Source organism: Delphinus delphis, chromosome 14, assembly GCF_949987515.2.
Source record: "Delphinus delphis chromosome 14, mDelDel1.2, whole genome shotgun sequence".
Classification (NCBI taxonomy): domain Eukaryota; kingdom Metazoa; phylum Chordata; class Mammalia; order Artiodactyla; family Delphinidae; genus Delphinus; species Delphinus delphis.
The window spans coordinates 65,117,251-65,189,339 of record NC_082696.1 but is presented as its reverse complement, the minus strand read 5'-3'; positions in this window follow the sequence as shown (position 1 = coordinate 65,189,339).

Below are 72,089 nucleotides of genomic sequence, written 5' to 3'. Positions count from 1 at the left end.
TCCTGGTGTCCTTTGTGAAGGCAGGAGCCTTGGAGCTGTCTGGGCCAGAGATCTACCTCATTTATAATTTAAGTCTTGGAAAGTACGATCCACATCCATGGTACTATACAAATAAAAAATAAAGAATGCCACTAGACAGCACAAATAATCGACTGTTATCAACCATGAAACTCTGAAAGGGTGAGGGTGAGGACAGGAAGTAAAATCTAGCAAAAAATTAGGTGAAAACTGTTCCATGAAAGTCATTTTTTCTTACAAAAGCAATAACACCTTTCCATCAACTTTGTACAACAATTTTAATAACCTTTCTTGAATGTTAGTAAGTCATATTGACCCTTAAGGTCCCTGGATGGCTAGAAATAAACATGCACAGATTAACCATGTTGCTGCTCTTCAGCTCTGTTGTGCAAACAATTATATACAAGGTCAGACCAGGGCACCATTGATATTGTTTGCCAACCAATTTATTCCTAAGACCCTTGACCCCATTTTGATGTGGGCATTCAAAAGAACACTCCATGTGGTGTTGCTAGCTGCAGCCACCAAAAATTGAGAAGTTGGCTTTTTTTCCCAAAAACAGGGGTTTGGAAATTCTGTTAGAAACTCATTTAGTTAGCTCAGCTGAAATTTCATGCCTCATTTTAAGACTTCTGATTCAACCAGAATGCTTTTATTTGTCATATAACTGTAATGTGTCAGGTCTGGTATGAAACTGCATGAAAGAGCTAAAAATGGACCTGGTAAATTAATTTAAAAAAAAATTTATAGTGACCTCAACTAACTTCCCAATTGCTTTCCACCTTATTTATTTATTTATTTTCAACAATGTGCCTTTTATCAGATTTCAAATATCGTTGATGGCTTTTTCTAAGTATTATTTAATTCAAAAGTTTAATCTTTTCATTTCAAAACACATCATTTTAAATGGAAGTGGAACATTTTGGAACTGACTGGATTGTACAAAAATAAGTAAATTCATATGGTGGTTCGTTTGAGTTATGGATACCTTGTTCCGGAAGCAGGAAATGACCTGAAAGGTGAATATAAAGAAGAGAGAATGAATCATAGGAAAAGAATTTAATCTAATGTGCTTTAAAACCAATTATATTTTTAATACCATCTATCCTCAGTAGGCCCTCAAGAGGCGTACATGTATTGCTAGAGCTGTCATTAGGATTTCAGGAATGACTTTAAATCTTTCCGTGGCAAATATTTCCAATCATTTGTAAATTTAATTATCAAGTTATCAAGCACCCGGATTTGATTAACATGTTTGCAAACATGATTATGCACCAGAAACAGCATCTCTACTTTCTCTCTCAGATATCCCTTTAATCTCTTCATGGTGCAAGGCTTGTCTGGGCTCAAATTAAGAATCTGTATTGGAAGCCACAGATGCAATATCTTTATATTACAGTACGAGAAGAGGTGAGGTTTGTTCTCAATTCCCCTTGCTGTTTTCTACCTTTGTAAATTATTGAAGGCAACACATTCTCTCAACTTATATTTTACGTGTCTCAAATGGTATCATAAATAGTGTATGCACAGACATATATTCCTGTATTAGCCAAAAAAATGATGCTGCTACTTAAGTTCTGTTTAATGAATTTCTAAATCTCCTTGTTAATTTTATTTCATGGTAGCTTTGCATTTTTATGGAATTTTGCATGCACAAGTTGTAATTGCTAATATCCAAAATTAATATAAGTAAACTAGAAAGCTTGGCAGTGCTCTTTGCTTTATAATTCACCCATATAAAGACAGCACTGTCTACATTTTGTGTGTTTTCCTTGTATACCGTTACTGGCACTATTAATTAATGTAAGATACTGGGTTTATAGTCCATTATTAAACAATAACTATTAATTATTATACAATAACTATTAGTAACATAATTCTTAATTCATTTTATTACTTACATGGTTTCTAAAGGTGCATATACCCTGGAGTATTGTGTCACATATCTTAACCAATTTTATTGTGTTCGACATTGTTTTTTAGTTTTAAACAGGGGAGGCTAGATTTATTTTTCTCTCCGGATAGTTCCCTGGAGATCCCATCTGGATCTAACCTGCTACCTGGGGTAGCTGATGGGCCTCCATGGACTATCTAGGAGGTGGAAGATGTGAGATACAGATACTTATCAGTAGTAGGCTCTCTATTAAGAGGACAGTTTAGATCAAAAAGAAGTTCCAAGGGAACCATTAACAGAGCTGTTTCCTTCTGTCACTGGTCCCTAAGCATTTTGAAAGGAACTTAATGAAGAGATAGATACTTTAATTTTTTTCCCCCAAAGCCCTGAGATCACGATGCTATGAGTAGGGAGGAGTGGATGATAAGAGTGAATCTCCAAGTGTATGTGTCTGTAGGGGAGGGATTTTGAGGATACTGCTGACAATCCTTTGCTGCATTGCCCAGGGTAAGGTATGATGTGGTGTGTCACTGAGGATACTAGAAACTCATGTATACAGCTGTCTTTCCAAGAGACCTGAATAAAGTAATCTCGGTCTCCTCTCTCATGTGGAAAATAAAGAACTCTGCTCCTCCAATCTCACTCTTTAATTCAATTTCATTCAGTTCATTTTAATTGACAGATATTTATTACCAGAGAAAGTTTAGGAAGAAGCCAGCAAAGCAAATCAAAACAAAGCAAATCTATAGTTTTTATGGAACAGAAGTCCTTAGGGAACGGCACAGTGAAAGACAGAACCTCAAAAATGTTGTAGAGAATTTCTACACAGAAAGTTGCCACTGGATTTCACCTTCCCCAAGAGATCATTTCAGTATCTTGCTGAGAATGGCTTCCCACAGGCCTCACCTCCCTATGCCCCAAAAAACCCCTGAGTCTGAGACTAAATCGAAAAGCTAGAATTTTCAGGGGAATTTTACTTAGAGAAGGATGTAATGGTGGTCTTGCTCCCTGACATTTGTTTTACTGAACAAAACCTTTGCCCTCGTTTTGAACTTGCCCACAGATGCCACCCCCCGGATCAATCACCGTCCTTGGTTTCACAGCTAGCAAGTAAGCCTTTTCCTGTCTCTCTCCATTGCCATAGCCCAGCTTGACTTTAGCAGCCTAGATGCTTACTTTCCTTGGAGGGGTGTTGAGTATCATTCTTTGGATCTCTGGTTTTTGGAACTACTCTCTGTCAGGTAGCCCCAAACTGCCAGGCAGATGCTTTCTACAAGAATCCGGAGTACCATAAAGTACGTGAAAGAGTTTCACTTCTAGGAATCTCCTTGAAACTTGTGACAACCCAGAGGCAGTCAGTCCAAGGCAGAAGTTAAGAGCAGCAGTCTCCTCTCATATGTAAAATGGGGATAATATCGATAATTCAACCTACCTCATACAGCTCTTGTAGTGTTAATGTACTTGTACATATAGAGTGAGGCATGGGATGCTGAGGCAACTGCAGTTCTCACGTGGATGAGGAAACCCTCGAGATCCTTAAGTTTCATGCCCTTATCCCATCACCCACAGACTGCTACCCAAACAAAGCACATCAGCCAGATAGATGAGAGACACTGCTGGTTACATGATCTGTCCCTCTATCTTGTTACAACATAATTGATACATAAAATTCACTGTAACTCTCCAGCTAGGACGTCATAGTTGGCAGTCTCTATGTCTCATACTTCCTCTGGCTCATTGATGTTCTAACATCACCAGTACCTGGGAAGTTTCAGCCACTTAGACTGACTCTTAGGCTACCTTCTGGATCATCAGGAGTCATACAAGAGCTGTGCTCATTTGCATAAGTCCTAGGGAAAGACAAGTATTTTGGCTCTCCTCTTATCACCCTTTTCCTGTCCTGGAAACTTAAGGATTATTTCTTACAATTCTATGAGATATGTGAACCCTCTGGCTTTCTGAATCTAGTTGGCCCCCTTTATGCTTTTTCACTGAAATTTCCAATGCCATAAACTCCATCCAGTTCATTTTATTTCTACTCTGCTGCCTAAATTGCTTTATACAGAAAATAGAAATATTTATTCCTATCAACTCCTATCGATACTGGGGCCAACATCAATACTGAACCTCCAGTAAAAAAAAATATGCTTTAGGAACCACATTCTGCATCCAAAGTGAGTTAGAATTATCCATCAACCACATAAAGAAATCAAAGACTGTGAGGTCCAAAGGATGGCCCTTAGGGAAGATGGCTTAAACGACAGAAATTTTTTTTTCTCATAGTTGTAGAGGCTGGAAGTCTGAGATCAGGGTGCTGGTGGGGTTGGTTTCTGGTGAGAGATCTGTCCTTGGGTTACAGATGGCTGCCTTCTTGCTGTGCACTCACGTGACCTCATCTTTGTGCGAGCATGGAGAGAGAAAGAACAAGTTCTCTGGTGTCTCTTCTTATAAAGGCACTAATCCTTTACTTCCTAAAGACCTCATCTAACCCTAATTACCTCCCAAAGGCCCCATTTCAAAATACCATCACTTTGGGGGTTAAGGTTTTAACATATGAATTTTGGGAGACACAAACATTCAGTCCATAACATGCCACTCCCACCTCCTACAGTCAACTTGGCCTCAGAAGTAACAACTCTCAATGTTTTATTTCTTTTCTGGTCAGGCATGAACCACTGGAATACTCTGGATTCACTGCTTGGGCTCCCAATGTTTCTAGGGCACGGCTGAACAAATAGACAATCCTCTCTTCCCAGCACAGTGTTGGCTGTTTCTTCTTTGGGATAAACGGTAGTTCATCCCTTCCCCAGAGCTGAGCCTCTCTCACCAGGATGCCTCAGTGATAGAGCTGAATGAAAAGGTTTCCTATTTCACCCCAGAAAATTTCTTGCTCCTCAGCCCCCTTTCATGTGCCCTGCAGTTATCACTCATTGGTCACCCTGGCTCTTTCTTTTGTCTTCATGTCACAGAACCCTTGTCTGTTCCACCAGGTGGGAATTAACTCAATTATTTTTGTGGATGACTGCCATGTTTCTCTTCTGTTTCCTACTGACTCTGTTATCTTCATTCATTCTTTTCCTTTTATGTCTAGACAAGAAAGTCATTTACGATTATTTATGGTCTCCAATTTTCCTGCTGGTCTTCTGTAATTCTCTTCCTCTTACACATTCTGATTATTTCACTCCTCTGCTTGAAGCTCATCAGAGGCATCCCAATAATACTCTTGGGATAAAATTCAAAATCCTCATCATAGCCCACAAGGTCCTGCAGGATCTGGCTCCTGCCGTCCTCTCTGACTTCATCTGTCACCATCCTTACCCTTCGTTCACTCTGCTTGAGCTACATGGTACTTCTCTCTGTGCCTTGGGCAAGACAAGCTCTTCATGCTTCTGGCCCTGTATCCTTACTGTTCTGACCTCCCCTAGCTCTTCTGATGGCTGGCTGATTCTATCCTGTCCTCAGTGAAACCGTCCCTGGCTCTCCTAACTAAGAAAGGTCTCCTTCAGTTACAGGTTCTCACATCTCCCTGATCACATCCTTTTAAACAATAATAACTACTTACACTTTCCTTATTTGCTTGTCTCCCCCGTCAGAATGTGCTGGTAGGACAGGAGTTTTGTCTTCAGCGTTGCTGTGTCCTAGCACTTCCTGTAGTGACTGATACTATGGCAAATCTCCTAAGCAAGTGATTAAATCATTACAGCACTGTTACATTTCACAAAGTTAAAGTTTGTTTTCTTATGACCTTTATCAGGAAGACCTAGTTTGACCCTCTGGGATCTTATAGAACACATCGAATCTGCCTTTTACTTGACAATTGATTAAATATTATAGGATTTTCTTGGTCTCTATGCACCTTCTTTTCCATAGATTTAACATCTTCAGTTATTATCTCAACTATTCTTCAGGTAAAATGTGTTTATGACCTTTCAACACCCTGTTCACTCTGTATTGGATTTATGTTAATACCGTAAAAGGTTTCCCTTTTGACATTTGGTCCATCACCACAGCTGGACCACCCATTTCAATAACCTCAAAAGGACAAAAGAGCAGTGTAGGTGTTGAGAAATGGCTGCAGTAAAGTAGGACCGGGTCTCCCCAGACACACTCATGGGCTCCTTCCTGGAAATAGTGAGCCATATCCCTCCTTAATCATAAAACGTATTTACTGTGTTCAGTGGGTTAATAGGAAAATGCAAGAACACCCTTCTCCCTCCCCTAGGGCCACTTCTAATCACCCTCTTTAAGCCTTCTCACAATGGAGGGGGACATTTTCAATCTGCCTGTTCAGCACTAAGACATTATTTAGTGGGCTTCCCTGGTGGCGCAGTCGTTGAGAGTCTGCCTGCCGATGCAGGGGACACGGGTTCGTGCCCCGGTCCCGGAAGATCCCACATGCCGCGGAGCGGCTGGGCCCGTGAGCCATGGCCGCTGAGCCTGCGCGTCCGGAGCCTGTGCTCCACAACGGGAGAGGCCACAACAGTGAGAGGCCCGCGTACCGCAAAAAAAAAAAAAAGACATTATTTAGTCTGCAGTTATTAGTGGATACAGTCTTTGTACTTTAAAAAGCACAAAGTTCACCCTCTCTTGAACTCTTTTCTTCTACCCATGTAGACACCTCCTCTAGAGCTCTGAGGTCTCGTTCCTTTTCTCTTCTCTCTCTGGCTGCATGTGGCAGTATTAGTTGACATATATTCTTGGGACCCAGTGAACTATCGCCTTATGTTGGATGGAGGGGCAGATGGTTCCATGTGGATCTCAATCCTCCTTGTCCTTCTCCTGACCTCTGCATTTGAGTGGAGGACACCTACATGGCCATTACCAAGTCCCTCAAACAAAGATAGCCCACGAGTTCAATGTGCTAAAATCTTTTTTTAATTGTTAATCCTGATTATTTTGTGTAAGATATAACTGATATTCTAGTTATATATGATTTTCAAATTTTATCAATATCCTTAACAAAATTTGTTCAACAGAATAGAATTTACTGCAGAACTTTCTTTGCCATTAGACTCACCTGGTGTACCAACATTTCTAACACGTATCTCTATGCCACATGCTTTGCTAAATCAAATTTGCTGTGTGAAGACCACTCCTCATGTCTATTTATCTTCAGCCTAGACCAAAGTCTTTGTATTGAATGCACCATCCATGGTGAACCTATTCATTTTAGTATTGATTCACCTTCTTACAAATCCATAATATATAGACTGTATCAAATACATTATACAACAGTTCCTTAGCTATTTGGAATCAATTTGAGAGTCTTAGAGTATATCCTCACAGCCCTTTCTGATAATGAGATCTAATATATCATCTTCTCCTGACTGTTAGGATAGAAAACTCTGAAGCAAATTTGAGGTTCAACCCCTCAATGTCTGTTCACCAGATTTGATAGGAAATTTATTTGGTTCCTCTTATTGCTCTCGGTTCTGTATTTTATTATCAATGAAATAATGTTGTCAATGGTCTCAAATCTATTTTGGACAGAGAAAGGGATAAATAAATAGTATGTATGTGTGCATGTGTGTGTTATCTAAAAAAATAACAATTAGCTGCTAATTCTGGAAACTTTGAATGACAATATAGTTCTGTCAATACTAAATCTAAAAAATCTGAATGCACTATCTCTAGGGTATTTGCCTGAACTAAATAATAAAACACCCTCTAAAATTACTTTATCATTGTACTCTTTTAGGAGAAATGGCAGTTTTGTTAATAAATTTAGAAGAAAATTGATGTAAGTGTATATTTTAAACAGTGGTGCCAATATATTGACTATTTAATCATCAGCCTCCGTATTCTTTGCCTTTACTTACAGATCATTGGTAGGTTATGTTTCCCACCCACACTGTTATTCTGTTGCCTAGTCTCATTCTTTTGTTATTCTTTTTTAACATATTTATTGGCGTATAATTGCTTTACAATGGTGTGTTAGTTTCTGCTTTATAACAAAGTGAATCAGCTATACATATACATATATCCCCATATCCCCTCCCTCTTGCATCTCCCTCCCACCCTCCCTTTCCCACCCCTCTAGGTGGACACAAAGAACCTAGAGCTGATCTCCCTGTACTATGTGGCTGCTTCCCACTAGCTATCTATTTTACATTTGATAGTATTTGATAGTATATATGTCAGTGCCACTCTTTCACTTCGTCCCAGCTTACCCTTCCCCCTCCCCGTGTCCTCAAATCCATTCTCTACATCTGTGTCTTTATTCCTGTCCTGCCCCTAGTTTCTTCAGAACCATTTTCTTTTCTTTTAGATTCCATATATATGTGTTAGCATACGGTATTTGTTTTTCTCTTTCTGACTGACTTCACTCTGTATGACAAACTCTAGGTCCATCCACCTCACTACAGATAACTCAGTTTCGTTTCTTTTTATGGCTAAGTAATATTCCATTGTATATATGTGCCACATCTTCTTTTAGTCTCATTCTTGAAGCGGTGATATTTAGGGATATGGAGGAAAAGGTTAAGTAGGAGTATCTCAAATTCTGTTGTCAGTTTATGGAGACTTAAGAATGGAAAAGTTCTTTACATTATCTTCTTTCTTAATTCTGTGCTGAACAACCAACAAACATTTCTGAGCGCCTATCATGTGACAGGCATAGTTTTAGGTTCAGAAGTTATGTTGGTAAGACAGAGTTGTAGATAGACAAATCAAATTTATCTTTGCCTCTTATTTTAAAAAAATGGATACATTTTATGTTAGGTGATGTCTCCCTGCTATTTGAGAGTGGCTCAAGTCCCCAGTACTGAACATGTAAATAATTACATGTTTCTAGGAAATTTCCCAGTGAGCTTGTGTTTTCATGGTTACCACTACTCTGTTTCCATATGTGATTTTATGTTTCCCTCTAATGTGGATGTGAAATTCAGCCCCTTCCACAATTTTCACATTTCCACTAATCATACTCCTCATACCTAAAACACACACACATACACTCACGAATATACACATGCAGAGTAGATATTTCTGAACATTTATTTGTGGGGAACTGGATGAAAACTATATCGTAGCAATATAAACAACTTCAAATTGAACAATAAGCATCTGTTCCTGTTGACTACCTCAAAACTTAGTGGCTGAAAATAAGATTTATTATTTCTCACAGTTCTGTGTGTTGACTGGGATCAGTTGGGAGGTTCATGCTTGGGGTCTTTCATGTGGTTGCAATGAGATATCAGCTAAGGTGTGTTATCTAGAGCCTCAACTGGACTGGATATTTAAGGTGGCTCACTCACCTGGCAAACCGTTGGTGCTGGCTGTTGTCTGGGAACATCTATGAGTGGCTCTCATATGGCTTGAACTTTTCACAGCTTGTGACTAGGTTCTGAGAGGGAGTCTTCCAAGAGAGAACATTGGAAGAGAACCAGGTGGAATCTGCCAATCCCTCTAAAAATCTAAGGCTAGAGCTAGCATAGTGTCACTTTTGCCATGATCTATCCATCAAAGAACTGCAGGCCAACCTAGATTTAAGTGTGTGGAGGAATAAACTCTATATCTCAATGGTGGGAATGGATGATACACACATATAGGGAGAGAAGGGCCATCACTGTCATTAGATGCCATTTGGCCACTGTACTGATTTCCTATTGCCGATGCAACAAATTACTGCAAACTTAGCAACTCAATACAACACAATGTATTATCTCATAGTCCTGGAGATCAGAAGTACAAAATGGGTCTCACCGGGCTAAGATGAAAGTGCTAGCAGGGCTGCATTCTTTTCTGGAAACTGTAAGTGAGAATCTGTTTTCTTGTCCTTTCTTGCTTTTAGAAGCTGCCTATATGTTTTGGCCAATGGCCCACTTCCATCTTCAAAGCCAGCAATGGCCAGTCAAGTCTTTCTCAGATGGTATCACTCTGACACTGACTCTACTACCACCCTCTTTCGTATTTAAGGGCCCTTATGATTATATTGGGCCTACCTGGATAATCAAGGATAATATCTCCATCTCAAGATCAGCTGATTAGCAACCTTAATTCCATTTGCAACTTTAATCCCCTTTTACCATGTAATCTAACACTCATAGATTACTGGGATTAGGGCTTGGATATCTTTTTGGAGTGGAGGTGGGGGGCATTATTCTGCCTACCATAGCCACTCCCCTAACACATGGGGATTTCCTCTAACAATTCCCTCTCCACAGTCTCCAGCCATCCCTTCTGTTCCCTCTTCCTTCTCTCCTCTCTCTCTCTCTCTCCCTCCCCCCACCCCCACTCTGTCTCTCTCTCGCTGGAGGAAAACAAATTTGTTCCTGCTCTCAAGTTGTATTGCCTTGCATTGCTTTGGCCCTTGATGATATCCACACACTCAGTATTCACCTTCTACCTTAGAGGTTTATCAAGGTCTTTTCTCTACAGAGTTTCCATCTTAAGAAAAATTCTGGAACCAGTTTTTCAAATAATGCAGTTTTAATGTAATTGCATATAGTAACATTTCTTTTGGTCTGACAAAGGTATCAGAACTCCATACAGATATCCCAAACCTGTTAGCATACTTATTCAGAAAATATAGTCAATCAATCCATCAAACAAACATGGAAAATACCTCAGATCTTCAAGGGCCATATTTTATTCCTTTTTGTATTATAGACATCTAACGCTGTACTCAATTACTAATATCACATCATCATACTTATTAAAATATCATATTTTAAAATTGGTATTCTCACAATCAATGTTTGACAATAATTTGTCAAAATTTTTCCTATCATAGTGGTAAATAAAATAGTGTATTTGAAATCAAGCCTGGCTTAGATTCAGCAAAATATGATAATAAATCTTTGGAGTCATAAAGGTTTATTAAGTATCCATTCTTCTAAATTTTTTTCTTCAAAGAGTCTTCTAATAAATTTTAATTGGTGGCTATCTTTTTGCTTTGACTTTAAATTTAACTGAGTGTGATTTGGATTTATTGTTTTTTATATCATATCATATTGACTTGTGTTCTTCTTCCCAAGACCTGCTTCACCCCTGCTTCAGTTGAATATTCCATTGCCACTGTTGCTGAGACCCAAAAGCTTGAGTTCATCTTTAATAATTTCTTTCCGCAGCATCCCACATCCAATTCTTTGGCAAATTCTGTTTGCTTTATTTACTAAATAGATCTAGAACCCAACCACTTGGAACTATTTCCACAGCTGGTATCCTGGGCTAGGCCACCATTCTCGATTTCTGTCATAACCTCTTTACCTTATATGACAGAGTGGCTGATGTTTTAGGACGTTTGCACTGTGGTTCCCTCTGCCTTGAAGGATAGTTTTCCATATCTCCACATGTGTAACTCCCTCGTATTCTTTAAACATTATACAACTGTCAAATTCTAAAAAAGTCATGCCCTGACCACTCTATTTAAAATTATACCCCCAAACATCCTCTCTTCTTACCCTGCTCTATTTTTTCTATAGTACTCACCTTCTAATGTACTAATAAAATAATTATTTTTTATGTTTATTAATCATTTATTGCCCTATCCTAGAAAGTAAGCTAAATTAGGGCAGAGGTTTATGTCTGCTTTGTTTAGGAAACATACTAAAAGCATGGGACAATGCTTGGCACATTTTTGGAACTCAACAAATATCTGTTAAATAAATGGGGTGAATGCTAAGAAGAATTATTGAAAATCAAATCTCTATCCCTTTCAACCAATATTAGGTGCAAAAGTTTAGCCCCTAAAATAACCTCCATATTTCTTAGGTGCTAGAAATGTTTTCCACCTAGAGAGCTAGTAACTTCATTTACCCAACAATTCTGTTTTACCAAAATAAAAATTTAAACACTGTAAGAAAATTTCTTTCCACTGGAATCATCAAAGACTGTTTTGAAGAATGCTATGGACGGAATTTCTTCCCTCAAAATTCATATGTGAAAGCCCTAATTCCCAATGTGATGGTATTTGGAGAAAGAGTTTTTCAGGAGGTAATTAAGGTTAAATGAGGTCATAAGGATGGGGTGCTAATCTAATACAATTGGTGGCCTTATAAAAAGAAGAAGAAGAAAAGATTTCTTTCTTCTCTCTCTTTCTTTACTTGCACTCCCCTAGGAAAGGCCAGGTAAGGGCACAGCTTCTGCTAGCCAGGAAGAGAATTCTCACCAAAACCTGACCATGTTGGAATCCTGATCTTGGATCTCAGCCCCCAAACTGTGAGAAAATAAATTTCTGTTTTCTAAGCCATGCAATTTATTGTATTTTGTTATGGCCACCTGAGCTGACTAGTATTAGGAATGATCTCTTTTGTTGCTAAACCATTGGCTCTAATTAATTCCTTCAAAATTCATATAAATCAAAGCCAATCTCATCTATAAGACTAAGGTGCTTTATTATCTCAGATGGACAGACCAATCATTTTATTAGACATTGTTTAGAAATACATGCTACATTTCCCTCAGTAGCCTAAATTACAGAGCTAGGATTTCTCAAAGTAATCTTTTGTATGAAGAATGATTTAGATTCAGACACAGTTATGTTAATCACTGACATCCCTCTTTCATCTTATTGATGAAATTATCAGAATACCTCAAGGATATTTCAGTGTTCATCAAATCATCATTAACATTGGCACAACAGATAAGAGTCATCTGTGTGGCCAGATTGTAGAGCCTCAATATTTTAATGTTTTAGTTGATTTATTATTTCTTATTATATAATATAGTATATATATTTGTAAACCTGTCGCTAAATACTGCTGCGAAAATCTTAGCAGGCAGACGTAGTCTCATAAAATATGATTTCAAATTGTATAAATCAAACAGCATCTTACCGCTGCTCTTTTAAAACCTTTTATTGAAACAACTTGGTAAACAATTCAGAGACCTGGGTCTGCTACTGCATGATCTTGGATCATGACTTTGGAAAAATGCATATAGACTGACATAATGTTTTTGTGCCAAATTAGAGCTGTGGCTTTAAAATTTCCACCATAGTTCGATGTAATAGCACATTGGATATACAAAGGATATTGGATAGGTAAAAATACCTAGTTATCCCAAAGAGATTAGCATTCTGCTTAAAGTTAGCATTCTCCTTTAGGGTTTATTTTTAACATTAGACCATATTGGTCAACATATAAACTTATTTAGCTATTCAAAGATGTATTTTGCAGGTAAAATATTTTGGTGAGTGACAATCTGTGCTGAAAATACAAAGTAATATCAAAGACCTATGGCTGCTTCTTTACTTCTTTGAATGGAGGGGTCAGTTGGATTAAACAAATCTAAAACATTTTCAGGCTCACATTATATTGTTCTATGCTGTATAGTGTAGAATTTTGAGGTCACAGTGACTCACTAGTAATGAAGTGTGAGAAAGTTAAACTATATATTTTATATAATGTATTGAACAACATGGGGGTTATGGGTGCTAACCCTCCGTGCAGTTGAAAATCCAAGTATAACTATAGTCAGCCCTCCATATCCACAGTTCCTTCACATCTGTGGTTCCACATTCATGGATTCAACCAACTGTGAATCATGTGGTACTGTAGTACTTATTTATTGAAAAAAATCTGCTTATAAGTGGACCTGCACAGTTCAAACTCATGTTGTTCAAGGGTCAACTGTATATTATACACTATGCATAAAAAAACATGCCCTCTGGCCTGAAGTGAATGGTGGTCATAGTGTATTTATAATTAGGCAGAAAACCAGATTAAAAGATATTGTGAATATTTAGATCTTATTTCAGTTAAAATATAAAATACATATAATTATGTAATATAAGATGAATTCATAAACTTCAGGGAGAGCTATAATTTCACTTTACACATAGCTAACTGGGAATATGTGTGTGTGTGTGTGTGTGTGTGTGTGTGTGTGTGTGTGTGTGTGTGTTGGATTGATATGGAAGTGTATATACCACAGCAAGTTCTCTTGGAGTGGCAGGATTTTGGGTGATTTGCATGTGTACATTATTTTACTTCTCAAATTTTGAACAATAAAGAGGTACAGCTTTCTCAATATGTTAAAATTATTTTTTTAAGTGTAAGCCATCTATGTTTTAAAATTTGTTCTTAAACTTCTACAATAGAATGTTAATTTGCCTCTGTTCTCATTTTAATCAACAAATATTGTCTTTATATTTTTAGACTATTAAAAGCAGAGTGTCTAGACTATTTCATCAGACTTTTACAAAAATGCCTTTGCTGAGTTATGAAATGATGTGCCCTCTGTTGATGTGAGAATTGTCCCCTTGCCATTTTATTTATGCCTTTGGTGAAAAAATGTAATTTTTTGATATTATCCATTGTAAGACTCTGTGTACTTTATACAAGGAGTATTGCCATAAATTCCTATATGAGAACAGTTGCAAGAGCAGTTTTGACTCTGCAGATGAAAGTTCTACCCTTTTTGTTATCAGGGAAATAAAAATGATGTAATACTGCAGGTTTCCCACTTTGGCTACTGAAAAAATTAGTGCTAAGTCTTTGGCCCCCAATATTCTCAAATGTAATTACTGGAAGAATTAGCTCTGCTACTTTTGGGTGGACTGAATTTATTTTATTTACTTACTTTTATTTTTTGCTAGTTCTTTTTAAAATTTTTTTAAAAATTTTTTAAAGTTTACTTTCCATTTACAGTTATTACAAAATATCAGCTATATTCCCTGTGTTGTACAATACATCCCTGAGGCTATCTTATACCCAGTAGTTTGTACCTCCCAGTCCCTCACTCCTATATTGCTTCCCCTCACTGATAAACACTAGTTTGTCCTCTATATCTGTGAGTCTGCTGCTTTTATGTTATATTCACTAGTTTGTTGTATTTTTAGATTCCACATATAAGTAATATCAGACAATATTTATCTTTGTCTGACATTTCACTTAGCATAGTGGAATGAATTTATTTTAAATAGAAGTGAGTTAGGTTGCAACATATTTGAATATGTAAGTTATTTTACCTACTTTCAGACATAGGGTAAAAATCTTATAAGATTCCTAATTAATGAAAAGAACACGTAGAAACATTTCATTCATTCCTTTATTTGTTCATGTTCCAAGGCATGGTTATGTGGGGATGCACCAAAGAGCAAAACAAAAAGGGTCTCTGCCCTTAGGAAGCTTACGTTCTAAAGAAGGAGCTCTGATTGTCAGCATGATGAATAAATAAATTATATAGTATGTTAGAATATGAAATGTGTTATAAAAAATAATTAAAGTAAGGTAAGACATATTAGAAGTCATTGAAAATGTTTAAGCCAGAGTAGTAAAAGATAAAATACTCTTCAAGCATCTCGGTTAATATTGAATAAAATTCTCATACGATTAAGCAAATGCTTTAACTTTTCTTTAAACTGCGTCAGTTTGTCATTTTGGGAATGTGATTTTATTGAGCAACTCTACGCCAAGCAATGTACTAGGTTCTGGAGATATAATGGTAATAGGGCAGATAAGGTCTCTGTTCTCATGGAGTTGAAACATGCAGTGAAAGAGACAGGCAGACACAGCTGTAGGGTAATGTGTGAAAGAAGGCGTGACAGAGAAGTGCAGGATGCTTCGGGAGTGTGGAGGCAGGGTCTTTGACCTTGATTTTGGAAACGAGAAAGGCTTCCTTTGAGGAAGCAGTTACACAGTGAGAGGCAGGTATGTGTTGGCCAGGAAAATAGTGGCAATAGAGTTCCTGGAAGATGGAACTTTGTATCCAAAACCGCAGAGGTGAGAGAGGGACAAACACCCCAGGAACTTGGAGGCATTCTGTGCAGCTGCAGCAAGTGTCTGGGAAGAGCGGTGACTCGCCAGGAGAGAGCTAGGTTGGTGCCAGGGTAGCAAGGGGCTTTAAGCCACTTTAAAGAGTTTGAGCATATGCATGTAGAGCAATGGCAAACGATGGGGGGATTTACAGTGTAAGGTCTTTTTAAACAAACAGGACTTGATGGCCACACAGAGGAAGTCTCAGATAATTTCCACAGACTTTCCAGTCACTCTTACTTAAAAGATAGGTTTTTAGTAATATCAACCCTCTATCTCAAGCCCATGCTCCTCTCCAATCAGCATTCCTGAATCTACCTTCCTGGCCAAACTTCTTGTCAGAAATGATTGTGCCCTTCTCCCACTCCTCACACCCTTCTTAGGCTTCAGCCTGATGAAATCTGGCATCTCCACCCACTTTCGCACTGAAATGCCCTCTCCATGGTCCTCAATGACCTCTCTGGCTTTAAGCCTGGAGGGTCAGTCCTTAGTATTTATGTGGTCAATCAATAATGTTTGACTTTTTTTTTTTTTTTTTTTTTGCGGTACGCGGGCCTCTCACTGTTGTGGCCTCTCCCGTTGCGGAGCACAGGCTCCGGACGCGCAGGCTCAGCGGCCATGGCTCACGGGCCCAGCCGCTCCGCGGCATGTGGGATCTTCCCGGACCGGGGCAGGAACCCGTGTCCCCTGCATTGGCCAGACTGTCAACGACTGCGCCACCAGGGAAGCCCAATGTTTGACATTTTCACCATCCCCTCCTTCTTGAAATGATCAGTGTGCTTGACAAAACTAATGCCACATTTTTTTTTTTTTTTTTTTTTTGGTTTTCTTCTCCACTTTTAGCCATTCCTTGTCGGTTTCTTCTGTAAGTCAGTGTTTTCTTCTTCTGAACGTCTGTTACATTAATGTCACCCAGGACTCTCTCCGAGGACCATTTCCTTCTCACTCCTCACATTCTCCCTGGGCAGCTGCATACCATGGCTTCACTTCCCATCTCTATACTGGTAATCCCAACACCTGTATCTCAGACAAGCATCATCTCCTCAGTTCCAGAATGCTTGAAATAGCTCCGGTGAAGAATTGGAGAGAGTGCTAACCAGAGAAATACAGCACAATATCTGGACCCTTTTGAACTCCCAGTTGAGACTGGTGACTGTTATTTAATGTTGGCAACAATCTGCCTCATTTGGCAGACACTGGATTTTCTGGATTTTGCCAAGTGGGTGGACAGAAAGGCAATAGGAAAAAGGAAATTGATGATATGGTCAGCAGCATTTTGTGGGTGGTGGATTCTCGTGGATATAAGAAAAGGAAACCTGTAAGGGACTGACAAAGATGGAGAGTGAAGATCCGATTGTGGTTTGGAAAGCTTGAAGAAAAGTCTATTTATACTGATGTATAAGAATGCTAGAAAGTTACAAAGCTGTGGTGAGAGAGCAGGGTGTCTACAATTATCATTTTGGAAGTGGGGGAGTCAGCATCTATAATATGGGCATAAAATGGATGGCTGTGTACACTGAAAGAGAATGTCCTTGGAGATGGAGATGCAAGGAACCAAGAAGCCAAGTTATTGACTGAGCCATCTTGTGTGCATTGGATCTCACCTGTAGGATAAAGCTGGACTCAAAGGGAGAGAAGCAACCCTGAGCTGGGGACAGAGACCTGAATGGATGAAGAGTGACCCAGAGGTCCTGAGATGACACGGATGAATTTGTTGCATTACTGATATGTGGCAGCAAATGTGTTATGTTAGGCAATATTCAACCAAAAGATTTTTCAATTTACACATGTTCCATCTTTTTCTCTATTTCGTTGTCGTCGGTAAGAGGATAAAGGCAGAGGCGTGTGATACTTTCTGACCGTCTTAAAGTAATTGTCACATAATTAAGTGCTGCGATTTCAAGGGACCTTGCACAACACATAAGAAAGTGTAAATAGCTCAGTGCAACCTATTTAGAGTCAGCATTTAAAAAATCTTGACAGCACAATATCATTCACCTGTTCATGCTTTCCCAGACTTGTGAAGTGACTATGAAATGATCTCTGTTTCATACTTGAACCACTGGAGTTAAAAAGTTACAATGTTGAGGAAGAGAAAAAGGTTTTGGATGTGCTGTAACAAGCCGTGGAGATTTGTTTTTTTGAGAAATTTATTTAACAGTGCTGCCTCAAAAATTATATGTGTAACTTACACATTTTTTGTTGTTTCTTGTTTTGTTTTATTTTTGGGGGGCGGAAAGTAAGGTCAGCTAAGGACTTCTATTTAGAGGACTGCTGAAGGAAAAATCTAAGGTCAATGTGTTTTTCCTATTGATTATGTGTGTTTTCTTGGGCACGCTGGCAAGGAGCCAAACTCATCTTGTATTTGGGCCACTTGAGTCTTCTGCTTGTGAGGGAGGGAGCAGTGTGCCTGGGAAGCAGGGCAGTATTTCCAGCAGGTGGTAATAGCAGGCGGCACATTATAATCTTAGGAAAATCTGATGCACCGAGGCAACCACATTCATGACTGGAAGTGCCGTGCTTTCAATAGACTACAGTGAGGTGTTACGATGTCTCCTTCTCCTAGTAAAGGTTTTATGTGAACTGAAATGTCTTCCTGTGTATCCCTTCACCTAACACTGCCGAGAGAGAGAAAAGGATTGAGACATAAATCTCATTTTATTACCCAACCTAAATAGTTCCCTCTGATTTTGTCTTTATGCCTGACTCTTGCCTTGTTCCCCTGCATAATGAATTTCGTAACCTAGAGTCTCGATAAAAATCCTCCATAATTTATTTTTATCTTAGAAGTTGTCATAAAAATTCACTGACAAGGCACAGCCCCAGGTGGTGAGGCATAAGCTACCTTGATCAGTTTGTATAGCTAGAGAGCCACTCCTGCTCTCAGATGGAAACATAGTGACTTTCTTCACTGTTCCCATAAAAGAACATTTATCAGTTCCAGTGAGGGTTCAGAGCAGAAAAAATCTGTGAAAGTCCTTTTGCATATAGGAGTGAGGAAATTGAGCTGGCTGAAAAATTACTTATCTCTGTTAGCATGGTTGTTTATTACATTTTGTACAAGTCTGATATTAACATTTAAACACCTAAGGAAATGGTGTAGAAATGAGATCGTCACATGTATATCTGCGAAGATGGCACAGCTAGAATACTATTTTTAGAATAATAAGCTTAGTGGTTAAAGTGTCATGCACTGAAGATTAAGTACTGGAAGGAAATTAATCAGGAGACAGGCACAGGGTTATGAGGGAGAAATCTCAGGCTCTCATTAGAGGAGTCAATCAAGAATTTTCAAGGCACAGTTTTTATCCCTGGCATAATCTTGGGGTCCCTATCTTAAACTTCAGGGAATTCATCTACATTTGTTATATTTATATCCTTTCTTAATTAAAGGTCTCAAGCCTTGAAGGATACAAAATTAGAAAGCATCTTTGAGGTTCTCAGCACCCATGGGATGTTTCTGCATTTCAGCTGGGTCTGTGTGCTTTCGCTTCAGCACGACTCAACTCAGAATGTCAAGAGACCTATGAGTAACTCTTGTTGAGTTAGATAAGTACCGTGAAAAGAATTTAAAAAAGAAGAGGAAGAAAGAAAAGAAAACCAAAAAACAAACAACAGTCAAGCTGGCGGTTGCATTTTCCTTGGAGATGTCAAGACAGAAAAGTTTGAGGAAGAACTGAGGCTGAGAGAGCTTATGGATTTGGGTGGAGAAAGGGGCTTTCCATCTTTCTTACTCATCTGAAGGAATATGTTTCTCCTGGATTCCCTTACGTCCAAAATGAAGTACCTAGCAAGTGCTTGGGAGTTTCATTTGGATTTCAAAGCCGATTAAACCGTTTTGGCCCTGAGAAAGAAATGGGTAATTGTGAAGAAACTGCAGAATAAAGCTGCTAAAGTGCCTTTGACTGCAGTGTGGAAATGGATGGCTCTTTTATGGACAAGTGCTTCCTTGCAGAAGTCATTGATGGAGCCCAGAGTGTGAAAACTAAAGAGTGAAGAAAGGAAGGAAATGTCTGTGGCTTCAGGTCAGGGATGGGAGCAGCAGGGAGCAGAGTGGTGAGGGTGGAGCCAGAGCTGTCCGTGATGGCAGGGCACCGTCAGGACTGCACAGGAATCTCAGGGAAGCCTGCCCCCTCCTTCCACTGGCTCCCAGGGGAGACTTGGCATTGGTTCTCTTCCAGCTAAGCCATCCCATGCAGCAGAAAACCATTTCCTCTGTTGTCAAAGACAGAGACAGAGTAAGCTGTGAGAGAGCTAGTCAGGTGAACATCCCCAGGAAACACAGCATCTTCTACCTGTTATAACAGTCTTGGATCACTTTTCTTACCTCCATTATCACTTCATTATTTTAGAACCACATCGGTCTCCTAACTGGTCTTCCTGTTTCTGTTCCCTTCCCCTTTAAGTCCATTCTTCATTCTTCCTCCAGAGACCCCCTGTATTTCTCAGTTTAAAATCCTACAATAGGCTCCTTTGCCTGCAGGATGAAGGTATCTTCTCAGCAGAGCAGAGAAGCCCCTAACTTGTCTTTCTCCTGATCCCTCTCCAGCCTCATTTCTTATTTCTCACCTCACCCTCCCTCCTTGCTCTATAACACTGAACACTTTAACACACCATGCATCTCCTCTCCGTAGAACTCCCTTCCCTTCTCCCAGATAACTTCCATGTTTCCTTCAAACCAGTGCGCAAGGGGTCACTTCCTCCAGGGAGGCTTCCCTAATCCCCTCACCACTTCTCCCATATGGAGCCCTTCACCTACGCTTCCCCAGGAGCTTAACTGTTTATTACCATAGCCAGATTACAGCTGAAGAACTACTTTCCCCTCTGTACAGGGACCACCTGGAGGGCAGGCAGGGACTTTATTGTTTGAGCACTCTCTTCTCTCAGCACAGAGCAGAAACCTTGTGAAATAGTAAATGAAAATGGATTCTTAAAGACAAACTTCTGGTTTATGGTTGTAGCTGTTATTTTCCGAGCCTAGCATTATTTGCAATTCTTCCTTTTAGGCAGACACTCTTGATTCCCTTACTGAAAATTAATAGGTACTATTCCTGATGCCTTCAGGCCAAGCTTGCTCTGTACTATAGTTTCTCAACATTTCATAGGCAATTCCCCATTATTTGAAAATTCATGGCAATGTGTCTTTAAGTTTTCTTCTGTCTGTAGTAAAGCATCTATAATATACTGTCAAAAATTATCTGAAATGTAATAAGCAAAAATAAGCAAAAGAGAATACTGGGTATTCTTTCATAATGGAGCTGAGCTTGACTTTTTACTTATTGGGCTATTTTTAAAGTATGTATCAGCAGTAGTTAACTTGAAGATTTTTGTCTGATAGAGTTTTAAATGCTTTTTGGGCGATGAGACAGATAACCCCAAATGTTTTGGGTTTTGGCCATGTTGGACATTAACCAGTTTTGTATTTAACTCAGCAAACTGTTAAATTGCCTCTGTAGATCTAGATTCTTAAATGATCTTTGGACTAGTTTTAACATCTTACTGGCAACTTCATTAATTAACAAGTTATATTAAACCTTTGGCATGTGTTCATTTTATGTTTTTCTGAGGGTCATTATTTTACGTTTTTGAAAATTATTCTCTAACAATACAGAGTAGAAAAGCACTTGTCTTTCTCGGAATTAAAAATTTAATCCTGCGCCTACTATAACTGGCTGTTTTATGGTCAGCCACACTGAAGTACCTTAGTTTCTTTATCTGGAAAATAGGGGTGCTTGCTGCTAAGGATTGGGTAAGGATCAAATATCACATGAAAGAAATTTGTAAACTGTAGAGTGAAATGTAAATTGTGCATTAGTATTCGCAATAGAGTTACTATTTGTGTATCCTGACATTGAGTTTTTGTGTATTTTTAGCACAGTGAGACTGTATCACAGTGACAATCCTGGGAAATCAAACAAAATTAGAAGAATCAAAACAAGAAGGATAATTGAACGCATTAATTTTCAATCAGTGCTTCATTTTCTCATTTTTACCTTTTACAGACACAAGGGAACCAATGTCTATTTTCATCATCATAGAAATATAGGAGTTATTTAAATAAACTAATTAGAGTGAATAAACTTTTCTCAGTTATTTATTTTACGTATACATGTCAATAAGACTGGGCTTGATATTTATTTACCTGAAGATTTTCGAAGAGCTTCATTTCTTACAGGAATCAACTTGCTCTTTAGGAAAATGGCTCTCAGCTCTATCTTGAGCCCTAGCAGCAGCCTGGGGAAGTGGATCCATGGGGGCAATTTTTTGTTTTTAACGATTATAGTAAGATTTTGTCCGAAGTAAGGGTTCTGAGACTATATAAAGTATTAACAAATTAGTGAACTAGAGGATTTACATTCAAATGGAGAGGGGCTGAGAGTAAACTCATTTGCGACCATGAAAAAGATGAGATAGGATTCTTTAATGTAATTTCATTCATAAACATTTTGTTCCTCTCTTTAAAAAAATCTAAAATGCATATTATACATTGGATGCTTAAGGAAATAGACCTGAAGCAGGTTTTGGTATGAGGTATAAATCAGCAACAAATTGAGATTTTAAGATTTTCAAATAGCAAAAATATATTTTAAAATGTGATTGTTTTAGTTTTTAAAAGTGTATTAGTTAGAATCTCAATTACATGAAAATGTCTAACTTGTCCAGTAAATCCTTTTATTTTTTTCAGTATATTTCCTCTCATATTCAACATCTACCTCACAATGCTGATAAGTGACTTAAGTCAGTTTCTTTCTCTCTTGCTTCCACTTTCTTCCTCATACTTAGCACATAGTAAGTGATCAATAAGTACAGTCACTCACATTGTCCTGACTCCCCCATGCATGTGAAAAACCAGAGTCACTGAGGCAAACTTGCCCCCTAAGAGTCTTCTAACAATGAAAGGGAGATATTTATGATATTTTAGTCTTTGGGCAGACCAAATTGGAAGGAACTCAAGTCTATCACAAATAAGAACTTGGTTACATTTGTTATATCAGCTAAACTTCTAACTCTCTTAGGATTCCCTTTCAAAGATAAAATATCTTAATAATAAATATTTACTGACCATTGTTGATATGCTAAGAATTGTGGTAGATGTCAGGGCTACGAAACAGAACATATTGCATGCTTTGAAGGGTCTGGTAGGAAGAGAGTCATAAAGGTAAACCTCCATACTCCACTGTGATAAGTACTATCTGTAATAGAGAAATGTACGCTGGCTCCTGGGAGCTCAGAGAGCAAGTATTCCACCTAGAGATGGGGTGGAGGGCAATTTAAGCAGGACAGTGAGAATGACATAGAAATAGTCCTTAAACTCTGCTTTTAATTATTCCTTAGAAAACTGTTTTTGTATTCCATTACTATGTACAGAACAGTATGCCTTTCTGCTTCACTAATTGTTTTTTTGTTTTTTGTTTTGTTTTGTTTTTTGTGGTACGTGGGCCTCTCACTGTTGCGGCCTCTCGTGTTGCGGATGACAGGCTCTGGACGCGCAGGCTCAGCGGCCATGGCTCACGGGCCCAACCGCTCCGCGGCACGTGGAATCTTCCTGGACCGGGGCACGAACCCGTGTCCCTTGTATCGGCAGGCGGACTCTCAACCACTGCGCCACCAGGGAAGCCCTTCGCTAATTGTTTATTGAACATGTAAGAAGACTTTCAGTGGAGATCAGGATCTAGCGAAGTATTAGACTCTTGAGGTCATGCAGGATAGGGTTCTGAACCATTATTTGGGAATATGGAATACATTTAGAGAAAATGTAATCTTTGAAGACTAGAGAACATGGGGACACATAGGCTAGGGAAAAATAAAAAACAAAACCAAAAAACCCAGGGCCCTGTAAAGGAGGTTTTAAGCTGCTGTTAATTATCCTCTTATTTAAAAAAAGCAATTGTTATTTTTGTTACTACTGTCCCAGGTCCTGAAAAATGAGAGCTCCTCTTCCTGAGAGAAAAGGCCAGATAGATTTCATTTTCTCCCTCTAAGCTGGTACTCTACAGTCATGATATCAGATCATTTATTTGGAATCCAATTAGTGAATATTTAGGGCTCTGATCCTCCCCTAGTAATCCTAAAAACATGACTGTTCTGTATAGCAAGGATTTAACGTGGATTTCGTAGCTGGCAAGGGTGACAGAAATATCAGCTTATCCATGACAACAACAGAATCTTCCTTCTTTCCCAGCTGGGATCTGCCACAACTAAAACTACCTGCTGTCCATATCTAACTTTCTAGAAGCTCTGTATTAGGGCCTTTGGCTAGATGATTCCAAACCATGAGCTAATACCCTAGTCTTGTTTCCTGAGACTTTCCGGTTGATTTATGTCAAAGATACGACTGGAAACGTCCCACCTACAACAGTTTTTTTACTTTGGATGCTTAAGTGTTTTCAGTGTTACAGGAGTGCCTGAGATATAACTAATTGTCCTCCATTTCACTTGGTAAGAAAGAAATAATCAAGGAAGTCATATCGTTGAAACATTACTTGCTTTATTTTAATTTTGCTAGCAAGTCTCAAGTTTCTATAGAGTATTTACTCCCCACATGTGAATAGGAAATACAAGTAATTTAGAAACCCCTTTAAGCCCAAATTAGAGAGGATATTTTCAGCAGTTAAAAGGAACTCATCCTGTTAGTAATTCAAGTCATCAGGATGACTGGCAGGAAAAACAAGAAAAGTTCCTATCAATAACAGAGGTATTTTCTTTACCCAAGTTATGTGCTTTAAAAATTGTCAATTAGGGGGCTTCCCTGGTGGCGCAGTGGTTGAGAGCCCACCTGCCGATTCAGGGGACACGGGTTCGTGCCCCGGTCCGGGAAGATCCCACATGCCGCGGAGCGGCTGGGCCCGTGAGCCGTGGCCTCTGAGCCTGCGCGTCCGAAGCCTGTGCTCCGCAACGGGAGAGGCCGCAACAGTGAGAGGCCCGCATACAGCAAAAAAAAAAAAAATTGTCAGTTAAATTTTCTGAAGTTACACAATGTTCTGATTTTAAAATGTTCTGGAGGTGTTAGTGGATACTTCCTCTGATGTATATATAGAGGGACTCTGTAGGTAAGAAGGATATTGCCAAGTGAAATGTGGAGAAGCCAGCTTCCTGCATTTCTTTAGAGATTCATAACACAGAATGGCAGTGTCCAGAGCAACTGTGAAAAGAACAAGCGTACTCCGCATTTTGACTGAACTGACACGCCAACAAAATTCATCAGGATGCTTCCATTTTTACCTTCTCTAAAAAATAGAATTCCCAAAGAGGATTTGGTGATATATGTCCTGAGGAACAAGGTCGAACCCATCACATTTTATTTCTAGTTGTGATCTAGCAAACCACTATTTCCAAACAATTAACACTGGAATGATTTGATTCAGACATGCAAGCTGAGTAAAAAATTGAATAAGGCAAAGTCTCCATAGAGTTATATTTTTACTGTCTTATAAAGTCTTAAGGGACAGAAAACTCATAACTCTGCTTTTGAGATAGGAAAAAAAAATGCTGATAACAAGAGAAGGCTGAAAATAAATGAGAAAGTGCTAATGTAATAAAAGGGGGAAAGATACTAAGACACTCCTTTAACAAAGAAATTGGAAAATATTCCAAGGAGATAAACGAAGAAAATGAATAGGAGAAGATTTTTGTCTCTCTCATGAGTGGTCTCTTTTGTTTCTGAATCATATTGCTTAAGAGAGACAGGGAATGAAACTTCTACCTTACCTTTAGGTTTAACAAACATTTTTAATATTGCAAACACATTTTGGACTATGTAGGGCCTGGAAAGGTAGTAAAAGGAGAAAAGCTGATGTCAATAAAAGGAGATGCAGAAAGAAGAAAGAGATTTTTTGTATAAATTACATACAATTTATAAATTACAGAAAAATAATTAGTGTATAAATTTGACAAAATTTTCTAATCATAATTTCCGTGGTGCCTATCCATCTTTGAAGAGGAGGGGGGAGAGAAAGAGGGGACTGCGTAGGGATGGGAACACAGAGCACCAATGTGCATGAATCTGGGCATCTGACATACGAGATTTCACATCTCCAAACTGCCACTTACCAGTTGTGGGAACTCAGCTGGGTTGTTTAACCTCCTAAGCCACATTGCCTGCACCTTTTAGAGGGAGAAGTAATCGTTCTTACCTCAAAAAGCGTTGAAGGTTCATTAATATAATTCTTGAAATGCCCTTAGCATAATGCCTCCTAAGTTCTCAACAAGAGGAAGATGTTGTTATCACCACTGTATGTACTACGATTCTGACCACAGACAAGGGACCTGCCAAAATGAAACCTGATTCTTGTTATTCCCTTAGCTGCAAGTCTGTGGTGAAATGTTTGTAACTATTTGCTCACTGAAATACCTTTGGGATCACAGGTTGAGGTTTGAGATCTGTGGTGGCTGTGGATACATGAGAGGGAAGACAAGAAGAATTCGTGAAAAATGGAAACTCTGCTTTGCTACACTAAAGCTCTTATAACTCCTTTGCTTATGCCAGCTCTCTACTTTCGGCCATCTGCTGAAATAATTACCTGTCTTTGACACGGGCCTTTCTCTCTTCCTGGCACAGTGTATCTTCTTCCTAGCTGTCCTTAACTTTCTATGCTGGTGAAGTTGTGTCCTTGAGCTGCTTTATTGGAAGGACAGGAGGCAACAGATCCAGTCTCTGCCTGAGTCAGGTTCTGCCACTTTCTAGATGGATCGTCTATTAGAGCATCAATTTCTCCAATGTACAGTGAGAATATGAACTTCTAGTGGCTCAGGTTGTTTGAGGATAAAATGTTATAATGTTTTAGAAAGTGTATGGTACAGAGTAAGTGCTCAGCAAATACCAGCTCCCTGCCTGCTCTTCTCCATCAAGAGACAAAACAACAGTAAAACCCACACAAACTCAGGTCAAGCAAATTCCCAGAGATTCATGTCATTTTCTGGGCTGTCCATACAAGTGGCTTAGAAGGGATGACATCTCCGCTGCAGGTCATTGCTGTTTTCCCTCAAAAACTCATAATACTTAGCTAGTGGGAAGCAACCACATAGCACAGGGAGATCAGCTCGGTGCTTTGTGACCACCCAGAGGGGTGGGATAGGGAGGGTGGGAGGGAGACGCAAGAGGGAGGGGATATGGGGATATATGTATACATATGGCTGATTCACTTTATTATACAGCAGAAACTAACACACCATTGTAAAGCAATTGTACTCCAATAAAGATGTTTTAAAAAAATAAAAATAAAAACAATTCATTATATTTATTGGGCTTATGGGTACATACCTTTGCTGATAACAAGACTTGGTTCTAAGGTTGAAAGGTGCTTAAAACTCAGTAAAGGAATAATAGCAAATTGGTTTCAGGATTCTCTCTTCTATAATGATTGAATTGGAGTAAGAACCAGATTATTTTATTAAATGCTACTTTTAGAAGGATGGGAAAATATAAATCCTGAAAGCAATTTATAGTTTTCATGGCACTGACCATTTTCTTGGTTCTTCTTAGTTCACTTCAGAGTGACAGTGAAAAACTTTTGCAGGATCAACACTGTTACTCGATTTGCAGTTGACAGGTTGGATGTTTTTAAGTGTATCTACTGCTTTGAAGGAATTCCTGACCTACTTCAAAATTAGTTTTTCCAGTAAAGTCAACCGTTAGTGATTATCTTTGCCACAAATCTTTCTTTAGACAATTCCTGAAAGATAACATGTATATTAACTGAGCTTGAGTTATCTATTTTTTCTTTTTAGAATTATATCAACTAAAGCAAAAAAAAGTAATGATTTTAAGAATTAGGTGGACTTTTTTGTGTTTGTATTTTTAAGTAAGTAGGTTATGTTATATTATTTCTCCAAAGCTCTGTTGTTTTTATCTTTTTCAGTTTGGATTTTTTTTTTTTTTTTTTTTTGGTAATTGACGCCGAACCTTGGCAAGCTATAATTCATAATCAAATAAATGCTTTATTTTATGCGTGTATATATATGTAAGAGCAAAACTATGTCCGTGATTAACAGAGATATTTTCCAATGTTTAACATTCGTTTTAAGGGCTTTGTTTATTATTGGGGTCCTTTTGAGGATTTTAACTTTAATACATTTGCACTTAAAAATTTAACAAAGAGAGATTTGGGCTAAACATGTAGAACTCAAGTATCTAGTTCCTGCTTTTATATTCTGTGAGCACCAAATAGCCCCATCCAAGGATAACAGGGTAGTAGTTGCCTACATCTGGATTGTTTAGAAAAAGAGAAATCAGTTTCTATCTTATTTGGATCTCTGTTACTAGCACTTGAAACTAATTTGTATGAACCCATTTATGTTTGAATGGAAGTGGGTCTTGCTGTTTTTACTTGTGCAGTATCTCCTTCTGTCCCTCCCTTTCACCCAGCAGTAACCCCACCCTATACCCATGCAGAGCGTCTTCTTAGGAAAACATCCTTTGAGCTCCTAGATCCAACTGTGCCTGAATTTAGTCGCTACATTTTTCAGTTATGAGAACTAATACATGACCTGGCTATTGTAAATAGAGCTGCAATGAATATTGTGGTACATGACTCTTTTTGAATTATGGTTTTCTCAGGGTATATGGGACCTAGAGTCTGTCATACAGAGTGAAGTAAGTCAGAAAGAGAAAAACAAATACCGTATGCTAACACGTATATATGGAATCTAAAAAAAAAAAAAAAGGTTCTGAGGAACCTAGGGGCAGGACAGGAATAAAGACGCAGAAGCAGATGTAGAGAATGGACTTGAGGACATGGGGAGGGGGAAGGGTAAGCTGTGATGAAGTGAGAGAGTGGCATGGACATATATACACTACCAAATGTAAAATGAATAGCTAGTGGGAAGCAGCCGCATAGCACAGGGAGATCAGCTCGGTGCTTTGTGACCACCTAGAGGGGTGGGATAGGGAGGGTGGGAAGGAGGGAGACGCAAGAGGGAGGAGATATGGGGATATATGTATAGTTGATTCACTTTGTTATAAAGCAGAATCTAACACACCATTGTAAAGCAATTGTACTCCAATAAAGATGTTAAAAAATAAATAAATGAAAGCTTAAAAAAAAAAAAAAGAACTAATACATTCTCTCTTCCCCTTAAATCAATTCCAGTTTGCTAGGGAAAGGGTTTTGATGGAACAGTATGCATATATTTATTATTAATGCATACATTTATTACTTATTTATGTTATAAATGTGATATGTTTATAAATATGTTATAAACATAGATCAAAGATTGATTAATATGTAAACATGCTGTATAGAGATTTACCCCTAGTCCTCCCATTTTTACAGTTGAAAAGTCTGAGCTGCAAAAAAGCTAAATTATTTTCCTTGTCTCACTAAAAACTCATGATTTCTTAAGATCCAGTCAACTGAAAATTGCATCTATTTCTTTGATGTCATCTTACCCACTGTACATCTAAAACTGCGGTGTATAATACAAGTTATACTTTCACTTTTATTAGTTGTACTAGTACAGTTATCTTTGAAAAAAGCTAAAATCATGTATATGTGAGGATAAAAAGAATTCTGAATAATTCCCCCTCCCCTATTCTTTAAAATTTTATTGAACAGTAGAAAAGTATAAGGATGAAACATATCATGGAATTCAGTTTCTTCCCGGTGCAGAACTGATTCCTTGAAAATCTTTCCTAATGTGTTACCCAGTCTGAGTCTAAAAGTCCCCAATGCTGAGGCTTTTATCAATTCCCTTTGAAGATTATATCTCACATAGTAGATTAGAGCATGCCAAACAGTTCTGAAACCCAAAGTAAGCTCACTTATTGCTGTCACTAGTGAGATCTGGCTGCCCAAACACAGTCCCTCCTTTCTTCATTAATGTCCTCAATGACTCTTGGTTCCTAGCCTTGTCTTTGAACATTATATTAGTTGCACATCTGTACAGATTACGTCCCTTCTCCCTTGGTAAATCCATTCAGCTTATACTGAATTCCAAATTCTTTCCAAAGAATAATGAAATAGATCATAGTGAGAATTATTTCACATTTTGGAAGTAAAAGCAGCACTTGAGTTTCTTTGCATAAGTAGAAATTTGACATAGAAGGTATAACTCAACTAATTATCATAGCCATTTACCTAATATAGTTGCTCATATATTTTTTAAAAGTGTAATTTTAAAAATCTGTGTTCAGGACTTCCCTGGTGGCGCAGTGGTTGAGAGTCCGCCTGCCGATGCAGGGGACACGGGTTCGTGCCCCGGTCCAGGAAGATCCCACATGCCGCGGAGCGGCTGGGTTCGTGAGCCATGGCCGCTGAGCCTGCGCGTCCGGAGCCTGTGCTCCTCAACAGGAGAGGCCACAACTTACCAGGAGGAAAGAGGGGGAGGGATAAATTGAGAGATTGGGATTGACATATACACACTACTATATACGAAACAGATAACTAATAAGGACCTACTGTATAGCACAAGGAACTGTACTCAATACTTTGTAATGGCCTATATGGGAAAATAATCTAAAAAAGAGTGGATATATGTATAAGTATAGCTGATTCACTTCGCTGTACATCCAAAACTAACACAACGTTACTCCAATAAAAAATTTTTTTTTTAAAGTTGTATTCAAACTTGGTTAACGGAAATACTTTCTACTACTAATGCTCTGGTGGAATAAAACTATTTTTATATTCTTTTAGGAAAGGTCAACAGTGAATGTTCTGGTTAACAATTACTTATTAAAAGCCTCCAATAGTCCCTTATTCTACTTCAAATAAGACTCAAACTCCTTACTATGAACTATGAGGTCCAGCTTGATCTAGCCTGCCAAGCTCACCTCTTCTCCCAGCGAGGCTGGCTACCTTGGACTTGAATACACAACCAGTTTCTTCTAGTCTTAGCTTATCAACTACCTCCTGCTCCAAGTCTATTTTATTCTTCTTTTTTACCCTCTTCACTTCCTACTTATCTCCATTTGTCATCATTAATATCATTTTTTGTTTCCCCCGGTAGATTGTAAGCTACTTGGTATAGGAGCAAGAATCACATACTGCCTTCCATATACCTTTTTTTAAAAAAAAATAAACACTGCTGTTTACCTGGTTTACCTGCTTACCTGGCTTAGTATGTGTTCTTATAGAATGTCATCTATTATTTGATAAATGAGTAAACATGTAAGTACAGATATGAGCTTGGAGTAAAAGAAAATAACTATTTTGAAAAAAATCCACGTCAGATATAATTAAATTCTGACGATTATTCAAACAGTTGATTATGGATTCAAATAATCATAAAATGTTGCTGTTGAGAAGAAATGAGAACATTATCTAGTTCACTACCTTATTTTCTAGACGAGGAAGCTAAGATCCAGAGAGAATAAATAATTGGTTAAAGGTCATGTAACTAATTACTAGCAGATGTAAGACTGAAGCTCATATCATCCTGGATCTCTGATGCCTATTATGTCCCATTATACTTGTCTTTGAATCCTTAATATTTTTTATTGTGTTCTACTTGCACTAAAAGAACTATTATGAAATTAACAAGAATCAGTGGTCCCTGTCTCTCCCCCATTCCCCAGTTTTTCCTTGCTCTGCCTTGTACATGTGTGAAAATATGACAATATTGGTATCATTTTCCCCCATTTTTATTAAATACTATTTGTTGACAATATATACTTTTTCATAATAGGGATCTGGCTGTATTTTTGAAATTGACTTTGGTGCTGACAGAGCTCTGAATATTTACATGCTACCCCTAGACTTCTCTCTCTGTGCCTTACACTCCCCTCTCTCAGCCCTGCTGTAGCTCCATTCATCAAACTGAAGAAGGAAATGAACCAGAAAGAGGGCCAGCAAAGCTTTGTGCATCCCTAAATGAAATGAAGCATTGCAGTGAATTGTACAGCAAGTAAAAGAGGTGGCAGTGCTGTGGGCTGTATAATGTCTGGAAAATGCTTGTAAGGGATATGTAACATTTAGTGTTGTAGGCAACTTATGACACCATTTAGAGTTTAAAACCACTTTAAATGGGGAGGGTAACTTGTAAAAATAAATAAAGTGATTAGATTTATTCTGTGAGATGAAGAGAGGAGAGGGCTAAGAGGGATTTGGAGGGTGAGTTGGGGGTTGTAATCTTAAGGATACAGTACCCTATCCCATTTGTTGATTTAAAAGTCATGTATAAAGTGTATAAAATATTAAAAAGTCTGGAGATATTTAATGGCTGTTAAGGTAACATTTTTTTTCCCAAGGTAACTTTTAATAAGGTCCATTCTAATTTTATTTGATCACCAGTTAGGGAAATAACCCTTGCTGAACCATTAGGATATATGGACTAATAAAATAAAACACAAAGCTTCTTGGTGGAGGTAGCAATATTGTAAGGCTTGATGAGAATGAAGAGTCTAAATTAAGCAATAACAATTGGGAAGCAGGACATTTCCTGGGGATTAATGACAGGCTGGGTGGAGTTGATGGACCACAGCTATTCTATGGGTCATTAACTTCAGTCGAACATTAATTCCCAAGAAATACCTGATGGTGAGGTCATTATATAATTATCACCTTAAAGAGGGAGAAGGATGGTAGAACCCAGGGTAGTGAAGTTAAAAGAATGGTGAATATTTCATATAAATCACAGTGCCTTATAGACTAAAGGACTGTAAGATTCTTTGAGTCACTTCTCAGTTGTCACTTCAGTTCGTAGATGGAAATGAAGCAGAAAGTGTTGCTCTTTTTAGAGAGGATTGCATGGAGGAGGGGGACAAGTATGCATGTTAGAAATACACATGGTAAAAGATGTGATTTTTTTCCACACTAACCTCTTGGAAAATGACTGGTAGAACATTGAGATGCAAGATTCTGGCCATGCAAGATTTCCAGTAATGGCAGAGTTAGGCAGTATTTGGGTTTTAATATTCATCCTGCCTCATTTGAATGGGTTTTATTTGACTCTAATATGATGGGGATGATAAAGGGAACTAGGTGAGAGGTGAAAGACCTGGCTTCACAGGAAGTGTGACCGTGGGTTCTTACATTCTCTAGATTTCAGTTTCTTCATCTGTAAAAATGAAGAGGCTGTTCTAGGTATCTCTAAAGACCAGTCCACCTCTGAAGATTCTCTGATATGTATTTAAGGGGTCAAAGATCTTCCTGGAATAAAGCCTATAGAACTTTGAAACAGGAATAAGGATCTTTATGTGGGTGGAAGTGGTATTTATTTATTGTTTGAGATTGACTCATTCCAGGTTGCAGGCTTATAACAAAGCAAAAATTATTTAAATAGAAATTCTCTACTGTTTTAATTGAGAATAGAATTTGAAAAAATATCCTACAGGCAGCTGGCTCCCTGCTCTCCTGTTGTGCAATCCAGTAGTGCCAGAGGGCAGCTTTAGTGGTGGTAATATTTCAAAGCCAAAGACTTCTATACATAATGGCATCTGAATTGGGAGATTAAAGCTCGGACACAGGGGGTGAAATAAGCCTGTATAGGTTGCCATGTGGACTCACTGCCTTGACCTTAAAATTGTGCTCATGTCCATTCTCTCATTCACTAGAACTTTCTGACGTGTTCATTAATCCAATCATCTTCTCTTTCAACATGTATTAAGCACTTTCTATGTGCCAGGCACCGTGCTATGTGTTGAGAAACTATAGGTGAATAAGATGTAGCTCCTGACCTCTAAGGAATCACAATTTCATAAAGACCGACACAGTTAAAAGAAAGGAAGAAAGACATTAAGTGGCTGTTATAAAAAAGTAAATGCACTAGAGAGAGTGGTCTACTCTTCCCAGAGATGTCATGGTGCTCAGGCAAGGCATCACAGAAAATCTCTGATTTGAGTCTTAAAGGAAGAATGGAGATTATGTAGTGACTCTGGTGGTGATGGCTTTCTTCACAAACACACAAAAGAGGCCAGCACACGCAGAAGTAGCGAGTAGTTCAATATGACCGGAACAGAGGGAAGGTAATGTGATGAGACTAAAGGGGTAATAAGGTTCATGTCATAAAAGGCTTTTGCATATAATGGTAATGGGTTTGGGCTTTATCCTTTGGGGTACGGGTAGGGTGATTATATATATGTAACATATAGTATATATATATATATATATATATATATATGTATATATATATATATAGTATATATATATAAAATACATAGTGAAAGGAGGCACTATTAATCATTATACCAGGACTACTGTAAAATGTAGTCAGTTAGTTATGGAGAAATAAAATTGTTTTATGCAGGAAAATATTGAGATTAGATTTGTATTCTAACAAGATCACTCTGGAAGCTGAGTGGAGAATGGATGGAAAGAATAAGGTGGGTGGAAGTCTTAGTAACGTGAGGAGGCACTAGAAGAAGAGGTTAGTCTACCCTGGGTAGCAGTAAGCATAGGAGAAAGAAGGGAATATGTAAAAAACCTTTAACAGGGGGAAAATGAGGATGAAATCATTGCTTGAATATATAAGGGTGAGGGAAACAGAGGCATCTAGGACCAATCCTGGTTTGGGTCACTAGACAGCCCCATTATACAACACAGAAAATAGAGGAGAAGGAATTGAAGGTTTAAGTGATGCTATAGACAGAATGTTTGTGTTCCCCCAAACTCCTATGTTGAACTATAATCCCTAATTGATGGTATTTGGAGGTGGGGCCTTTAGAAGTGATTAGGTCATGAGGGTAGAGCCCTCATGAATGGGGTTAGTGCCTTTACAAAAGAGACCCAGAGAGCTCCCTCTCCCAGTTTGCCACATGAAGACACAGCCAGAAGATGACTGTCTATGAAACAGGGAGCAGGCTCTTACCAGACAGCAACCATGCCAGAGCCTTGATCTTGGAATTCCCAGGCTCCATAACTGTGAGAAATAAATGTTTGTTGTTTAAGCCACCCTGTCATTGTTTTGACAATTAAGTGGCTACTGGCTACTGGTGACGTTAGCAAGAAAGTGGGTATAGAATAGCAGTGAGTCAAGCAAATTGCTCAGTTCACACTGTTGATTAATAACAGAAATAAAATTCCAACACAATGTTTCTGATTATAAATCCAAAACTTTTCCTACCTTACCAATTCTTCCCTTAATTCATCTTTGCTGCCTGTATCATACGGAGGATATTCTGTGTGCCACAGATCAGTCTTCATGACCCATGAGTCATAAAATAAACTCTTACCTCTCCTGCTCTTGGATCTTCTTAGCTGTGTTTGCTGTACCAAATATCGAAGTTTCTCTTTTCCTGTACCTGCACCTGCTAGGTTAGACTCCCTGCATCCCTTGGTACCTAGATGATCCACACTTGCCCTTGCTTTTACTTTGGATACCATGCACACCTTCCAATAGGATCAATTGTGTCTCATTTTATGAATTCATTTAATAATATTTATGAGCACTTACTATATGATAGATAATGTTCTAAGTGCTGGATAATACAATAGTCAACAAAAAGCCATGGTTCTTGGCCTCAAGAAACATATATCTCATTTTCCGTTTGGGAATAACTCTCTGATCATCTTCTCTGTTGCTGTAAACCCAGAATTTCTAGTCCAAACCAACTTCTTATATGACATTTACCTTATAATGAGGAAACTAGTTAGAGATTGGAAAAACTAGGCAGTTTTATTTTTTATAGTTTTATTAGAAATCATCATATATTTTCAGTTATAAAGGTAAAAGAACAGTATTAGAGCTGGGGTATGCTAAGAATAAGTGTTGTCTAGTGTGGTATTGTCTTAAGTTTAAAATTTACTTAATTCAAGTTCCTTGGAGATGGTGGGTGATACGGCCACTGCTAGTGTATTTTTATACTCTTCATTAGAGCAGAGTTCCCTAACCAAAGTTTTCTCCATAATAATGCACATATTTTGGTGTTTCTAGGTATAATGTCCAATATTTTGCCTTTAGTGTTGATTAGGAAGTTTGAAAAGGAATTTTGGTGAGTGGCTAAAATACCGTGATCCAAAGGATTTTGTTCTATTTCTTATTACCTTTGGGAAAATCCCCAGCCTTTTCTCTGTCTGTTTCCTCATTAATAAAATGATGGTGTTGAACATTATAACACTTAAAATCTCTTCTGGCCCTAAGATGCTGTGATTCCACTGCAGGCTAATGTCCACAGCAAAGAACAGGAATCAATAAATGTATTTATTCTCCTACTGATTATATACTGTTAACCTTCACTGAAGATAACTGTTTTTGTATGCTTCACAACACAGGTCTACCACATCCTAAATAAATATTTTTTTCAGTGAATGGATGGATGTGTCAGAACCGAGGAAACCATTTCAAATACACTTTAAGAAGCAACCACAGTTCTGTTCCATCTTGACCTTTGGCTGTACTCACTGGCTAACCTCCAACTCTTGGTCAAACTAACCATTTGTGTTCTCTGAATAAAGAAAATCACATCTCTTTATTTGTTGGTTCTACAGTAATTTGTGTTTTTTAAACTTGGTTGAGCCTTCAGTATTACCTGCCAACGTTTTATTTATCTCTGGATTATCCTATAGCAACTACTTGAAATTTCTAACACTCGTCTAAAGCTCCTAGTACAACTTAGCTAATTACCTTGACCTTTTTTTTCACTGAGAGGTTAGGAGCTCTCATTATATGAACACCCCTCTTTACAAATTCTTCTTTTCCTCTGACACATTTGCCCCGGATTTCTATCCATCTCTCTTTTCTTATTTCTCCTTTCCTTTCTCTGTGGAAGACAAGGGTTTCCTCTTTTCTGAAGTGTTTCCTCTTTTCTGAAGTGTCCTGATCCATTTTTACTCTTAATTTCATAGCAACCTGCAATTTATAACCTGTAGGTTTTTTTTTTTTTTTTTTTTTCGGTACGCGGGCCTCTCACTGCCGTGGCCACTCCCGTTGCGGAGCACAGGTTCCGGACGCGCAGGCTCAGCGGCCATGGCTCACGGGCCCAGCCGCTCCGCGGCATGTGGGATCTTCCCGGACTGGGGCACGAACCCGCGTCCCCTGCATCAGCAGGTGGACTCTCAACCACTGCGCCACCAGGGAAGCCCGCAACCTGCAATTTAGAACTTTGCTTCATCTGTTCCTTTCTTCCTTTCTTAAGCCTTCCAGTTTACCTCTCCACAGGCTGCTTGCCCTCAGCTGTCAAACACACTTAAGTATCTGCATCCCAGAACACCCTCCCTGAGGCTCTACTTCCCCCTTAAAGTCCTGGACTCCCATCCCCTAATCCCTTTCCTTTCATCCCTCACCAAAATGTTCTGATCGGGCTTCCCTGGTGGCACAGTGGTTGAGAGTCTGTCTGCCGATGCAGGGAACACGGGTTCGTGGCCCGGTCCGGGAAGATCCCACGTGCCGCAGAGCGGCTGGGCCCGTGAGCCATGGCTGCTGAGCCTGCGCGTCCGGAACCTGTGCTCTGCAACAGGAGAGGCCACAACAGTGAGAGGCCCGCGTACCGCAAAAAAAAAAAAAAAAAAAATGTTCTGACCATGTCTCTTCTATAACCTCCATTTACGTCTTAAGGCTGACATTAACATGCCTTCACATCGTTCTGATCAAACTGTGTTCCTAAAAATCACCAGGACCTGAAAAATGTCAAATGGCTTGACTTTCTTTACTATATTCCAAATGACATATCTGAGCCCTCCAACATTTTGAAAACCACTTCCTTCTAGAGTGTCTCTCCCTTCTTTTTTTTCTTTTCTTCTTTTGGTGTTGTGGGGAAAGTCAGAAACTGACTTCTACTTGCCTAACTTTGGGATGCATTTCTGATCTACATTTCCCCTTAAATTTTGAACTTACAAGACCTTCTCTCTCTTTTTAACAGCTTTATTGAGGTATAATTGATATAAACTACATAAAGGTTACATTTTATAAGTTTGAGCATTTAAAATCTTATGAGACCATCAACATGATTACATAATGAACATATTCATCATCACCAATCATTTCCTCACCTCACTCAACCCTTTCCTTGCCCCATCTTCCCAGGCAATCCCTGATCTGCTTTCCGTCACTCTAGGTTACTTTGTATTTTCTGGGATTTTATATAAATTCATGCATACACTGTATGTACATTGTTTGGTCTTCTATTACTTAGCTTAATTATTTTAAGACTGGCTTATATTGTTGGGTGTATTAATAGTTCATTACCTTTTCTTGCCAAGTAGTATTCCATTTTATGGATATATTACAACCTTTTAATACATTTATCTGTTAATAGACATTTGAGTTGTTTTCAATTTGGGGCAGTTACAAATAACAACTATAAACAGTCAGGTATGTCTTTATACAGACATTTACTTTTATTCCTTCTAGTAAATACTTAGAAGTGAAATGGCTGTGTTGTGTGATAAGTATATGTATAACTCTTTTAAAAACTACCAGATCATTTCCAAATAAATTGTTTTAAAATTTAGATTAAGGTCTATAAAGTATGAATCATCTTTTGCATATGGATATCTGATTGTTCCAGCATCATTTGTTGAATAGTGTGTTCTTTCTCCACTGAGTTGTCTTTGCCCCCTTAATGAAAATTAGTTGACAATGTTCTGTACTCTCCATTCTGTTCCATTGACCCATTTGTCTATCTTAATGCCAGTATTCCACTGTCTTTTTTACTATAGCTTTATAAAGTCTTGAAGTCAGATGGTTCAGTCCTTCAAGTATGTTCTTCCTTTCAAATGTTCTTTTCTCAAATGGTTTGTCTATTCTAGGTCCTTTGCATTCCTGTATGAACATTAGGTCATTTTGTCAATCATGGATATGGTGTACCTCTCCATTTATCTAAGTCTTCTGTAATTGATTTCTGCCATATTTTATAGTTCTCAGTGTACGGATGTTGTATATTCGTTGTCAGGTTTATCGCAGTGTTTCAAATTATTTTTGCTATTGTAAATGGCATTGTCTTTTTGATACCATCTACCACTTCTTGTTAGCACTATATGGAAAGAAAATTGACTTTTGTATGTTGGTCTTGTATCCTGCACCCTGTTAAACTCACTTTTCAGTTCTGTAGCTTTTTTTGTAGATTCCGTAGGATTTTCCAGGTAAATGTCATGTCATCTGTGAATAAAGCCAGTCTTATTCTTCCTTTCCAATGTGGAAGACTTTTATTTCTTTTTCTTTCCTATTCTCTAGGTATGATCTCTAGTACAATGTTAAATAGAAATGGTGATAAAGAACATTATTGTATTATTCCTGATATTAGAGGTAAAACATTGTCTTTCACAATTAACTATGCTATTAGCCGTAGTTTATTTATTTATTTTTATAGATACTCTATCAGGTGGAGGAAATTCCTTTTTATTGCCAATTTGATGAGAAATTTCATTTTCATTTAAAATCAGGAATAGATGTTAGATTTTGAATTTTGTCAAAACCTTTTTGTTGATCTACAGAGATGACAATGTTGTTTTTCCTTTTTAGTGTGTCAACACAGTGGATGACATTTATCAACTTTCAAATGAGAAAACAACCTTGCATTACTGAGGTAAACCCCACTTGGTCATTATATATTATCCTTTTTATAAATTCTTGCATCTGATTTGCTTAATTTTGATAAAGAATTTTTTCATCTATATATAGAGGTACGTAGTTTTCTTTTCCTGTATTATCTTTGTCTGGTTTTGGTATCAGAGTAATGTTAGCCAGATAGAATGAGTTAGAATATTCCCTCCTTTTCAATTTTTTGTAAGAGTATAGAATTGGTATTATTTTTTCTTAAATATTTGGCATAATTCACCGGCAATATCACGTGTACCTGGACTTTTTTTTGTGGGAAGATTTTTCATGAAAAATACAACTTATTTAATAGATGTTGAGATATACACCTTATTTATTTCTTCTTGAGTGAGCTTTGGTAGTTGTATTTTTCAAGGATTAAGTACATTAATCAAACAAGTCAAATTTATTGATGTAAAGTTGTTTATAACATTACATTGTTATATTTTAAACTGTTTAATTAGTATTAATTTTACCTCTCATTCCTGATATTGGTAAATTGTGTCCTCATTTTTTTCCCTTATCACTATGGTTAGAAGTTTATCAATTCTACTGATCTCAAAAAGAAGCTTTTGTTTTATATATATTTTTCTATTGCTTTTCTGTTTTCTGTTTTCTTGATTTCTACTGTTTATTATTTCCTTTCTTCTGCTCACTTTAAGTTTAATTTCTCTTTGTTTTCTAGTTTCTTAAGATACAATGCTAAAGTGGATCTTGTGCTATAAATTTTTTTCTAAGTACTATTGTAGCACAGATTTTGATATGTTGTGTTTTCATTTTCACTCAGTACAAAATACTTTTCCTTTTGATATCTCTTTGATTCCAAGAAGTATGTTATATGGTCTCCAAATACTTGGAGATTTTCCAGATATTTTTCTGTTATTGATTTCTAATTTAATAACATTACTGTCAGAGAACATATTTTTCAATGACTTGAATCTTTTTAAATTATTAAGATTTGTTGTGTGGCCCAGTATGTTTCAGGTTCACCTAAAACAATGTGTTTCAGGTTCACCTAAAACAATGTGTTCTAATAAGAACCTGTTGTATAAAAAAATAAATTAAAAAAAACTTGAAGTATAAAATTCAGAACACTGTATCAGTATACTTCTGTGTCTTCTAGAGTCCCTGTAAACCAGAGATTGTATTTTAATAAAGGGAAAGGAGAAAGAAAAGAACTCCTTAAACTTCAGTTTAGCACACACACACACACACACACACACAAATAAAATAAAACAAGGTGTTTTCTGCTGGGGTTTTTCTTTTGGGGGGTGGTGTAGTTCATTCTATACTTTTAATTATATCAGATTGGTTGATGTCGTTATTATAGTATTCTATACCTTTACAGATTTTCTATTTGTTCCTGCTGTTATTGATTTAGGGGTGTCAGAACTGCTGGCTGTAATTGTGGATTTGTCTGTTTTTACTTGCGGCTTCATATTTTGCTTCAGGTATTTTGAAACTCTGTTACTAGAAGTGTAAGTGTTAAGATTTATTATGGTTTCTTGATGATTTTTTAAAAATCATTATAATCTGACTCTCTTTGTTCCTGCCATCGTTTGTTTTTATGTTGCCTAATATCAAGATGGCTACTAGTGCTTTCCTTTGATTTGAATGGGACATTCCCCTGCCCATCTTTTTACTTTTAACTTATTTCTGTCTTTATATTTAACATGAGTTTCTTGTTAAACTGCATATAGTTGTTTTACCCTTTTATCCAAATTTACAGTCTCTGCCTTTTAATTGGAGTGTGTAGACTATTTACATTTAATGTTATCACTGATATGATTTAGTTTAAATATTCCATCTTGCTATGTGTTTTCTATTTGTCTCATGTATTCTTGTTCACTTTTCCCTCTTTCTTTGGACTGAGTATATTTTATGATTCCATTTTGCCTCTTTTGTTGATTTATTAACTATAACTCTTTGTTTTGACAATGAAGAGCTTCCTTTAGTGCTTACAGTATATAGCTTGTGCTAGTAACATGATATGTTTTACTTTATATATATTATAAATCCCACAACACATTATTATTTTTGCTTTAAGCAGTCAATTATCTTTTGGGGATATTTAAGTAATAAGAACAAAAGCCTTTATATTTGCCCATGTATTTATCATTTCCATTGCTTTTTATTTCTTTGTGTAGATCCAGGTTTCTATATGGTATCACTTCCTTCTGCTTGAAGGACTTCCTTCAGCACTTACTGTAGTCTAGCTTTGCTCGTAGTGAATTCTTTCAGCTTTTGCATGTCTGAAAAACTCCTAAGCAGTAAAAAGATCAGTAGTTGCCAGGGGTTGGAAGTAGGAGGGGAGGGATGAATGGGCAGAACGTAGAGGATTCTTAGTGCAGTGAAAATACTCTGTGTGATACCATAATGATGGATACAAGCCATTATTCATTTGTTTAAATCTATAGAATGTCCAACACCAAGAGTGAATGGTAATGTAAACCATGGACTTCGAGTGATTATGATGTGTCAGTGTAGGTTCATCAATTGTAATGAATGTGCCACTCTGGTGGGGGCTATTGATAACAGGGGAGGCTGTGCATGTGTTGGGGCAGGAAGTGTATGGGAAATCACTGTACCTTTCTCTCAATTTTACTGGGAGCCTAAAACCACTCTAAAAACTAAACTCTTAATTTTTAAAAAAGTCCTTAACTTACTTTTATTTTTGAAAAATATCTTTGTAGAATAGAGAATTCTAATACTTTAAAGATGTTGCTTTATTGTCTACTTGCTTTCATTATTTCCAGCATATCGGCTTGCATCCATATATCTGTTCTTCTGCATGTAATTATTTTCTTCTAGCTGCTTCTAACATTTCCTTCTTATCACTGGTTTTAAGTAATTGGCTTATGTGTGCCAGGCTTTAATTTTAATTATATATACTTTGTGCTTAGATTGTTAAGCTTCTTTGATATGTGTGTTTAATAGTTTTCATCAAGTATGCAAAAATTTAAGCCACTATATTTTCAAATATTTTTTTCTGTCCTTTCCCTTTCAGGAACTTCAATTGCTCATACACTCGGTCACCTAAAATTGTCTATTTCATTAATCCTTTGTTCATTTTTTTGTCAGTCTTTTTCCTCTGTGTGTTTCATTTTGAATAATTTCTATTACTATATCTTCAAGTTTACTATCTTTTCTTCTGAAATGTCACCTGTCATATTTCCATCCTGTGTATTTTACAAAGCAGACATGGTAATTTTTACTTCTAGAAATTCAAATTGGGTCTTTTTTATATCTTCTATTTAAATCTTCAGTCTTTCCTTTAGCCTTTTGAATACATAGAATCCGGCTATAATAACTTTTTAGTGCCGTTTGTATCATATTTGGACTAGTTTTGATTGGTTTTCCTTCTCATTATAGATTGTATTTTCCTTCTTCTTCACATATTTGACAATTTTTTGTGGGTGCCAGGCATTGTGATTGCCGGGTATTGTTGTATTTCTAAAAAAAATATTCTCAAACTTTGTACTCAAGTGTTGTTAAAGTACTTGACAATAGTTTAAACCTTTGGGGTCTTTTTTAAGCTCTGTTGTGTGAGGTTATAGCAATGTTTATTTGCCCCCACTTTTGAGGCAACCGTCTTCTTAGTTCTCTAACCGATGCCAAGGAATTATAAAATTTTCCATTTCGGTCACTGGGGACAAGCCTGATTCCTGGTCTTAAATGATTCCTTGGTACTATTGACTTTAATCCATCTGGGTGGTTCTTTCCCTGGCCTCAGGTAGTTCCCTCACATGAATGTGTCATTGGCAAAGCCCATTAACAATTCCTAGGTAGTAAAAATAGGATCTGGGTAATAAAGTCTAATCTTTTATTTTTCCTTTGTGCTTAGTCTAGTTTCACTTGCTCATAGGGTGCTGTGTGCAGAGGCCTCGCACCTGGCACTTCAGACCAGAGCTCCTAGTGCAAAATAGCTGCATAGGCTGTGTACAGAAATGCTGTGCACGACACCACAATTCAAGGCGGTGGCAGTGGGCTGTGTGCAGAGACGATGCTCACAGCCGGCGCTGTGAGCGGCACAGCTGCACCCAAACTGCAAGAACTCTGTCTCCCTCCCTGCTGAGGAGAATCCTGCAACGCAGCCCCGAAGATGGCCTTGCAGGAAGAGTGTCTGCTCTAGAGCATGAGCTTGCACTTCTCCATTCTTTGATCAAAGAATAAAGCTGTCTTTTGCTTCTGAACCAAACTTGGTCTCCTACTGGTGAGAGCGACACTGGAAGGAAGGACCCTTGTTGGTGTCCAACATGGGAGGGTCGGTAACAAATGGACTACTTGCTATGGTAGGGACCATTGCAGATCTTTGGAGCTCTCTTTCTGTGCATTTCTCTCCTCTTCAGTATCCGGCTGTGCAAACACCAGTCATCCTGACTTTCCTAAACTCCTAGCTCTGTCTCTAACTCAGAGTATTCGATGGGCTTTGCCTGAATTTCCTCTCCCTGTGTCACAACCTGGGAACTTTCTCTCAGAAGTAAGCTGGAGCAATGATAAGGCTCCCCTCATTTGTTTCATGTCTTTTGGAGGTCACTTCCTTTTATTTCTAATGTGTTGACAACCACGTTTTTACATATTTTGTCTGGTGTTTTAGTTCTTTCAAACAGGATGTTAAATTTGCTCCCTGTTACTACATTTTGTCCAGCAATCTTGCTCTTCTTCTTAATTTTTTTTATGCCAACAACTTCTTTGTGTGTTGAGCAGTTCTCAGGTAATTATAGTTATTGATATTTATTTAAGTCTGCCTTCCCTCCTCAATCATAACCTCTAAAGGGCACAAAACTTTATATGTTTATCTTTATATTCTCGGTACTAACATAATGCCTAATGCAGAGTAGAGGTTTAATAAATGCTTGTTGAATTAATTAAAGTAAAATAAGAGTAAGCACATGTTTCTTTGATGGTCTGTTACATGTTTTACATATAAGTATATAATACATATTTTATATTACATACGTGCAAGTGTGTATGTATGAATATGTGAAGGTGTGAGTGTATATTCCTTCCATTGCACTTACAGTTCTGGAATTCTCTTTTTTACACAGCTGAGAGATGCTTAGTAAAAGCTTTTTTTGCACCAAAGAAAGGTTGATTAGGTTTTACTTCAGCAAAATGAACAAAAAGATTGATGCTCAAAATATAAAGGTGTTACCTTCCCAGCCTTTACTCACTCTGAATATTAATAAGCATATAAGTATGACTGTTGAATATTAACAAATACTACTTCCAAGACCCAGAAAGGAAAAATCTATAATAAATGTTAAATATCTTATGTGTGTCTCTTTATAATTTTGTTGTAAAAATAAAATAACTTGCAATTACTTTGCAAAATAAATATGTGGAAATGTGTTCTTGTGTCTGTTACCATCACAGTTGGAAAGAAGTCTTTAGAACAGTTATGTCTGCTCCTAGCCTAGCTTCCTTCAGAGTTCCAAGGGAGTAAGGCCTGAGAGAGAGCAGATCCTTCTTTAGTAAGCATGAAATTTGGTAACCTTAGCCCTGACCTTTAATCTGCGAAAACGGTGAGACCGAGGCATTTCTCTGGGACGGCTGAGAGGATACAGACCATTAAAGTTAACAGTGGATGAACTCGTTCCATTACTTTTAATAACATTATATCTGTGTTTGTCTGCTTGATGTAATGATAACTAAGTAAAGGAGAATTAATTCCACATATTATCTACATAAAGGATAATGAGGGAAATCAGTTTCCTCTAAGGAAGTTTCATTAAATTTGGGTATAAGCCAATCTACTTTAGATTAGTCCCTGGCTTTTGGATGACTTTCAAGCCTTGAGGCTCAGAGAGAGCGTACAAGGCCATTTTTGAATCTCAGGGAAGCAGACGCAGAAGGTTGCAGAAGACACTTGTCACTGAAGTTCCCTTCCCTTCTGGAAAGCAAACTGCTAGTTTGTTGACCATCAGGTGCAAAATATAATTTTTTTCCCACATAACAACATCGTGTCTGCTGAGATAGTTTTAATTCATATGATTTGTGTCTGAATTATTTGATCTGTGGGTCTGATGGCTCCTTGAGGCATTTCAAGTAATGAAAACAACAAACAAGCCAATAAATAGTGAATTAATAAATATTCAGTGTCAATAAGGAGAAATATTTTGCAATTTTTTTTAAACACAAGAAGGTTAAAGCAATGTCTTCCAAGTTAGTTACCAGTTTTGAAAGTCTGTTGAAACTCAGTTGAACTCACACAGAGTATTGACTTTTATATATAGCTAATGATTCTTGCAGTGAAATATAACATTTGCAACTTTCATGTAGGTATAGAATATAATTAATTTTGTATTAACAAAGTTAACTGAGCAAGCAATTTGATGTCTCAAAGACAAAAAAGCAAATTCACAAAGATATCCTTACTTTCAATTGAAAGCAAAATTTCATCGAAGGTAAATTGCACCTAAATTGTCTTGTTCAAAAAATGTTAACGATCCTTAAAATGTTTCCTGTCACATACATCATTCTTATGTACTAAAACAAAACTAACTCAGACTAGATGGGGAAGAACAAGTGTAAAATAGCAAGTATGTTGAATTTCAGGATTTATTTTAATGGTGATTCAGTTTATTACTTTTAAACTACTACTACAACTCATATAATAATTATAACTCAGTGTAGGCTACAGGGTTAGTGCTAAATGGATGTACTTATAGGCTAAAATAATAAAATCAGAGAGTTGAGGGAACCATTGAATCAGACTTGAAAGGATCCTACTTTACTAAATGAAATTTAAATAACTGAATGAACATTTAAGTACTTTTAACTTAAAAAAAAAACAAAGTAAAACAAAAATCTTATTTCTGGGACTTCCCTGGTGGTCCAGTGTTTAAGACTTCACCTTCCAATGCAGGCAGTGAGGGTTTGATCCCTGGTCGGGGAAGTAAGATCCCACATGCCTTGCGGCCAAAAAACCAAAACATAAAACAATAGCAATATTGTAACAAATTCAATAAAGACTTTAAAATGGTCTGCATCAAAAAAAAAAAAATCTTAAAAAAAAAACAATCTTATTCCCATTTCCAAGAACTCTGCAAGATTGTTTATTCTCAAGTGTTTTTCCCATGTATATTTTGCTACAAAATTAATTTATTCATCCATATTAAGAAGAACATCCTAATCAAAGATAACCTTCAGTGTTCACCTTGTCTGAATTTCTTCAAATTCCAAATTGGTGGAGCCCACAAGAATCAAGTCTTGCTGTATTTACAATTCCAGAGTAAATAACACAGCAATGGAATGCAAGTTTCTTTGGGGAATTGAATTATTCACAAAATGAGTAATTGAGCTAATCCCATATGTAGATTTTCAATTTACAATTATTATGTACTTAATCGTTATGGTTACTTGGGATCCTGAAGGATTTACTAATAGGACTTTATGAAAATGAAACAAATGTGGAGGATGACATGATATGGCTAGAAAAGAGTTGCGGCCCAGTAGATCCTGAGTGAAATAACTGTTGAATGACGGTGAAAAGTTTGTATTATCTCTCACATTGGGCTCTTAGGGCAGGAAGCAGTCAAATGGGAGCCAGAACAGAGGGGATATTAACTATTTTTTATACGCGTTATTTTTTGTTGTTGTTAAGAACAATATAAAAATGATGCTGTTGGGGGCTTCCCTGGTGGCGCAGTGGTTGAGAGTCCGCCTGCCGATGCAGGGGACACAGGTTCCTGCCCCGGTCCGGGAAGATCCCACATGCCGCGGAACGGCTGGGCCCGTGAGCCATGGCCGCTGAGCCTGCGCGTCTGGAGCCTGTGCTCTGCAACAGGAGAGGCCACAACTGTGAGAGGCCCTAGTACTGAGAAAAAAAAAAAAAAATGATGCTGTTATATTAGACAACTGTATTTTAGGGTCCAAAATTTTAGTTTCACCATTTTTAGGCCAAGTAACTGTTACAGAGTATCTAAAGAATGAGAAAACCATTTTTTCCCACGTGTTGTTCAGAGTGTAGTACTGTTCTGTTTGCCTTAAAAATCATCAAAATCATCATCCTCCTCAATAATGGTTAAGTGGGTAGAAGGAGGTCTCTCACAGCTAAAAAATAGACTCTGGACTGACTTCTATGTAAATCATGGGTTTATAGATCTATGGACATCTAGAAGGAAGAAGAGATTTATGCTTATCACTGTGTATACTGACACGTATGCTGTCATCAATGAACCACCATGTACTTCTCTGGGAAAGTTGGTCTAGCTTTGAGGGACAATGGAAGTGATGATGGTGGCAACAATGAAAGTTATGGAATAGTTGCTACTCATTCATTCAATAAACATTTATTAAGCACCTACTATGTACCAGCGATACTGAGGAGAAACCCCATAAGGTTCATAGTCTAATGAGGAGAAATAGAAACCATAAGTGAGTAAGTATATCCTATGTCGGATGCTGATAAAGGCTTTGGAGAAACAGGGGAGGGGACTGTGGAATGTTGAGAAGTTTTTATACAGTACAATTAGTGAAGGCCTCTGTGGTCATGTGATGAATAAAATGAACATCATTAACAAAGTGAGGAGGAAAGCCAAGAGGAAATGTGGGAGAAGACATTTTCAGGCAGAGAGAAGAGCTGGCACAAAGGTACTGAGGGAAGAGTGTGCTGGGCTTGTCAGAACAGCAAAAGGGACAATGCAATATGAGAGAGGTGAAGGAGGGGAGATGAGGTCCAAGAAACTGGGCAGAGGGGTGGTAGGGTCAGATTATAGGCCCTCATGGATTACTGAGAATTTTGGCTTTCTGAGAAGAGCCATGACAATGTCGGATTTAGCTTTTAACAGGATCACCTTTCCTCCTGTGTAGAGAGATGAGTCTATGGAGGCCAGGGAAGAAGCAGAGAAACCAGTCAAAAGGCTTCACGATAACCTAGGATAGAGTTAATGACAGGATGATAATGATCCAGATCAGGAAAAGCAGGATTCTGAAGTGAAAGTCCATAGGACTGGTTGATGGATTGGGTACAGGTTATGAGAGAAGGAGAAATGTCAAGGATGACTGCAAGGTCTTTTGGCCTGTGCAGTTGGGAGGATGGAGTTGCTCGTACTGACATAAGGATAGGAGAGATGATGATGAGTTTGACTTTTACACATGTTAAGTTTAAGACACTTACTAGGCATCCAAGAGATGTCAAGGCAGATGGAAAAAATGAGCCTGGATTCAAGGGAGAAATCCTGCCTGGAGAAGTAAGTTAGGGAGACTTCTCAGCATATCAATGTCTATTTGAAGAAAGGAGATAGGATGAGATTACCTAGGGAGTGAGTGAAGGTAGGGGAGAGTTGTGAGGCCTGAATCTGGGCTATTCTAACATATGACAGTCAAGGAAGAGGAAGAATCAGCCAAGAATCGAAAAGAAGTGACCAGCGATGTAGAAGGACAGTCTTAAATGTGTGGTGACTCAAACCAAGTGAAATAAAGCACCTCAAGAAAAAGCAAGTGGGGTTGAGCCCCTAGAAAGAGAGAGGAGGATGGTAGTTACCAGGGGCTGGGAAGTGGGGGAAATGGGGAAATGTTGGTCAAAAGGTACAACGTTTCACTTATACGAGATGAGTAAGTTCTGGAGATCTAATGTACAGTGTGGTGACTATAGTTATTAATACTGACTTGTATACTAGAAATGTGCTAAGAGAGTAGATCCTAGTTGTTCCCCCGACCAAAAAAAAAAAGCAACTATGTGAAGTGATGGATACATTAATTAGTTTGATAAGTAAATATATCTAACCATCACCTTGTACACATTAAGTGTATACAATTTTTATTGTCATTTATACCTCAATAAACTGGAAAAAAAGAAAATAGCAAGTGACCAACTGTATCATAGGTTTTTAATAATTCTAATCCTTGATAATTAGACTGACAATTAATTATTTAACATTGAGGACACCATAGAAGACCTTGAGGAGAGCCATTTGCTAGAGATAAAAGCCTGATTGAATGGCCTCCAGATGAGGAGATAAGGTATTGGACACAGAAGTATGGATAAGTCTTTCTAGTATTTTTGTCGTAGATGAGAACATGAAATGGAGCTGTCGCTGGAGTTGGTAGGATCTAGTAAGGGATTTTAAAATGATTATTCATTGGAATCAAAGCTACAGCATGGGAAATTTTGGCACTTTTACCGTTGATGAGAATGATCCTCTAAGGAGGGAAAAAAACCTGATGATTAAGGAGAGAGAAGGGTGGTGGTTGCAGGGATGAGATTGTGTAGATGGAAGTGGGTGGGATCCGGAGAACACGTGAAAGTCTGGCATTAGCTGGGAGCACGGACCCATCACCAAAGTAACAAGATGGAATCCAGATTCCGGGTGTTCAGATGCAACCTGGGGCATTACATGTGGCAGCTGTGTGAGCAGAAGTTGGTTTGTGCTGCTTCCACTTTCTTAGTGGACAGGGAAGCGAGTTCATCAGCCGATGGTGAAGCGAGAGAGAAGATGCTGGAGATTTAGGGAAAGGTGGAAAGGTGTAACATAGTTGTCTAGTAGGAAGAGAGTGAATGAACTCTACAGAATGAGATGCTAATTGTTTAAACTTAATATATCGGTAGCATCCACACAATGCCTCTGAAAGGCAAGTGTTCTTACCATTGTTTACAGACAAGAAAATGAGGCAAAATGACCTAAGGCTACATGCCTATGCTAAACATTTAGGTTCTTTTGGTGGATAATGGCGCAAGATTAGCATGTAAACTAGCAAGAGGTCTGCCGTGGCTGAAGATCTTAATAGGAAAAGGAAATTCAGCAGCCACGTCTGGAATGTGGCTCTCTGGGTTAGAACAGTACCTGACCACATTCTTGAGAGCATGTTAGCTGCCCATGCCTTGAATTAAAACTTAAACTATTGGGCACTTACATATTATCATGCTGATAACCGGAGATGCTTCAGTGAAAATGGGAGACATTATGCTATCAAGCAGCCTCAGAGAGGTACAAGGAAGGCTCCACAGCTGTGAAAGACTCTGGGAGACACTGGGATTTGCATCTAGACATGGCTGACTCCAGAGTCCATGACTTGCACAGGAGGCTATGTTGTTCCCCCCATACGATAACAGTTCCTGCACTTCAGAGCCTTCATGAGAAATAGTCGGGCTAGTCATGCATATGCGTAACAGTCACACAAGGTGTATGTCATGATCCATGTCTAATATCCCTGCCATCTAAATTTGAAGGAAAGAACATTCACTTCTGTCTGGTATGCAAGGAAGGCTTCAAGAAGTAGGAAGGACTTAACATTGGATTCTGAGCAATGAATAGGACTTGAAAGTCTAGAGAGAGGAGTTGCATTTTAAGATAAGGGAATAAAACTCTTCACAGTGATATTACTCTAGGAAATGACCCTGCATGAAGGCTTGAATTCTTTATTTATCATTTGCCTCTCTACACTTTTCTGTAAAATTTGAATTACTCCTGGTGGGATTAGGGAGAGACTGTTGACATATCTGCTTCTTAATCTTAATTAAGTATAGTGTTGACCTCTCTCTATCGAGGAAACACAGAGTCTCTTTCACCTGTTACCCGTGAGAGCTGAGCAGAGCTCTGGGAAATGAGTTCCTTCATCTATAACACAGAGATGTTAACATATTTCTCACAGAGATGCTCTAAGTATTAAAAGAGTATGTGACGGTGCTTTGTAAAGCGTAAACATCATAAAGCTATATCTTAGATGTTGTTATTCAATTTCATCAAGTAAAACAATGCTAGAGGAAAAGACAAAAAACAACAAAAAACATTTCTCTGGGGGTTTTTGCTTATGGCCCTATGACCTAGTTTGGCTGAAGGATCTTTGGTATGTTAATATAATAGCTTTGAAAAGATTTGAGCACTATCATTCATGTTAGACATTTCTATCCATTTATGAAAGCACCGCGCTGAATCCAGCTCGGCTGCCAGCTGGCCTAATGGAACGCAACATAGTGATAGAACCCCAGAGCTGTTGTGGATTGACCCAAGGACATCAAAAATAAAATAGTTCAGTTCTATTATTTTTCATTTCCTGCAAAACATGAAAGCTGAAAAGTTTGGGCTCTCTTTTGCTGTCACAAGGAAAGAGTCAAGTTGAATCGTCCCTTTAGCAAACAACAGAACAGTCCAGTAGTTTCTGTTCCAGAAACCTGCCACTTGGAGGTTAAAGACTCCTTCCTCAGTAAAGCCTTCTCTCTTTGGGGGAGCTTTCTGGAAACACCTGGCTGCATGGTGCTGTCCAATTTGATCTCCAGCATTCTGCACGTGGCACTTTCACCTTGGTTTTTAGGAGAAACGGTTAGTCAGCATGCTATTTACACTAGTTATTGATCTTTTAAAGTTGTCTAAAGAAGTCCCTTTGGCAGCTCAAAACCTTAATGTTCAGTTCAATCAGCTAAGAGCCTATCCAAGTCATGATTAATCTCTAAAGACGGTGCACATGACAACTGATCTCAAATTCTTTATAACCAGAAACTTCACAAGTGCATCAGAAGTCAGTGTCCAAATAATATATTCCTTTTTCTCTTTTTAGTTCTTTCTCTTTGCTTTAGGTATGTCCTGTTAGCCTTTTGTGTGTCATAACTCATTCTTTTGGTTGTATATTCTCTAAGGACTAGTGAAGCCTATTAGGAATGGAATGAATCATGGTAGATCAAAGTTATGAACGTAGGTAAGGTACACCTGAGAAGCTGATAAATTTCAGGGGATGTAGGGTTCTGCTCTGTACACTCCACACTCATTAAACTGCTCTGAAACGATTTAAGAATTTTCAGTCTAAACCATGGATATTCTTTTATCAGGTTCTCTAGAAGTGCCTTCTCTTCCTTTTTTGCACAACCCTCCCATGTGTTTACTACTTCACATGTAATCCATGACCCACTGGAGCCATTTAAGTTGCAGTCTAAGACTGCTAGTCACTGCCAAACTTCCTTGGAAAGGATGCTAGAGGGAAGAGATGTGAAAGCACCTGGTTTCATGGTGTCCACATCCTTTTCCTTTCTATTATTTATTGGCTCCAGCCTGTGGCTGCAACTTGCTCTAAGGTGTAATAGACCAGTACTTCTCAAACTTCAGTGTGCGTAGGGACACTCAGGGATCTGGTTAATGTTCAGATTCTGCTTCAGTAAGTGTGGGGTGGGACCTGAGATTCTGCATTTCCAACAAGCTCCCTGGGGTGCTGATGCTGGGGTCAACTCGCCACACTTTGAGCAGCAAGGAATTCGGTGGAAGGAGGTTCTTAAACATTCGGACTCAAGCTCCAGTAACAGGACAGACCTAATATGATGCATAACAAAGAAGTATTGTCTTTTAACATCATTTCCTGGGCCTTTGTCCTGGGATCTAGCATAAAATGATTTCATTATATTTATCAAATACTCTCTGCAAAACATATTGTTATAAAAATCAGTTAAGCGTTTGTGACCAAATAAAATGACTGAAGTGCTGTAATTGTCTAGAAAGTGATATACGAGAAATTCACCAGCACTATCTGGGTGCACAGAATCTCACAGCCTCTTTCATCCATCAAAGGTTTTCCTCAGTAGATGTCAGCCAGGAGGTTATCTGTATCATAAACACTATGCAAAGCTTTTTGGATCCTTTCTCTGGGACAGGTTGCCTCCATCGACTATGTTATCAATCGGGGCATAAACCACAGCCGTAATGTTATCTGAGACTCAGACGTTCACCCTGGCACACTAACTGCTGGGGAATTATGAGTCGTGGGATTACTCTAACATAGAGAGTATTGTGCTGTGAAGATTATGAAATCTTATTAGAAAAGGCTCTGCCCCAGATCTGTAGCCATTAAAATCAGAGCCTTTCTTTCAGATACCTTAGGGAAGATAAAAAATTTTGGAACCTGTTTATATTTACTCATATGTATTCCCAGGATGCAGAGTTGGCAGCAGGAGCTGCCTCAGCCCTCACTTATTAGTACGAATTTCCCCTTTGGGGGGTTATTTTAAAATATTTGTATATATTTCAAATCCCTCAATCTGGTTTGTGGCAAATGGTTGCTTAAGCAGCTCCTTAATTATTTTGTTCGAGTTTTTTGCAGGAGGACTGTTGCAGAGATTTGGCACAAAGCTGAGGTTTTGGAGGCCTTTACTGCCTCCTGAATAGATTTCAGGAAAAGGAAAAAAAATCAAGGGGTGTTAAATTATTACTCCCTTTGTGTAGTATGCACAAATAGAATTGATTGTGGACCTCAGTGCAGGAAAGAAATACTTGCACAGATGCATGGTAATAATTTTTATGTGTGCTAAAACTATGTTCTTGCTATTTTGTCATAATATTCCTGAGTGAAGCTTTGGAAGAATGACATGGTTATAATAATAGTAAATGGAGTCACTTTGTAGATATCAGGTAATAAATTATCTCATGAACTTGGGGATGAAATGTAAGGAAAATCATTTAAACTCTAAGGTAGAAAACTAGAAACAAATACAATCAAATGTTATTTTACAGTAATGTCAGTTGGAATCATTCACTGGAGGAGACATACGATTCAGGTGCCAAACTTGGACTGAAGCCAATTTCGATTAGCAAATATATGCCCAGTCTTTGTTCCTGCCCTTCTCTTGGAGCACCATGAACAGCTGGAAATGCGTGCATCGAATGTGGAGGGATGCAGGCTAGTGGAATTTATGGACTGAGGATGTGTGAGACCCTGGGCCATCCTGAATCGTCACATGGCCGATTTATCCCTTGCAGCCAAGGGGAAGATGCAATGGTGTCACACCCTCATTGATCCTATGGTGGCCAAAGTGAAACAGCTGGGCTGGGCACCCAGAGAAAACCTCCACACTGTCTCCCTGCTTTTCTAGTGATATAACTATGTAGGTTGTTGTATTTCATTCTGTGTATTTATGCATATCTATATGTTTTAAAAGCACAGGAAAGACCAGAAATAGGTGGTGAGAACAACATTCCACATTGTGGGGCTGCCCTCTTACATCAGATTGTGCAGGAGACAACCAATTAAGATATATAAGAATGAGCTTCTGGACTTCCCTGGTGGTGCAGTGGTTAAGAATCAGCCCGCCAATGCAAGGGACACAGGTTCGAGCCCTGGTCCGGGAAGATCCCACATGCCGTGGACCCACTAAGTCCATGCACCAAAACTACTGAGCCTGTGCGCCACAACTACTGAAGCCTGTGCGCTCTAGGGCCCACGTGCTGCAACTACTGAGCCCACGTGCTGCAACTACTGAAGCCCGCACGGCTAGAGCCCATGCTCAGCAACAAGAGAATCCACCGCAAGGAGAAGCCCACGCACTGCAACGAAGAGTAGCCCCCGCTCGCCACAAGTAGAGAAAGCTGCACGCAGCAAACGGAGACCCAACGCAGCCAAAATAAATAAAATTGCAAAAAAGAAAAAAGAATGAGCTTCACTCACACTTTTCTGTCTTCTTTCACTTCATGCTGTGGATTTTGAGTAGATGTGGCTGGTCACGAAGGCACTCTGAGTGTTAAAATTTAGGAAGAAATTGAAGTCTGAGTGATTGTAATGTCAGAATATGGATCCTTCTGATTATGACGAGGCTGAGCAGTGCCCTCAACAGATTGTTGGTGCGTTCTGGTAAATAAAATTATCAGGGTGAAGTAACGTAAGATTACACATATATGCATGTGTGTGTGTGAGTGTGCATACGCTCGTGTACGTGTATATGTGTGTGTGTGTGTGCGTGTGTGTGTGTATGGTGTATGTATCTCACACCCTATGAGCACTTTGGATACCGTCCCACTGAGACTGATGGATCCAAGTTCCTGAGTTTGTGGCAGAAAAGGAACATCGTGAAAGGAAAGATAGACAAGATGACTCCAAAATAATTTTTTACAAAAAAAATCCATAATCTCTACTCTGTGAAGAATCATGTTGTGATCACAGTTTTGGCAATGAAAATAGTACTTATATTGCAAAACGTTGACGAGGACCTCAATCCATAGACATCAGCCTTATACAGAGCATTGGATCATCACTGAAAGCATAGCGCTCCCCTACACTTAATTTAAAGGAATGAAATGAAATCCCACAGTCCAAACCGTGGACAGAGAACCCTGTCTGGCCTGGTAAGAGTTACAGGTTCGCAAGGCCTCAGGTAGCCCACCATCTGGTTGAAAGCTTAAAAATAAACCCCCAACTGAAAACAAATAGCAGAGCTCGGAGGTTACATAGTACAAAGAGTTCATTTTTACAAAGGAGGAATCTGAGAAAGAGAGGTTATGCAAATTTCCTCAGGTCACAGATTTGACAAGTGGCAGAGCTGAGACGGCAAAGTCCAGGCAGTCTGACTGCAGAGTTTGCCTTCTTGGTTCTATGAGGTATTGCCTCTCTGTAGGAGCTGCGACCAAAGGGAGGTTTCTTTCAAATTTGTTTTAAAGCCCTGTAGTTCCTTCCTTCATTTCTCAATTTGGGTGCCTCTATCTGCAATTCTTTCTGCTAGTGGGGTGGGGTGGGGCGGGCATGAGTCAGCCAACTATCCAATAAATTACTCACTTTTCATTATGAAAAGTACTGGGAAGCAAAGAGCACTGTGAAAGTACACGGCAAGTGTTCGGGGTGCGGGAGCCCAACTGAGGTTGCGGTTGGGGAAGGAGTTGCTGAAGAGGAGACATTTGAGCTGAGCACTGATGGGTGAGGGGGGCTATGGACGAGTTTTGGAGGAATAAGTGAATTCCAGGCAGAGGGTATAGTTGTGCAAAGACCTGGTAGCAGGAAGTAGCCTGGCACCTGGGAGGGTCTGAAAAAGGACCAGCCGAGCTGGTGTGGGGAGTGATATGACCGAGGCTTCGGAGGCCAGTAGGAAGTATGAGGTCTTCCAGGGCCTTGAAGACCATGTTAAAGAATGTAGTAGCTATTCTTAAAACAATGAACTCTTGACACTCGTTGAAGGGTGTTTTATCTCTGTCCACGTAGTTGGTAGGAGAGAAAAAAAACAACTGAGATGTAAGTATCTAATTTTCCCTTGGAATTTAGATTGGTTCCCTCCGGATGGTCTAAGGCAGGAGTCAGTATCCTTTCAAAGCAAGGTGTGAAGCTGGTACTTCCTATTATCCAGACATGGAGAAGGACCAAGCCTTGCAAGGGACAAGATGGGAGCTGGTAGATAGGATGTCAGAGGTCAGCTTTCTGTGCCCTCTGGCATGGTGCAGTCTGCCCCCTATCTCCTGGGAACTGTAGTTTGCCTCTCCTGCCCCCATCTCACATTTGCAGTCTTGTATAACAAAGTTTACTTTCTGACAGCCCTCAATCTTTTATTTTCACTGGATCATTTGGTCAATGCCTAAATGAAAGAAGTCCCCAACTCATAAACTTCCATTTTGAAAGTTTGTATATCAGAAGGCAGAGTGACCCTTAGACTTATCCCTTCAATCATCGAATAGAGGTCTTTCCCCGGGTGCCTGAATCTGTGCTCGAGGCACAGCCACTTCCCCAGAAGTGAGGTTATAGATGGCAGTTCTGTTCCTGCGCAAGCCCACAATTGCATTAACAACCTGGTCTTCTGAGCCCAGGGAAAACAGATGATGCCGCTCAGAAGAGAGGAGAGGAAGAATAGAATTTCTTTCCTTCTCTCCGGGGTGTGATCTTGAAAGAAGCACATTTTTGTCATATTAGAGTGATAAAAGGGAATGCTGCTGTCTGGGTGCTGGGCGGGGGGGAGAAAGATTGCTGCGAGGATAAATATGAACTCTGGTATTGAAAGGGGGTCTCCAGGGGAGGACCTCCCTGTTGGCTGGCTGAACTGAGTGTGCAAAAGTTGTGAGGCCACTGCCTCAGGCTATAGTTAGGATGGTCCCACATCTTTGCGAGCCTGTTCAGAGTGTTCAGAGTGACTGGGCGACAGCTTCTTTGTGTCCTGGCTTTACAGAACTGAAGAGATAACTGATAGCATGCAGGTGACTGGGGCCTCTGTCTCTCTGTCTCTGTCTCTCTCTAAGAGAGAGCACCTATGACGTGGAGAGGTAATGCAAAACACAAGCAAAGATCTCCAAGAGCAGTTCCAACAGTGGCTCAAGCCCTGATCAGGGAAAAAGTAGTGGCAGAGATGACTGTTGCAGGTGTGCTGGGAAACCACGGGAAGATCCAGGGCGGGACCCCTTGGGTGCTGCCGCAGGGGGCGGGCGAACCATCTAACATCTTCAGTCCTTAGAATCAGAGAACAGAGCCAGCAGCTGAGCAGATAAGAAGCAATCCCAGAGATAAGAATCTAGGCTCCTGGAGAGCAGAGACTGTGCCTTAGGTCTCCTTGAATTCTCAGAATCTCTGTCCACCAGGCCACCAAATGCATCCTTAATTGCTAATGGGAAGAATCAGACCCTGGAGACAGGAGGGGCTTCCTGAAGTCTGGAGGGGGCAGAGGGCAGGACACTCAGACTTAGAGACGTGTGCTGAGGAGGAGATAGAGCAGGAGATGGTTCTTTCTTGTCTACAAAGTCTGGATAGAGAGCTCATTTCCCAGGGCTGGTGGAGCTAGCCAATAAGAAGAAAATACTTGTAATTACATTGCAAAATGGCAAGGGGTATTTAGCTTTCCTCACAGACACGCTAGTTAGGAGATCTTAAATCCTGGTTTCTGAAGTTACCGCACCGACCCCAACAGCCTGTTTGGGTGCCTCATTTTCAGCCGTGCGCTAAGAGAGCAGGGTTTGTGATAAGTACGCGTTAGGTTAGGGTGTGCCGTGTGTTCCACCCCACTGGGTGCTCTGCCAGAAAAAGAAAGAAAGAGCCAGAGACGTGAGGAAGTGGAGAGGACCATACCTTTCACTTGGAGATTTATCATCTAAACAGTGTAGAAAGCTCTGAATTCAGTCAACAGGCTTTGGTTTTGTTGCTCTTGTTTGTTTTTTTAAGCCGCTGTCTCCTAAGCTTGAATAAGCATAGAGCCCCGTTGCCCTATACAGATATTTCCTGCACTTTGGAAAATGCTGCTGCTGTGGGTGGCTTGGAAAAACAGATTGGAATTTTATCTATTTGGAGCAGATCACGAAATCGTAGGAAGTTGAAATTTTCCCTGAACTCTCTGGACAACCTCTGGGGCATATGCCAGCGGCAATGCTCCTATTCTTGATGGATCTGGATGGAGAGGCAGATTAAGCCTGGTAAAATCTGTCATTTTGATCTTCCTGTCACTAAAGGAACTAAGGTAAATTGCGTCACTGTCCTGTGTCCCATTTCGCCTAATGGGGTCCGTGTGGTTACGTGGAATTAGCATTTCCGTTTTACAGGCATAATCCTTCTTCCCAATTCCTACAGCAAGACCCAGAGAAGTCAGGCGGCATTCTCTGCGCCTAGAGATTCAGAAAGCAGTGCACAGAGATGGGGGGAGAACAGGGTTCCTAGCTGGGCGTGTCCTTTCTTGTGTTCCTCCAGAATGGGCTGTGGCACAGACAGCCCACAGGAAGAGGTCATGACCGGAGAGGAATCCAGCTGAGCCCGCTTCTTGAACCGAGACTCCGCTTCTAGCTGGGCTTGCTCTCTTTGTAGCGATTTGTCAGGAGTAGCTTCTATTTTCATTACAGGGCTCTTTGCACAACCGAAAGACTTTTTGAGATAAATGGAGACATTCATCCACTAGGTGGCGCTACATCCTTTGTTCTCTGGTAGATGCTTTTTCCCTACATGAAACTAAAAAGTATTTGGTTTGAGTAGGAAGTCAGCAAAGAGAGCATACATCCTTCTTTCCTCTCACCTTGTTGTGGGCGCTACAGTATTTTGAGCAAAAAATGTATGGATAAATGGGCATATTTTCATACTGGGAGTGAGAGCTATGATACCTGAGGATGTCCTGTGAAATACACCAGATAGCTGAGTGCAGTCAGACTGCCTCACTTGCAGTTAGGTCCATGGCTTGCTAGATGCACAGGAAAATGGGAAGTTATTTAACCTACCAGTATTTCACTTCTCATGGATTTCTAGCGTTTCTTTATCTGTAAATACATGCTCTATGATAAGGTTGTTTTGGGGACTAAATGAAACCTTTGTGAAGTACTTAGCCAAGATCCTGGGACCTAAGAAGCGCTCAGTGAGTGTTAGTTGTTGCTTTATTTGTATTTTTATTTTTCATTGACTAAATGCTCACTGACAGAGTGTTTATGTTTTCATATGAAAATGGGAAATTCATCAGGATTTGTATTTCTGACTGGGTGGACTGCATTCTTATGTTGCCCTGTGGGGTCCTGCACTGTCTTCACCTTCTTACCCCCTGGCAGGATCTCTCATTTTCCCTAAAACAGAGTTCCTCAACCCTTTGTGTCTGCAAGTCCCCCGGAAGGCTTGTTAAAACTCAGATTGCTGGGCCCCAGCAATGTCTGGTTCGGAAGGTCTGGGGTGAGGCCTGGGAGTGTGTATTTTTAATCTGCAGGTATTTTTAGCAGCAGGTGATGCTGCTGCAGGTCCAAGGCCCACATCCCACAGCCCTGGAAAGGACTGTTTCCACCCTTGCATTACGGTCCCCTGACATGACTTTTTTGGTTGAGAAAGCTATGACTACAAGGCAGGACTAGGTGGGTTTCTTTAAAGCTGTGTCTGCCCAGACTGCCTTCCTGTCTCTGCTTGTCATGGGGTCTAAACTGCACACTTGTTTCCTTGAACAAAGCAGATAAATCTCATCATCAGGTCTGCAACGTCTCTTTGTCATCTCTTATCACCACTCATTCCCTCCTGCAATTTTGATCTGACTCATACTGGCCAAACTCAGGGCTTCCCAGACTGCTCTTGGGGGCCAGCAGTTGGGTAAGAATTAGCAGGTGATTCCTCCACATTGAAAAATGACCTTCAGCGCCATGCATGGCACATGGTAAATGTTCAAATATACTTGTTGAATGGATAAATGCTCTAGGGAAGGCACTTACAGTCTATTAAAAGGGAGACTTTGCCAGTCAGAAAGCTTTCCATCTGCCAGCTGTGTGACCGTTGGAAAGTCACTTTATAACAAACACAACTTAAAAATATTAGGTATTACTGTGATTTACAGCCCCCTACTGATTAATATGACATACTCTTTTAGGTCGAACCAGAGAAATAGAAACAGAAATTGCCTCTATTTGACCATTTTTGGTTTACAGAAATGTCAGCTTTATATGGTTCAACCTAATAAAACTTCTGTATTTGAAATTAGGCACATGCTTAATGGCACTATTTTTCCAATATGCTTTTAATTCTGAGGAACCGCATTCCTGATTCTCTTTCTCTTTCTCCCGGTGCACATACAAATGTTGAGGGAAGATTTTAGAAATAAGCCTGATGTTGGCACTGTAAAAATTCAGTTTTATTCTCAGTCCAAGATGATCCTTCATCACTATTTTCTCATTGGAAGAATGAGTCTCCTTCATTTGAAAGCAGCTGGCAGATGTTCCCCCTGAGCTGTCTTTTGGTTTTTGTGGAACACCTAGGTGTTGAAATTCCAGGGTTTAGAATTGACTTTTCTCATACTTTCCACCCCTTGCCCCAGACACTGCCTCCACTCCCCCGACTCCCATCATAGCATACACTAACCTTTGTTTTAATCTTTGGCAATACCATCCATTCTTTCCCTCTCTCTGTCCTCCTCCCTCATTGAAACTGACTTGAGCATAGACAAGTGAGATTAGCTTTGCAAAACTGTACTACATAACTCTGAAGTTATTATTTCAATTATGCAAAGACCAATGTGAAGGTTTTAAGCCCATCAGCTGCTGAATCCTAGAACTTTTGGTGCTAGGAAGTCATTAAGATATTTTGGGGAGAGGCAATGCCTTACCATTCAATAGTCATTCAATAGCTACTTATTGGGCACTGACTATTTACTAGGAGCCTCTGGTCACTTGCTGTTCATTGGAATATGTTTATTACATCATTTTTACAACTGTCAGCAGGTTTTCTTTTTCTTTTAAATACATTCAGATTTTAGAGAATTGGAAGGAACATGAGGAAATTTGGGGGTGATGGTAATGTATATCTTTTTTTAATTTTTAAAATTATTTTTACTTTTGGCTGCGTTGGGTCTTCATTGCTGCATGCAGGCTTTCTCTAGTTGTGGTGAGCGGGGGCTACTCTTTGTTGCGGTGCGCGAGCTTCTCATTGCGGTGGCTTCTCTTTGTTGCGGAGCACGGGCTCTAGGCGGGTGGGCTTCAGTAGTTGTGGCACGTGGGCTCAGTAGTTGTGGCTCATGGGCTCTAGAGTGCAGGCTCAGTAGTTGTGACACATGGGCTTAGTTGCTCCGCAGCATGTGGGACCTTCCCGGACCAGGGATCGAACCTGTGTCCCCTGTATTGGCAGGAGGATTCTTAACCACTGTGCCATCATGGAAGTCCCTGTCAGCAGGTTTTGTTACGAGAAAAGGTTAAAAAAAAAAAAAAAAAAGAGGATCCTAGTTGCCAGGGACTGCAGGAAGAATTCTCTAAGGGGGGACAGGACTCAGAAAAAGGACATAGAAAGGTACAAAGTATACAAGTTTCACCTATTTCATAGTTTTGCCTCATTTGACCATGTAAAATGATAACAATTGCTGAAAGATGAATTAGCGATATAATAACTTGACATTTTAAACCAAGATATTTTTATGCAAATCTCTACACAAGAGATGTTGGAGCCATACCCCCAGTTTGAATCTTTCTACTGATCAATCAGTGTGACTTTGGCCAAGTTACTTAGATCTTGGTGCCTCCGTTTCCTATTAAAATAGGCTTAGTAGTAGTAATTACTTCATAGGATTATTGTGAGGATAACATAAGTTAATGTATCTAAAGTGCTTAGAGCAAAGACTGGCAAATTACAAGAACTATCTAAATATTAGGTATTTTGAGTGTCAAAGAATATCCTAGAAAATGCTAAATTATAAAAATATGTGTATAATCTAGACATATTCTCCTCTAGGAGCGAATGGAGACTTTAAAAGAATCTTTGGTATTGTTTTTGTAGATATCTAGTTTTAAATGGGTTTGAAATTGTTATGTCTTTTAAAAATCATTCTATACTTTAGTGAGTTTATTATCAGGAAATTCTTTTTCCCCTTGATATTTAGGCTAAAACTTCTCTCTTCTTAATTCCAGTCTATTTTTCCTCATTAACATCCTTTTACTATGCTGGTGACTTTTTTTCTTTCTTCATATTTACCTCTTCCTGATATTTACAGAAGTACACGAGAGAATTTGTGAACTTAGGCAAACTCTTCCGAGGGAACTCCCCAGGGATCCTTTACAGACATCACACTTCTCCCTGTTACACAGGCTGCAGGCAGCACCAGAAGAGTGCCATGCGTTTTCTTGGGAAATTTCTCATGACTAAAAGCAGAGAAAAGGCCAAAGCCACCCATTTGTGTGTTAAAGAACGGGTTTCTAACTTTTCTTTTGAATTTCCTCAAGGGCTTTAAATTATGAGGTAAACTCACGAAGCACCACGTGAATCTTCAGTATTTATATCGTTGTGTTCAGAATTGGGGTCGGGGGTGATTATAGCCATGGTTCACCAGGAAATTCATAACATTGTAGCATCATGGCGGACTCGGAGATCCTATCCTTGATTAGATTATTTGTACATGCTGGAACCACATTTTGTGCTTTGACATTTCATGATTATTGCATTTAGTCCTTGTATCAGTCGTATTAAAAAAAAAAAAATCCAAAATCTTTTCAAAGGTTTATTTGTACTTTCCTTGCATTTTATACCATAGTTTAATTCTGGAGTTTTTAAACCCAAAAAAGATATCCAGACCTCAGCATTGAGCTTTATGAGACAAGATATTTTTATATCTACTGAGTTTTCATAATTTTTCCATGTATTATATTGTTTTATTTTTTTATTTTTTTTGCGGTACACGGGCCTCTCACCGTTGTGGCCTCTCCCGTTGCGGAGCACAGGCTCCGGACGCGCAGGCTCAGCAGCCATGGCTCACGGGCCCAGCCGCTCCGCGGCATGTGGGATCCTCCCGGACCGGGGCACGAACCCGTGTCCCCTGCATCGGCAGGCAGACTCTCAACCACTGCGCCACCAGGGAATCCCATCATATTGTATTTTTTGTCAGAATATTTATTTCAAGATGTTTTGTTCAGAGTCTAGTTAGATGAAGTTTAGCATCTGTTAAGAAGTTATGTTTTGGTTACTTTTCTTAAAAGTAAAAACGATTTTCTTTTCTTTGATACCTTCAATGGAGGGGAAAAGTACAACCACTTTTATTCTATTACAAAATTGATCAATTTGATAATAAGATTTTGGAAGAAATTTAATCTCTCGGAATCTGATAGATTATGCAAGCGCTGTGCAACTGGATACAAAAACTACATGCTGATTTATTCAAGCAAAAAGAATAAGCAAAGGAATGTATTTTGATGGTTCACAGTTTCTATGCTAGCTTCTCAATATGGTTTTATCCTTCATATCCATCTGAGGTAGCAGCTAAAACATGAAACCAAAATACTTCAATTTGAAAGTATAAGTTCTCATTTTCTGCTCCTTCTTTCCTAATTTTCTTTGTCCTGTGTTTAAGGCATGTGTGGGCATAGCAGTAAATGAGTTAAAATTAGTGCAAAGAAAACCTGAAGCCCAGAGAGCTTCAGCATCTTTCTCAATGTCACAGACATTAGAAAGGACAAGATCAAACTTGGAAAACCCTCTTCCCTTGTTTTCTAATCTAGTTTTTCAGGCTATCTATATCCCTTTTATTGTACAGTAAAAAGAATAAACCATTGTCAGAATTTACCATGAGACTGAAATAGACTTGGTTGTCAAAAGTATTTTTTCCTAGAAGATTTGCAACGTTAGGATGAATGCTGAACATTTCTGAATTCCAACTGTGAAACGCTAACGTTGGGCATTAGTGCTTAGCCTTGGGACATTCTTACTTTGGGTGCCAAATTAAACTAATTTATACTTACTAACTAACTAAACATTTTCTTAGCATGGCACAGTGCTCACATTTCTACCATAATATTATACTTTATACTTTTCCTACTATTTTACAAAATTGCGTGAGGACTGCAATATTTCAAGCTTTGAACCATGATTCTTCGTGGCCTCCTGGAGGAATGTGATGCAAAGACCCTAAAGATACTAATGTTCACTGTCAGATGATACTACAAACTCTCCCCCTGGATGGAATAACCTGCTGAGTAGAATATCATTACCATGAGGCACGTTCTGAACCATGATGATACAGTGACAATTTTTCCTGAGCATTTTCCTGGGTCTATTATCACTAATCCTTCAACCCAGCTAGATGCTCTACCCAATGTTCTTTAAACAAAAATGTGAAAGAAAAAATAATCAAGTTATATAAAATATGGGGAGAAGTCCTATATGAGCTGGTTTGGGAAGACCACCCGAAGTCCATATTTAATCAGATTCTCGTTTAAGTCCAATATTGTACCCTATAACCTTATCCATTCTCAGAATGAACCACAGTCAGACTGCTTCTATTTGAATTTGAGTCTGAAGTGCATCTATATACCTTAGGGGGCTATCCAGGTGAACATCTAGATGGTGCCTGGCCATTGTCCTGGAGAGCCCAAGTCTTGATCATGAGTCAGGAAAGAGAAGAGGATGACGATCTACCTGGCTGGGCATTAATCATTTTGTGCTGGACTTGGAACAGAGGATGGTTCGTTAGCTGTAGGGAGTATAGCATGCTTTCTGACAAATATCCCCTAGAAATCAGATTTCAAAGTCCTCTTTATCCTTGGGTGGTTTAACGTGCCACACATTCTCTGCCTTGCCTTGTTAGAGCCTGGACCCCTGCCATTCCTGTGATAAAGGCAGTGGGGAATGTCTCACCTATCTTGGTAATTTGAGCTTTTGTCCCATTTTCCAGGCAGGATCTCAAACTTTTAATTACCCACTTAGTAAAACCCAGATGTCCCATTTCAAAGACCTATTCCCATTGGGGAATTTTCATTTCCAAGCAATAGTTGCATGAAATCCTAGAGTTTTACTGCTTCCCATTTCCAGTACTTCAGATTTTTTTTTTTCTTGAGTAAATAGGACCCTAAACTTTAAATTCTGAAAATCTATTTTAGATAGAATTGGGAGTATACCGCAATCCACTGTGTTTACGTTTTCCATCTAAATCCTAACTGGTTCTTTTCAAAATATTTCTTAGCATGCATTTGGTTCATAAACCTTCTTGGGGTGCTAAGAGGATAAGTGACTATCAATTTAGAAAATACATTACAAAGTGTTCCATCTCTTAAAGTTTAAGGAATACCCTGGTCAAGGTCTTACAATATTTACCTGGCAGTGATTTTGATAAACGGATTCATCACTGGGTTGGAAAAGGGCCAGAGTGAGATGGCTCTTAGACCTATTTGCTGTGGCCCTGAGTATTGGCAGAGGAGCGTGGGTCTCGTGTGACCTTGTTTACACAGGATATTTCCACAGCTGTGCTAGATGAAAGTCTCAACTCAATTGCTTATCTCCATCGACCAAATTGGCTGGTCTAATCACCTGTTGATGGCGTTCCACATCAAATAGCCATTTTCCAATTTCAAGAGAAGATACTCACGAATTTAAATAGGTTATATTGATGTGCAGGTAAAATAACAATGAGAGGATTTCACATTGATAATCACATGAATATTTAAATTAAAGCACAGATGATTAAAACTGTGACTTCAAGGTGGCCTTACTATAACTTGGGGATGAGGTACTATGCTTGATAAGGCATTTTCAGGCTAGGATATAAATTGTGACCCTTTCAGAGTTAGACATGATATTTTATTTACATTTTACACTCTTCAAACCGCTGCCATAGTCGTACAAGATCTCAATAACTAATTCCAACTACTGGAAAATGCACAAATATGAAGCCCTTACAATGGCTGGCAGGACGACCGGTTTGTAAAGTTCAGGGTCATAATTCACGCTGAATTGTGTATGAGTGGTGTCCTGGGGAGCACAATGTGTATATGGCTAGAGTGACAATATAGAGGCTTACACGGCTCCGGAAGATTTGTTCTCTACTCCCAACCCTGCCCCGTTTCAGACTTCATCTTCTTCCCTCCCCTCACTCAGCCCCAGTCACTTGGGGCTTCTTGCTGATATCCGAACACACCAACATGTTCCGACCTCAGGGACTTTGCGCTTACTATTTCCCTGGCCATCCTATTTAACATTGCAACTCTTCCCACATTTTCTGTTCTTTTCCGTCATCTATCACTATTTCATAAATTATCCATGTAAGTTTATCTTGTATATTCTTTTGTGTCTCCCTTTGCTCTCCCAATGTTTATTATAATTTGAGTGTTATGATAATATGATATAATATAATAGGATAATATGATATAATATGATAATATCAGTGTTATGATAATTTCAATAATGTTTATGTTATGAGTACAACGACTTTAGTCTGCTTTATTGTTTCCCCAATGCTGGGGCTCCAGCATCTGGACTAGTGTCTGGTACATAGTAGGTGCTTCATAAATATTTTGTGGATAAATTCATGAAATAAAAACTTTTCAATACATTGTTAAAGATAGGTCAGTGTTACTAGCACAGTAACGGAGTCTTGACCTTCTTTATATATACCATGTTTTAAAAAGCCAGAAAATTTGATGATTTTGCTCATTCCAATGATGAAACATGTAACATGTTCCATGTGTGGCTAGGTAGGGCTCTGATTTGGAGACCCTTACAAAATCATGCAAGTCCTTCTGCTGTTTCTCAAAGGACAAGAATTTGGCTGTGAAGGCGTGAAACAAAAGTAAGCTTAGTTGGTGTGGCAGCTTAAGAGTCAACAGTTTAATATCATGACTTTTATGAAAAATAAGATTTCACATTAGAGAGACAATATCAATTTCTCATTTACGTCCCTGATCTAGCCATCTTGATTCCTCTGATCCCAGGCTTTGCCTGCCTTCCTGCTACTGAACATGGATTTACACCAACTCACTTTATGGAATTCGTTTGCTATCTCCTAGAATATTGCTTTTGTGAAAACAATGTCAGTCTTGCCATGTAGTTCATTTGATAATTTAGCATCGTTTGGCCAGATTTTAAGGGAATTCATGAATTGTAAAACAAATGTAGTTATTCAGGAAACATGTTTGCTTTCATGGCATTTTGTTTACAGTATATTTTCTGTTAAGTGTATTTCAAATAATTGGTAACATGTGTGTGAAGTTACACATAACATTATATGAATCTTCTGTGTGTCTTAGTTTGTGAATATCCAAATGTTCTTTCCAAAAGAGTGACTTTTATTGATAGTTAAGTGTCAGGGACATATATGACCTGAAATTGGTAAGTACGTATGTATATAGAAAAATGCAAATAATGTTAACAGTCATTTTTGTAGGCTACAGCAGTTTCTGAAGCAGATCCCTGGCACTGTTTCTTTTATCCTGCTATAGAAATTGAATACTACTTGGATGATTAGGTCGTGTGATGATGGATGCTAATAAAGGACATGGTGTTTGCTTCTCTCTGGCAGATTCCCCAACACACTGGCAGAGGGGGTGGGCCATCTTTTAGTAGCACGTGCTCTGTTGTTAATGCCTATGAGTTTTTAGCATTTCTTTAATTGTCCAGTTTGTTTTATATTACCAGGTGGCTTTGATTAATGAGCCAAAACAAGTGAATTTGTGTACAGAAGACAGAAAGAATTATAACTCCGATGGTTGCTTTTAGGTCCGTACAAGTTACAATAGAAATACATAATCTTGTAACTGATGCAACATTATTAATTCCTTCCATATTGAGGGGGATGAAGTATCTAATTAAAATTCCAACATTTCCTTCCCCCGTTTTAATCTTCCTACACACTAGTAAAAATCTACAGAACCATGAATGAAATATTTTAGCTTTCCAGACAGTGTGGCTATTCAACCAAAACAGCTTCAATGCTACCAAGTCCTGGGAGGTACAAGGGTTGGGCTTTAACTCCACTGGTTCTTCTCCTGCCTCTTCAGGAGGGGAAAGTAACTAGCCCCCCCGCCACCCCCGACGCTGAAGTACAGGAGCCTAAAATATGTGTCCCTATTTTTGTTTTAAAAATATTTCACTTAGGGGCTTCCCTGGTGGCGCAGTGGTTGCGAGTCCGCCTGTTGATGCAGGGGACACGGGTTCGTGCCCCGGTCCGGGAAGATCCCACATGCCGCGGAGCGGCTGGGCTCGTGAGCCATGGCCGCTGAGCCTGTGCGTCCGGAGCCTGTGCTCCGCAACGGGAGAGGCCACAGCAGTGAGAGGCCCGCGTACCGCAAAAAAAAAAAAAAAAAAAAAAAAAGTAAAAGAAAAAAAATTTCACTTAAACAGCTTTTCTTTCCTTATTTAATAAGCACAAATATAGTGCTTACTGGGTGAGCAGAGTGTTCTTAGTGCTTTACAAATATTTACTCATTTCCTTCTCATTTCTCTTATGTGTCCTTTTGTCCCTTTCTATCTCTCTGTTTCAATTACATTTACATATTACCAATTTCTGAACAAAAATCTTTCTCTCAGCATTGGGTAAAAAATAATATATTGGTAAGGGTACCTGGATGGTGTCCTCTTATACTGAGTCATTTTCTGTCTTGGGAGGGAGGCTTTTTTTTTTTTCATTTTGAGAAATTCAGTTTAAAGAATACATTTTAAGGACTTTAATTGCATCTATTATAAAAGCAGTCAGAGAAATGAGGACGATGATTTTAAAAAGAATTCCTTTCTGACTTTCTGTTCCCTCATAAAGAGAGCTACGCCAAACTGTTTGTCTTCATACCTTAGGAGTAAAGAATGCAGCAGTTCATAGTCAGACAAGAGAACAAAAGACATCTCAAACTGGAGTCAAATATATCTGGAGTCAAATATTCCAAATGGCCTAGCCTTGCACCAAATGAATTAAAGTGGTCTAGCTTTCATTCACAATTTGAGATACAATACTTGCTACCTGAAGACATTATCAAGTTTTCAGCAAAGGAAAAATGATATTCATGCTGAGCCTATTACTAGGAGCGATATGGCAGACAACTGTGGACTTTGAATAGTGTAAATGAGGGTAGGTGACAGGTTTACGTCCCTTAGGTTCAGCGCTTAGCACAATGCTGAGTACACAGTAGGTGCTCAAAAAATATTTGTTCAACAAATGGATCAATGATTGAATTGGTTTCTGAAGGTTAAGAACTGTTATCATCAAAGAGCTGAGCTGCAATGAAATGTGTATCTTGAGTGCACTTTAATATTTTCACTGACATCTAAGAGTTAGGGGAGGAATCACAGGGTGTAAAGAGTGTTAGCACTCAGGAGAGGAAGGAATGGTTTATTGTACTTCCCACAAAGGTCAGTCCTGGGGAGTTTTAATTGTGAGTGAGACTAAAGAACTTTTGGGCTGAATGTCAGGGGAAGTTTTTGAAGAGTAAAATGTGTTAGACTACATAACAGAGCCAGAGGTGGAGACCCAAGGGAGCCAATGGAAGTTTCAAGGGCTGGACAACTTATAAGGAGACTGGACCAAGTCCTGGAGAAGTGGTAGGGGAATTATGCACCTCAAAGAGGCATGCACTAGCAGAGCTTTCAGGTTCTTATCTTGTTTCTTTGTCGAGTACAACTGCACTTGACTCTTCTGAAACATGAAGAAAAATATGCATATGTGTGGTTTGGTAGAGGGACCTTTCAATTTGGACTGTATCACAGTGATACAGTAATACTAAAAGGAGTTTGTGTGTTTGGAGAAACGATGCTATGGTAAGGTAAGATTCTGGGAGAGCAAGGAAGGAATAAATGATTCATTCTGCAGTGCTTTGAAATGGTGTGTTTATCAACTGTTCATATAATTAAATATAAATGTCTACAACAAAGGAATGGAGTCCAGCTCTAATTAGAAAAAGTGAATTAGTGAATTCTTTTCAGGTCAATAACTTTTGGAAAATTAAATTTGAGGGCAGTGATGCCACATAGCTTAAATGTACTCAAAATCTCTAACGTCCCCTAGAGCTAAAATCCTCTAAAATCAGCCTACATAATGAAGCCTTTGTTACAGTTCAAATTTGCTTATATTATATAGAGAGAGTGATCTGTGCTGCATATTTTGTGTGTTAATTTAAAAAGTTGAGCTATTCTCATCTAGGAAGTGAAATTATAGGTCATTCCATGGAACCCCATAAGGAATTTTGTTACAAAATAAAAATAGTTTTAGCAAGACAGTTGAATTCAACCCCAGTACAAATTTGCTGCCTTCAACTTCCTAGTGTTACTGTCTAAATTCACCTGTAATTTTAAGAAGGTCTGCTTTAAAAGAAACTATATACCTTCCTAACTTCATATTTTTAAAAATTTAATAAATAAGACACAGAGCATGTGATTGATTTCATAGAGTAATATTATTTGTGAAAATAAATTTGGATGTCATCAATTATTTATAGGTAGATAAATATATAGATAGATATAGATGCATAGGTGAGAGGAAGAGAGGGGGCAGAGAGCCAGAGGAAGAGGGAGAGAGAGAGAGAGAGAGAAATAACTAGGATCCTCTAATGTTTGTATTTTAAACAATTGTCATTTTGAATACAATAGAACATTTTGCTCATTTTGCTGGTGATTCATGATTTGACTCTTGACTTTTCCATTAGTTGATGAATATATCACATGGAGAATCTTTTTGAAATACCAATTTTGCAGTGATATAGTTTGAATAAGATTAAGTTTCTTATTTTTAAGTGGATCGTATAAAAAAAGATTTTTCAGCAATTATAGGTTATGTTTTAAGTGGTCTGACTTGAAGTATAGGTTACAAGGAATGCTCACAATTAATGGTACGGAATGTGTACATTTCTGGGGTGGGTCATTAGCGGGGGGCAAGCAAGTGGGCTTCAGAAGAGAAATTATAGTGGTCAGAGGAGAGTCCGGATGGCTAGCCCTCTTTCAGTTGCAGCTGTGTGCTGGACCTCTCCCCATGGATGTCTCAAGGGCAACTCAAAATCAGTCATAACTTCTCTTCCAAATGTGCTGCTCCTCTTCTAGTCCTGTTGTACTTAATGGTAATCCTACCTACCAGGTGTCCAACTAAAAGCTTAAAAGCTAAAGCACATGTGCTCTGAGGGGCCTCTGTCCCTGACCGCTGGGAGGGAACTGCCACGCCCTCTGCAAGATGCCAGAGGGAGGACCTTGATTTCCAACACAGCCCGGTGCACAGGCACTTCAGTTTGTAGGTATAGATTCGAAGACAAACTGCTTTGAACAGAAATGCAGATGGTGTTTACAAAATATCTAAAGCATGACAATAGCCATTTTTTTCCTGAACAAGTACCTTATGTTGGGCATTTTAAGAATTGTGATTATGAAAAGGCAATAGTCAATGATATCAATTTTTACTAATTTTCACTCTCCTTTTCTTTCTCTGCTGTATCACCTTCAGTGAGCAGTGACATTTCATGAGTTGAGTCTTGTTGATCTGTGACAGTCCCTTATTTCTTGACTGGCTTTGACCTTGTGTACCAAGCAATCTTCTTGAGGATGCAAGTGACAGTTGTTTCTCTGTTGAGGTTCCCCACAGGCCCGGCTGTGGCAGAGCCCTGGCTCCTGAAATTTAATCATGCTCATTCTCAATTTCATCAACAGTTCCATCAATAATTCTTTAAGTCATCAGACTGGAGACAATCTGCTGTTTCCAAGATTGCTCAAACTGTCCCATTTCAAAGAATAAAGTGACCTGGATTATTTTCTGAGTCAGGCTTCACAGTTTAGATATTTTTTTTATACTCAGAGATTGCCAAGTTCCCCTTTGACATTATTTTGTATAGGATAAGACTGGGAGACTTAGGAGTAGAGAAATCTAAGAAGATTGATTACATTAGGAACATAAATTAGAACTAACTCCTAAAATACTCCCTTAATATACAATGGTAATAATCATCATAATACTTCCTATAAGTTTTCTTGTAACATAACTGCAGAAAAGAGATAGGTCTCAGGGTAAAGTTCTCTTTGTAGCTTTCTCCAGAGTATAATATCAGAGCAGGCTATTGGAATCTCCAATATCCAGTGAAATGAATGATCTTTTGTGAACCAGAGAGAAACATGCCTTTGACTTATAGCAAATATTTGGACCTTAAAACAAAAAAGCCTGTAAAGATGGCTCTCAGAAGCATCGTCTTACCCCAAGAGCAATGAGATAGAAAGAACAAAAATGCAACAGAGGGCTTCCCTGGTGGTGCAGTGGT